General features: G+C 32.7%; 8 protein-coding genes and 2 long non-coding RNA genes across 13 annotated transcripts; 6 read left to right on the top strand and 4 right to left on the bottom strand.

The window, feature by feature from the left end:
• The first annotated feature begins 983 nt into the window (after window positions 1-983).
• LOC112722089 (uncharacterized protein At4g02000-like) lies at window positions 984-1649 on the top strand. Its single transcript, XM_025773068.1, has one exon. It carries the CDS (start codon window positions 984-986, stop codon window positions 1647-1649), a length of 666 nt encoding a protein of 221 aa, XP_025628853.1.
• Window positions 1650-19864: 18215 nt separating this feature from the next.
• LOC112723199 (serine carboxypeptidase-like 26) lies at window positions 19865-26325 on the top strand. Its single transcript, XM_025774462.3, has 9 exons — window positions 19865-20442; window positions 20738-20845; window positions 21430-21525; window positions 21622-21714; window positions 21798-21886; window positions 21980-22401; window positions 22755-22850; window positions 23015-23120; window positions 25927-26325. Exons 1-9 carry the CDS (start codon window positions 20136-20138, stop codon window positions 26068-26070), a joined length of 1461 nt encoding a protein of 486 aa, XP_025630247.1. The 5' UTR covers window positions 19865-20135; the 3' UTR covers window positions 26071-26325.
• Window positions 26326-29421: 3096 nt separating this feature from the next.
• On the bottom strand, window positions 29422-30306 carry LOC140176269 (uncharacterized). Its single transcript, XM_072206210.1, has one exon. It carries the CDS (start codon window positions 30304-30306, stop codon window positions 29422-29424), a length of 885 nt encoding a protein of 294 aa, XP_072062311.1.
• Window positions 30307-34509: 4203 nt separating this feature from the next.
• LOC140176268 (uncharacterized) lies at window positions 34510-35256 on the top strand. Its single transcript, XM_072206209.1, has one exon. It carries the CDS (start codon window positions 34510-34512, stop codon window positions 35254-35256), a length of 747 nt encoding a protein of 248 aa, XP_072062310.1.
• A 3221-nt stretch (window positions 35257-38477) lies between these two features.
• Window positions 38478-39300, bottom strand: LOC112724116 (uncharacterized). The gene has a single exon (XM_025775384.3). It carries the CDS (start codon window positions 39131-39133, stop codon window positions 38681-38683), a length of 453 nt encoding a protein of 150 aa, XP_025631169.1. The 5' UTR covers window positions 39134-39300; the 3' UTR covers window positions 38478-38680.
• An 822-nt stretch (window positions 39301-40122) lies between these two features.
• Window positions 40123-42245, top strand: LOC112723198 (desiccation-related protein PCC13-62). Its single transcript, XM_025774461.2, has 3 exons — window positions 40123-40468; window positions 40881-41106; window positions 41781-42245. The coding sequence occupies exons 1-3, from the start codon at window positions 40161-40163 to the stop codon at window positions 42159-42161; spliced, it is 915 nt and encodes a 304-aa protein (XP_025630246.1). The 5' UTR covers window positions 40123-40160; the 3' UTR covers window positions 42162-42245.
• A 239-nt stretch (window positions 42246-42484) lies between these two features.
• On the top strand, window positions 42485-45132 carry LOC140176430 (uncharacterized). Of its 2 annotated transcripts, XR_011867961.1 has the most exons (5): window positions 42485-42693; window positions 43532-43625; window positions 43754-43948; window positions 44359-44378; window positions 44756-45132. It is a non-coding gene; the product is annotated as an uncharacterized lncRNA (long non-coding RNA). The 2 variants fall into 2 exon arrangements; XR_011867960.1 differs by lacking the exon at window positions 44756-45132 and having other exon boundaries at window positions 44359-44688.
• Window positions 45133-46955: 1823 nt separating this feature from the next.
• LOC112723197 (protein REDUCED WALL ACETYLATION 2) lies at window positions 46956-52885 on the bottom strand. Of its 2 annotated transcripts, none has more exons than XM_025774459.3 (16): window positions 52391-52885; window positions 52141-52232; window positions 51554-51694; window positions 51407-51463; window positions 51248-51320; window positions 50215-50373; window positions 49743-49892; window positions 49393-49648; window positions 49187-49308; window positions 48879-48965; window positions 48709-48797; window positions 48554-48616; window positions 48335-48391; window positions 47668-47764; window positions 47441-47599; window positions 46956-47356 (listed from the first exon to the last, which is right to left on the bottom strand). In XM_025774459.3, the coding sequence occupies exons 1-16, from the start codon at window positions 52421-52423 to the stop codon at window positions 47351-47353; spliced, it is 1641 nt and encodes a 546-aa protein (XP_025630244.1). In that variant the 5' UTR covers window positions 52424-52885; the 3' UTR covers window positions 46956-47350. The 2 variants fall into 2 exon arrangements, with proteins under 2 accessions (XP_025630244.1, XP_025630245.1); XM_025774460.3 differs by having other exon boundaries at window positions 51554-51691; window positions 52391-52782.
• A 939-nt stretch (window positions 52886-53824) lies between these two features.
• LOC112723196 (uncharacterized) lies at window positions 53825-55092 on the top strand. Of its 2 annotated transcripts, none has more exons than XR_003812430.2 (2): window positions 53825-54088; window positions 54213-55092. It is a non-coding gene; the product is annotated as an uncharacterized lncRNA (long non-coding RNA). The 2 variants fall into 2 exon arrangements; XR_003163040.3 differs by having other exon boundaries at window positions 53830-54088; window positions 54231-55092.
• A 696-nt stretch (window positions 55093-55788) lies between these two features.
• Window positions 55789-57470, bottom strand: LOC112723195 (uncharacterized). The gene is made up of 2 exons (XM_072207602.1): window positions 56826-57470; window positions 55789-56385 (listed from the first exon to the last, which is right to left on the bottom strand). Exons 1-2 carry the CDS (start codon window positions 57171-57173, stop codon window positions 56119-56121), a joined length of 615 nt encoding a protein of 204 aa, XP_072063703.1. The 5' UTR covers window positions 57174-57470; the 3' UTR covers window positions 55789-56118.
• Between the last annotated feature and the right edge of the window lie 14210 nt (window positions 57471-71680).

Below are 71680 nucleotides of genomic sequence, written 5' to 3'. Positions count from 1 at the left end.
AAGATATTTTAAGAAAAATTATCTAAATTTTAAAATTAAATATTTTAATTTTTAAAATTTTAAAATATACAAAATAATTTTTAACGTTTATCTTCGGTAAATTATATAGTATCATTCAATTTGATTCGTAGAATGAAGTAGAAAATAGTTTTTGAAAAATTTAAAAAAAATCTTAAAATAGTTCTTAAAAAATTTTAAATAATCATTTAGGTTAAACGGATTAAATTAGAGAAAAACTTATTGTCTAATAGATATAAATATTAGAAACTATTTTATATATTTAAAATTTAAAAGACTAAAATGTATAAGTTAAAAATCTCAAAAGTTGATTTAGGTATCACTTTATAAGATAATACTTAGTAAATAATGGACTATTTGATCACCATCAACTTAGGTATAAAATGATTGGCTTGAAAAACAACCAAAAAAAAAAAAGAAGAAAAACAAAAAAAAAAGCTTATTATATATGATTTTATTTATTTAAAAAAATTGGAAGAAAAATTTATGATTCTGTTTTCATGGTTTAGCATTAGCACTGCCCTGTTAACTCGGTTCAATATGTTGCCTCAGCCCTCACCACCCCTTACTATAATTAATTTTTTTATTATAAAATATCAATGATATAAAATATTAAAATAATTTAATATTTTTTGTGTTTGACAGTAAAATTATTCGTATATAAAAAATTGAGCCCTTCAGAGCAGCATGAAAATCAAAATATTTTGCATATACGAATGAAGAGAATTGTATTAGATTAATGTATTAAATCTCTCTGTATAATAAGGTGGTCAACTTATTACCTGTAATATTATTACTCTATTTAGATTTGGTGAAGTCTACCTTTAAGTAGCGGCCCTGCTAGAGTTTTTCAAACTATGCTCTGCTAGGATTAGTAGAGTAATTTTTATTTTCACACAAATCAATTCTCAAGTGAAGTTTCATACTTTGACTAGTGACTAGTGATTGCACATAGTCCTCTATTAATGGCTGAACTTGGAGGCTCATCTAGGAAAGGAAGATCACAGGGATTGGAGAAAGAGGAGGTTGTGGTGGGTTTTGAAGACAAAGATATTGTGGAGGGGTTGCAAAAATGCTCACGAAGTCTTGTTGGGAGAATGTTAGCAGATCAAGCATTTAGTGTTGGAACAATGGAATCAGCCTTGTTTTCTATATGGGGACAGCCAGCAGGTTTCAAAGTGCAAAGCCATGGAGGTAATCTCTTTCAATTCTTTTTTCCAAATGAAATGGATGTACTAAGAATTGTAAAAAGAACACCTTGGTTATTTAAGAATTATATCTTGAACCTAAGGAGATGGAGGCAAGGAGTAGCAATCGAGAAAAAGGAGTTTGTGTATGTCTCAATATGGATCCAGCTTTGGGGTTTGCCAGAGCATTGCAAAACCAAAGAATTAGGACGAAAGGTGGGTGGTGCTTTGGAAAAGGTTTTGGATGTGGACCTTTTTCTTATAAAAGGGAAAGAGGAGCATAGAATAGTTAAAGTCCATATCAATTTAGATGTAACAAGGCCGCTGAGAAGAATTCTGAAGATAGCAGGTCTAGATGAGAGAGTAATTGAATTAAAACTGCGATATGAACGAATCGGTAATTTTTGCAATTATTGCGGACAGGTGGATCATGAGGTATGCTGATGTCATGAGCAATTGAAGGATGCTATGAACGGAGAAGTGGAGGAAGAGTTGTGGGGGGATGGCTACGAGCTGAATAGGGCGGAAGGAGGATAGGTATGGAGAAGCAAAACACCAACTGCTATAATAGTAAGGAGGAGACAGAAGGAGTATCCCGAAACCAGAATCCTACACCAGTTAACCTGCTTAAAGGCCTATCAAACTTATTTATGAGGGAAGAGACTAATAAGGAGTGTAAGGAGAATGAGGAGATCCAAAGCCAGTTGAAGATACAAGAGGGAAGGGCAAGAACGCAGGTGCTGAAGGAAATTGTTGTAAATGAGAATGTTTCAGATAACTTCCTGCTGAAAAATGTGACAGAGATGCAAGAGAATCATATATTACAGCAGCAAAATCAAGTTTGTTTTACTAGCAAAAGAAATAATGAGAATGTTGGAATTTAAGGGAGGCAGAAATTAAAACAAATGGCGAGGAAAAATAAAAAACAAAGTTCCTTAGCTGGATCTAAAAAAAGCACATAGGATATGGAGGGAAGGAAAATAGTAGCTGGAAATAAAAAGCTCTGTCAATCAGAAGAATAACCTATGGAAATGGGAGAGGCTGCCACCCGACAAGAGGCACCCACTACTCCATGAAGATGATCATGTGGAATTGTCGGAGTTTGGGAAAATCCCTGACAATTCACAGCATGAAAGAGTTTTGTAAAATCCATTCCCCAGAGGTGTTATTTTTGAGTGAGACTAAAAATAATACCTTGAATGTGGAAAGGACTGTTCGAGGAGCTGGATTTACTAATCTATTATGCGTGGAACCAAGATGACAGGCGGGAGGTTTGGTGGTGGCTTGGAAGGATGAGTTCGTTGTGCAAATTTGCCGACATGAGGACTTCTACATTCACTACAAATGGGAAGATGCTAAATTGCAGAAGGTCTGGGATATAATTGGAGTATATTTGAGCACGGATGACAGGCTAAGAAGTGAATAGTTTATCAGACTACTAGAGGTGTTGGAACTGTATGGTGATCTTAAGTTAGTAATTGAAATTTTAATGTAATAGCGGCACAACATGAGAAAGAAGGTGGAAGAGTTAAGCCAGCAACTTCAGTTCATAATTTCATAGACTTTATTAATGGAGGAAACCTATGTGATCTTAGATATGAGGGGCCAAAATACACCTGGTCTAATAGACAGTTCGGTAGTACACTGATCAAAGAGAGACTAGATTGGGGATTGGTCTCTAATGAGTGGAGAAATTCTTATCCGACGGCCTTAATATCACATTTAAGTGAAGTCGGATCAGACCATTGTCCTTTGCTCCTAAATTCTAAGGCAACGCTAATTAAAACCAAGAGGAGATTCAGATTTCAAGAGTGATGGTGTGAGAAGGAAGAGGTGGTCAGGTTAGTAAAGGCAGTCTGGGCGATGGAAGCTGAAGGATCCCCAATGTATAAGTTGTTCCAGAAATTAAGACAATGTAGGCATGCTATTGTCAATTGGCAGAAGACGACGACCTCAAACTCACAAACTCATATTGCTCTATTATTGAATAAGCTGGAAGAGGAGAAAAGCAAGGGTATAGGGGCGAATGGACTGGTTATACGTCAATTGGAAGAGGAACTAGAGGAGGCTTATATGATGGAGGAAAGGTGCTGGAAGGAAAAATTCAGGGTTCAATGGCTTAAGTGGGGTGACAACAACATAAAGTTCTTTCATTCCAAGTTCCAAACACGGAATAGAAAGAATCGTATATCTAGATTGACAAATGATGAAAGGGAGGGTAGATCGGATCCAAAAGGAATAGCAGGCATTGCTCAAAATTATTTTGAAGATTTATTCAAATCCTCTTATCCGAAAGACCCTGCGAAAGAAATAGAGGATGTACTCGTGAAAATTGAAGCCAGCATCAATAGAAGACTCACTAGACCAGTGACAGAAAAGGAGGTAAGAGATGCTGTTTTTTCAATAAATTCTTTTTCTGCACCTGGAAATGACGGTTTTACTGCCAAATTTTATCAATTTTCTGGGATGTTATAAGGACTGATGTGATACGGGTAGTTGCTAGCTTCTTTTTGGGTGGTCATTTATTGAGAGCTTTTAATCACATCAATATTTGTTTGATTCCAAAGGTCTTTAATGCTGATAATATGAAGCAAATTCGCCCTATTAGTTTGAGTAGTGTTTTCTATAAAATTATTCTAAGATCCTAGTGCATAGGTTACGAAATGTCATGGATAAAATCATTAGTCACAATCAGAGTGCATTTATCAAAGGCCAACTTATTAGTGATATGAGTAAGGCATATGACAGGGTGGAATGAAGTTTTGTTTGGGCTATGATAGAGAAGATGGGTTTTTGCAAAACGTGGGTGGACTGGTTAAAAGAGTGCGTGATGACACTCTCTTATTCTGTTAGTATGAAAGGACAACCTTATGATTTTTTTCAAACCAAGTAGAGGATTGCGGCAAGGCGATCCTCTCTCCCCCTATCTATTTCTTTTTTGCGCAGAGGGACTCTCCCATATGCTCTACAGAAGAGAACAGAGGCAAGAAATTGTGGGCTTGAGACTTAATCGCAGATGTCTGACTATTAGTCACCTATTTTTTTGTGGATGACTCAATCCTATTTAGCAGAGCTACAGCTGAGAATTGCCAATACTTATTGAGTGTGCTACATACCTACTCCCATATTAGTGGTCAAGTCATTAATTTGGATAAATCATCAGTGTTTTTCAGCTATAACACACTAAAGGTCATAAGGAATCAGTTGGCAGATGTTTTACAGGTGCCTCATGTAGGGAACCAAGACAGATACTTAGGACTTCCCTCCGTGGTTAACAGATCGAAGAAGGCTACCTTTAATTATCTTAAGGATAGAGTGTCCAAGAAGTTTTAGTAGTGGAAACGATCGTTGCTATCAGTCAGTAGCAGAGAAGTGCCAATTAAAGCAGCAGCAACTGCTTACCCTATTTATACTTTGAGCTATTTTAAGCTCTCAGAGACCTTAATGGAAGAACTTCATAAGAGGATAATGCAGTTTTGGTGGGGACAGAGAGAAACAGAAAGGAAAATGCATTGGATTAAATGGATTGTAATCTATAGACAAAAGTCCCAGGGAGGCTTAAACTTTAAGGATCTCAGGGCTTTCAATATGGCTATGCTCGAAAAACAGGGTTGGCGGCTGCTGACTAAATCTGACTCGCTAATTTCCAAAGTATACAAAAGTAAATACTTCAGGTATTCAAATTTTCTAAGAGCCGAATTAGGTAACAACCTCTCATGGGTAGGAGTGGAAATACGTCAGGTGGCCTGCCAGGGGCCTGCAGCCTGGCCTGTGTTTGGCCTGACCTGGCTTGATAAAAAATAGGCCCAGGATCAGGCTATTAAAAAAGTCTATATTCTTTAAAAGCCCAGGCCTAGACTTTTGAAATAGCCTGTTGGGCCTGTCAGGCCGGCCTGAGCCTGCAAATAGTATTGGAAGGATTTGAATTTGGGTCTTCTATCATATAAAAATACCTTTATCCACTAAGCCATTTGTTTCTTTAATTATGCATGTGTATTTTTATTTTCTTAATATCTTTAATCTTTGATGTTGGAATATCAAAAGTCAATCAAATAAAATAATTCTAAAAACTTTCCCTCCATATTAATAAAGAAATAAACATAACACGGTCATTTTCTCTTCTCTTCACTTTACACGCTCTTCTACTAGACTACCATCTCTTCATCTTTTCTTCCTTTGACTGTATGTACTTCTTTTTCTTTCTCATGTCATTTTTTTATTTTTTTATTTTTTATATTTATTGTTATAATGTTAATTATTTTTCATCAATTAGGGTTTTATTCTGTCAAAGATCTTCTTTAAGTTCAATTTTTTTGTTTGTATTGTGACATTATTTCTACTTTTTCGAACATAAAATTTATCAATTTTTTTCATTAAAAGGTTCTTACTTTATGCTATTGATATGATGAAAGTAAAAAAAAAATCATGAGATAATGTTGTTTGTTAATTTTTGTTTAGGCATTACGATAGGCTTTAAAAATGGCTAAATCTGTAACTCCAAGCAATCCATTGGCCAATTCTATTTCTTTAAATGGAGAAGAAATTAATCGGTCAGTACCAACAATGCCAACAACAGATACTGGTCAATTCTATTATTTTATATTTTATAATTTTAAAAATTAAATTATATCTTAAATTTAATTATTATTAAAAAATAGGCTTATTGGTAGGCTTCAGGCCATGCTCAGTACTCATTAAAAAGCTTATACCAGGCTACAGGTCAATATACTCTATTACAGGCCTGATCTGTTAAGAGTAAAGTCTGGCTTGGCCTGGCCTGTTTCCACCCCTACTCATGGGGAGTGGAGAAACCTGCTGGAGGGAAGAAAAGTCATAAAAAAATGGCTTATCTGAAAGATAGGAAGGGGTAACTCGGTGAAGGTAATGACAGATACTTAGATTAAACAGTTTTTGACACTGGCTACAATAATTCAAACAACCAGCTATACACCAGTAGAATGGGTTGAACAACTAATGACAGAGAACAAGGAATGGAACTACCAATCAATAATAGCATAATTCAGCCTAGAAATTGCCCAAGCCATCTTACAAACAGAAATTACAGAGGGAGAAGACAAGCCTACCTGGTCATTGAAGAGGAGAGGCATATATACTGTTGCTTCGGGGTATAAGGTAGCTCACCAATTTTATCACCCACCACTGGAGGTACTTCCGGCTCAATGCAAATCAAAGAAACTTTGGTCCTCCTTGTGGGATCTGAAATGCCCACCAAAAATCAAAGTTTTCTTATGGAGGTTATTTCATAATGATTTTCCGGTTGCAAGAAGAATCTCTAAAAGGTTACCTGAGATTTTTTCAATTTGTCTGAGATGTGGCCAAGAGCAGGAATCACTGCGATATTGCTTGCTAACCTGCCCACAAGCGATGGCAACCTGGCGAAATTCAGGTGTGTCACCCACCAACATGAATGATGAGGATGAAATGTGGAAATGGTGGCTTCAATTCAAAGAAGACTTGGAATAAAGCAGAAATGGAAGGAAGAAGATTCAATTTGTAGCTCACCTTTTGTGGCAATTGTGGATAGCAAAAAATAAACTAATTTTTTATGGCACCGGCAAATTTTGAAGCAGCTACTAAATTGAAGAACGACTTTCAAGTACTGAGAACAGAAGAAAGATGAAGTGCTTAGAAGGAAGATATTTTCTTTCTTTCATCACGTACAGGGGAAGACCACATTATCCTTTCATAAAGCTCTTTTCTTTTTCTTTTTCTTAAGCATTTTCTTTCTTGCCTAAGTGATATCATATTGGTTTTTTATGGAAAGCCCATCATAAATCTTGTAAAGAGTTCACCGTGGACCCCTCCTTAAATTTCATTCAATGAAATGTTATCTTTGAAAAAAAGAAAAGTCTACCTTTAAGTAAAAATCACACTCTATCCATTGTAAATTAAGTTCAATATTATTTTTCTCATTTATCCTAAAATACATTAATATTATCTGAATATATGGATCAAATTCATCTAAAAATAAATAAATAAACATTTAATCACTCTAAAATTAAGAAATAATTTACATTTTATCTTATGGTGATAAAAATACAAGAACTCTTCAAAATTTTCTTATCTTATGATGTGGACTCACTCAATCCGTCTTCTCTTCCTGAGAAGCCTTCTTTGTTTCTTGCACAGGTTAACCGCAAGCTGGTAGTTAGGACTGATTAACGTGTCCTAATCCGGTGGAATCGGCACACCAGGCCCTACTATAGACTTCAGCAACAGTATCTTGTTCCGTTTCTGTGCCAATTCCATTACCAATAACGTGTGATCTTCGGCAAAATATTATTGTATCCAATTAATTAGGATTTTGAATTAGAATTGAAATTGACCTTCGATTTGAATAGCGAGCTTAACGTCGTCGAAATCGATTGAAGACTTAGATGCAAGTTCTGAATAGAGCTGTGCATTGGTTAAGACGTCAATGACATAGCGATATCAGAGTTCTAGAAACTTGTGTATGACGCGAGGTTCGTAGTTTTCCACTTCCATTGATTTCAGCAGAGACTTCACGAGCTTCGCATCCCTTGGCATCTCTGACTCCTCTTCTTTATCCGTCATAATAATGTATAAGTTAATTATTGGGTTGCTCTTATAGATTTAATAAATTTATAATTAATTTTTTATATTTTTTTAAATTAATTTTTTATATTATTTTTAATTTTATAATTAAATATTTTTTAATGTAAAAAATATTAAAATTAAGTTAATATTTTTTTATAAATTAAAAATATTCATAATTAAAAATTTAATTAGATATTTGACTGCATATAAAAAAATATTTTATTAATTTTAATATTTTTGATATATAAATAATTTAATTATAAAATTAAAAATAATATAAAAATTAAATTAAAATAAATAAAAAAATTTAGTTAAAAATTTATTAAAATTATAAAAATCAATACAATAATTAAACTTAATTTTTATCCAACAGATTTAACTCAAGTGCCTTCACTTTTGGAGCTTCTGCAAACCTAGTAGTCAGTGGAGGCTTATTTCGTAAAATAAATAACTAGGCGGACTATTCTACAATTAATAAGCAAACATATGCATTAGGCCCTAAAATGAAGAATAAATTATTAAAATGGTGGCTAATTTTTGAATAGGCCTATAAAAATAATTATAAATTTTGTATTTAGCAAAGTGTTTATGCATATCAATTAAAATTTTATATAAATATTTAAATAATAATTTAAAAAATAAATAATATTATATGTATATTTTTTTATAATTAAGTCTAATTAAGTTAGAAGGATAATGTAGGATTTGGATTTTACTTTAATTCTATTCTTAAGTTGATTTTTTTTAACTCAACTCTATTTTATTCACGGGTTGAGAATCTTTCAATCATAATCTTATCTGTACCCTAAAATTCTCAACTCTATCATATCCAACTTTCATTCTCAACTCTATCATATCCAACTTTACCCGTAGAAAAATAAAAAACTTTCAAACAAATACAAAATTCAATCATTCCATATTTCATAAAAATTAATACAATAAAAAAACTAAGTTTAAATTAAAATTAAAAACAATAAAATTATCGTCAAGTTTTCAATAAAATTAAAATAACACAAATAAAGATAAACGTCTTGTCACTTTTCTTCTAATTCTAAATTCTTGCAACATTACTCTTTAAATAATAAACAGTACTAAATTAATAGTTTAAATGATTAGTTTAGTAGTTAATTTTAGTTTTTACAAGAAGGAGGTGCAAGTTGGTAGGGTAGAGTATATCTTGAACCCGCACCCAACCCTATCCGCAAGTAAACTCTATCCGCACCGTACCCTATCCGCAACGAGTCAGGTTGAGCATCCACGGATAGGATAAATGTTGCCAGCACTACTACTCATTCTTTTTCAAGCTTTCTGCAACACACAAAATTTTTGTTAGAAAGCACAAAAAACTTATAACATACAAATTTTTGAAGCATAACACACAAAATTTTGCACATAACACAAATTTAGCGATGTTAGACAAATATTCTTACACATAGCACACAAACTTTTACACGTAACAACAAATCTTTGCACATAGCATAAATTTTTGTTGCGAATGTATTTCGTTAGTTGGATGAATCAATGTTTTAGGTATGTAGCCCTCAAAAAAATTTCTATCCCTGCATATAAATAATTCTATGCTATGAAACAAGATTTTTGTGCTGTTCACACGAATTTATGTGTTATGCGTATTTTATTAGTTGTGTGTCAATGTTTTGGGCATGTGGTCCTTAAAAAATTGTTATGCTGTATACTAAAATTTGTGTGCTATGTACCAAAATTTATGTGTTGTGCATTGAAATTTATGCGCTCTAATTTTTTTGAACATTTATACTCTCTTTATTTTTTATCGGTTGTCTTTTTTTTTTTCCCTTATACTTGATATATGTCTATTCTTTTATATTGAATCTTAGAATCGATTATTACTTTTACTATATATATAATTATTTTTTATTTTAATTTATTCTCTAAAATAGCGGTAACACCTACTTATCACATACTTATAAAAATTAAAGATATTTTTGTTCAACGTCTTAAAAATTCAAGAACAATTTTAATAGTTTATCTTAAAATAAATAGTCCTATGGAATTTACATTTTCTTAAGATGATTTTTATCTTTTAGTTTTTCTTTTTATTGTGCAACTAGTGTTATAGGATGATACATAAAATTATATAAAATTTTTTATTAAAAAATTAAATAAAAAAATATAATAATTATTATTATAAATATTTTACAAAATTATAATTAAAATTAAAATTTAAAATTTTTTAATATTAAAAATAATTAATATTTGTCTTAACCAATTTGAGTCTGTTGAGTGATCATTTCACTTGTTCGTTTAAACAAGTATTAGGAGTTCGAATCTCGTCTTGTGAATGTAGTAATTAAGTAGCTAGCCGTTGATAATTAATAAATGAAGTATCAATATATGGTTAGATTTTATAGGAGTACCGAAACTCACGAGTACCCGATCCGTCTCTGCCCAGTTAGGACGGGTAATAACCTGACCCGAGGTAAGGGTGGATTTCATTCGGGACGAGTGTTCGAGTGAGGCATGACGGGGTCGGATTTAGGGTGTACCCACCCCAGGGTATATACATAGAAATACTTTTTAAATATTAAAATTTGTCTCACATCACATATTCAGTGATTCACAGTCTCAGCCCATTCTCCATTTCGAAGAGACCCAGTCATCTTCACCCAGAGTCTTCTTCTTCTCGACTTCTCCGTAGAAAACCTCACAGCTCTTGTTGCCGTCACAGCTCCTGTTGTCTCGCTACTGAGCCCATCGTTGTTGCTACTGAGCCCGTCACCATCTACTTTCACAGCTTTCGTCGTCGTTACTGCTGAGCTCATCACCGTCGTTGCTGAACCCGTCGCTACCTTTTTGCTGAGCTCATTTCCTCTAGGTAAATTTCTTAAATCTGTCGCCGCCTCCCTCCTGTTGAGCCCCTTTTTCTAGGTAAATTCCTCTCCCTCTCCTTCTCTCTCTCCCCTCCCCTCCCCCTCCCTCTCTCTCCCAATCACATTGTGAGTCTGTTATGTTTTTTTCTTCTTTTCCATAGATTCATCACTTGATTGCCGCTGCAGTTTTATGTAGGTCTGTCATTGGAGTCCCTTTCCCCTCAGCACGTCGTTGTCTTCCTCCTCTATCTCTCTTTCTAGAGATAAGTTCCTCTCTCTCTCTCTCTCTCTCTCACACACACATTATGAATGAATGAATTTGCATTTCATTGAATTTGTACTTAGTGAAGTTGTGAATTTGTGTTATAATTTTGTTGGTGAAGTTGTGAATTTGTGTTGTAATTTTGTTTATATACATGTAATGGGTCTAATCTGTATTTCACTAATTTCTGTCCATATTATGTACTAATATTTTTTATGATTGATTCTAAGATTATTTTATATAAAAATAAATATGTTTCATGATTGATTCTTCATTAAAGTGTGCATATTCTCATTATATAAAGTTCATTTTACATTTTTTATTTTAAATTGTTATCGACTTTCGGTTCTAATTATTGATGTTGGTATGTTGCAATAGTTTTGTATATGTTAATTGAGAATTAGGGCTTTTAGAATTTTTCTTGATTTATATATGTGTAATTGGTTTAATTGTTGATGTTGCAATAATTTGCTCAATTTTTTCAATAGATGCTTTATATATGATTTGTTTAATTTTTTTAATCTTTTTAATATAGGTGCTTTAAGATTATTTCATGGCTAATAATGTTAGAGAGAAGACACTCAAAGTAACAATGCTGCTCCTAATGGTATTGAGATTGAAATTTAGAGTAATGCTAATCCATTTTATGTTAAATTTGTAGAATTGTAGTGATCAGATATTAGTTATTTTTTAATTTCATATTATTTGATATTATATGAATTTTATGTTTGAATTTTAATTTATGTATGAATTTTATTTTTTTATCTTAATTTATGTATGAATATGTAAATTTTAAAGTGTTATTTAATTGTTATAAAGCAGGTAAAGAGGAAAGGGTACCCGCAGGAGAAGGTTGCCGCATTTTACTATCCGCAGGTATAGGTGGACGCGGGTGGTTAAAAAGTTTAAGGACGACGGAGTGGGGCCACGTAAGATAAAAACCCGTTTCACTGCCAACCCTATACGTGGTGGATTAGTTTTTGACCGGTTCAATTAGGATATATTGTAAAAAAAAAATAGTAATTATCTTTAAAGTAGAATAATTTCTTATTGATAGTAATATTTTTAGAGATTTGTTTTTGTTGAAATTTACTTGCGATAATTTGATTTGTTAGTATTATATTCATTATTGAAGTCAAAACAATATGATCAATATTGTTACATGTTAAAATTTTACATTTTATGACATGATTTTTAAGTTTGTAAAATTTCACATTTTATGACATGATTTTCAAGTTTGTAAACTTATAGATTTAAGTCAAAATAATATGATCAATATTTCTTGATAACATTATTGGAACATCATCGTTTAGTATTAGTTTGTGAGAAGAGAAATCAATAATAATTTTTGTTATTCAATATATAATTATTCTATTATGAAATGAATTATTATTTGCCGAATTAGTAAATATATTTTCTTATAATTTCTTATACTATTTTGTTTGACAATGTTCTCGTGCAGTACACAAAATAATTAATAAAAATATCTGAATTTTTTATTAAAAAATTAAAAACATAATTATTACTATAAATATTTTATAAAGTTATAATTAAAATCATAGGTTAACAATTTTTAATATTGAAAATATTAAAAAAATAGTATTTATTTTAACTAATTTGAGTTGGTTGAGTAGTCATTTCATTCGTCCACTTAAGGAAGTATTAGGGTTTCGAATCTCACCTTGTGTATGTAACAACTCATTGGCTAGCGACAAACCCTTAATAAATGGAACTTCAATCCGTGGTGGATTAGTTATCGGCTTGTCGAGTTAGAAAATAGGTGAAAAAAATAACATTTATCTTGAAAATAGAACAATTCTCATTTATATCAATATTTGTGGAGATTGTCTTTTCTGAAATTTAAATGTGACAACTTTATTTATTGGTATCATATTCACTCATGAAATCAAACCAATATAATCAACGTTGTTACCGGTTAATATTTCACATTTAATGATATGGTTTTTAAGTTTCCAAACTTATAGACTTATGTTACTACAAAAGCTATTAGATTGATTAATATTCCTTAATAATATTAGCAAAACACTATCGATGAGTATTAGTTTATGCGACAAAAAATCATAATAACTTTTGTTATTTAATATATAATTTATTCTATTGAAAAATAAATTATTATCCGTAGATTGATGAATGCATTTTCTCCTATTTTTACACCAATTTATTTATCAATAATTACCATTAAAAAAAAATAAATGACTACACTATTTTATAATATGATGTACATAATTTTTTTATTTTAAAATTAATTCTAGTTAATAAGATAAAATTAAAAATAATTTTTTACACAAATTTAAATTTGAGTTTAGAATTGATTAACAACTCACTTTTTTTAATTTTAATAACAAAAACAAAATTAGTTAGCTGCAAAAATTTGGTATTTAATAATTTCAATCATTTAAATTTTAATTCGCAAAAATTAGGTTAGAAATTAATTATAACTTAATAACAATTATATATATTAGTATGCAAATGATAATATCTAATGTATAATTTATTTAATTTTTTGACAGGATTCACAACTAGAAAATGACTTAATACAGACATATTTACAGAAAGATTTGGTCTATATTACAGACGGATTTTTGGTTACCGACGGATTTTTTGTTACCGACGGATTTTGTTCCTCTGTAAAAGGCTCGTCGGAAATTATTTACCGACGGAATTTTTTCCGTCAGAAAATTACCGACGGATTTTTACCAGTTACCGACGGATTTTTCCTCTGTAAATTCTCCATCCATTTCCTGAAGCCGACGAACTTTTCGACGGTTTTTCCATCGGTAATTTCAGACGGATTTTCCGACGGATTTTTCGTCTGTAAATTACAGACGGATTTTTTGACAGATTTCCGTCTGTAATTTGAACCTTGGAAAATCATCTCACACTCTGATTACAGACAGAAAATTCGTCTGTAAATCCGTTAGTAAGCTAAAATAGAATTTTTTTTATTTTTTCAATTACAAAATAAACTTGTTTTCATACAAAATAAATATAAATTTAATACAAATTTTTATCTAATTTGTATTCGAATATTTATAGTATTACAAAAAATAAATAAATTCATCATATTATAAAATTAAAAAAAATTATTATAAACAAGCAAGTCAATATAATTCAAAACATAAACAAAGTGTATTATCAACTATAATCCTCAGTATATTGTTCAACCATACTAAATTTTACACAATTTTACATATATTCCACCTAATCTGTTCATTGCAATTGCAATTGCTTCATGAGTTTCTCTTGAAATAGCTCCAAGAGACATCCCACAAGTGCAGAATCGATGCACAATAGCTGAAGCAGGTTCAACCTTCCCTACAGGTATTGGAGCACGATCACTTTTGAACTCAAGAAGTTCACGAAGAACCTGCAATAAAAAATAGAGATCTCAAATAACATTTTGGGTAATAAAATGCAAGATAAAGGCAGAAACTAGGATCTTTAAAACTCACATTCACAGGTTGGTTAGCCAAATGCTACTGATAAACTGAAAAGGCACTTTGACCAATAATCAAGCTGTAAAACATCACATGCAACTACTATCATCATCAACATAAACCAGATAATCCAACAAAAGTGAATCAATAATCAAGCTGTAAAACATCACATGCAAAGACATATAATCACCAATAATTATCCTAGACCAATATGCATTCAACTAAAATAAGAATCAATGATCTTCCTACCCAGCCAAAACCAAGCCTACTTGCTAATTAGCTTACAGTCACATGCATTCAACTAAATCAATTAAATAAGAATATCCTACCAGAATGTCAACATGGTTCCAGAGAAAATCAACATGAATCAGAAGCAAAATGAAAAAATGGAAGAGAAACTCACCTTTTCTTCTCCTTTGGAGGCAGAGATCAAAATCCAAAAACAGGAGAAAGATTGAAGCTTCTTGCTGTTGTTCAAAAGCTGCTGCTGCTGCATCATCTTTTAGATTCTGACAAAGAAAAGATAGCTATAACTTCATATCAAATATCAGAGTACACCATATATATATATATATATATATATATATATATGGAAAGAAATGCATGCTTTCTTCAAAAATTACCTGAATTTTCACACGAAGGGCTATAATTTCCTCATCTCTCTCATCCTGTGTTTGTTTGCCAGCCTTGAGAGCACCCTATGATAATAAATAAATAAAAAATTGAGTATTTCACAAAATTCTGTCTCTCAGTATAATTGAGTATTCCACGAAGGGGGCTGTAATTTTCTCAATTCATATTTCTGCCACATATGATATGATTAATATCCATTCTTCTGGCATACCTCTCTTTGTCACAAAACAGCTTCCTTCCTACATAAATAGCAAACAAGCTAGCTTACCTACTCAGAAGTTTGGTTTCTAGGGATACACCTTCTCTAAGAGAAGCAACCTGCCAAAATTAAAATGAACAAGGACACGAAAAATCAGCAAAGACAACACAAGGTGTAAAGTAGTTTCTATTGGTAAGTATTAAGCAAATGAAAAATCAAACTCTTTCACGAATGAAAATAGCAAAGTACCTTTGAAAACAAATCTTCTACTTCTCTTTCACGAATATCACCAGGGAGGTTCCCAACGTAGACTATTCTGCTCCCACACCTACTCATTTTCAATCTGCGGATTTGCTTGGTTGGAGTCTTGCTGCAGCTGTTTCCACTGCTCTGGGGTGACAGCTTTCTTGACAGAGAGAGCGTGAATCTCTTTCATTTCCTCCTCCAACGCAGCATTCACCATTCGATGCCTCTCCAGTAGCCTCTTGCCTTCAAATTCTTCTGATACAATCTCAACTACGAAGTTCTGGGATTAGGGTTGGAGGCGTGACGAAGCTTTGGGGTTAGGGTTGGATGCGGCGGTTGAGGGAGCCCGTGCGACGCAAGGGACGACGGAGATAGATCTGTGACGCCAGCGGCGGCGACAGCAGCAGAAGAAGCTGGTGTGACGGAGAGAAGAAGCAACTCGGTGACGGAGAGAGGAACAAGCTCATTTGATATGGGTGGAGTGTAAATGGATCGAGAGGATAGGGATAAGATTAGGGTTAACTCAATATTTCTGACAGAAAATTTTAAATTATATGCAGATTTTCTATCTGTAATAATTTAATAAAATGCAGTATTTTGTCTATTTAATTACAGACGAAAAATCCGTCTGTAACAATTTTCCACGAAAAAAATTAATTTTTCCAACAGAATTATAGGCGGATTCTCTTTTCCATCTGTAATTTATGCTAATTCATTTTTTTTGTTTTCCGACAAAAAATCCCTCTGAAATTTCGTCTGTATTTCCGTGGGATAAAATCCATCGAAAATATCCGTCTATAATAACTAGTTTTCTAGTAGTGATTAATATATAATTTGTTGATGATTGATTTATTATTCAAATTTTTTTATAAACATTATAGTATGTGAAAATAGTGATCTTATTTTTATTATTATTTAAAAATATTTATAATTTTTATTATGTAATTAACTTAATTAATAACCTTTATTATTATTTTTCTACCAAAAAATCATATTTATATTATTTATATATTATTCTAATACTAATAAATAAATAGATATTTATGTTATTATACTTATTGTCCTAGATAATAGCTTAAGTTGTATGTTAAATAATATAAATTATATTTTATATATTAAATATATTAAATTACCCATATTAATAGAAAAAAAATTATGTAATAAAACATATGTTATAAAAAGTAGTTGATTTATACATAAATTAATTTTATTAAAAATAAAAAATAATTTTTTATATATAATAATCCTTGATATATAATAATTATATATATATATATATATATATATATATATATATATATATATATATATATTAGGATAATCTATTTTAATTATGTAAATTATTGTTATTATTCACTTTTTTATTACGTTAGTAAATAATATTTAAAATTAAAAAAGAAAAAATATAATTAGAATTTTTTTGGTTTGATTAAAAAACCTCTTATAAGCATATCTAACTTTTATATATACTAAATATAATAATATTTAATAGTATAGTATTTGTTACAACAATGATTAAAAATATTAAGTCAAGTGAACAAAATTAACCTAGATCCATTACTTGAATCCCAAATTTAAATTAGATTCATTATATTAGGACTCAATATAAATAAAGTCCATGTGTTTTATCTCAAATCGACTCAAATTAAATTTTTATTTGTTGGTTAGGGATGGTAATGACTATTCGTGTGGGCGCAATGGTCTTCCTTTTTCGTTCTTTACTCTTGTTTAATTATCCTCCGTCCCCTCTCTATCTTCGTCGCAAATCCCTATTTAATTATTCTTTTAGGGAATGCAGATACCTGCAGTTATCTATAGATATTCTTTAATTTTTAAAGAAAAATTAATTAAAAAATTATAATATAATAATCATAAAATAATCACTTCAATATAATTCAACATAATTAATAATATATTCATTATAAAAAATAACATTTCAAAATTAAAGACATGAAGAGTGTTAATAGCAAATGAAAACTTAAAATTATATGTAAGCAAATTAAAATGATGTATTTTATATGATTTGCAAGGAAAAATTCTCGTTATTCAAGTATAATATACGTTTTATTATTTTATACGAAACAATATTAGTTTTAATTTATATATTATTATTATTGAGTATTAAAAATAAATAGTGTTTGTATTATTAGTATTTTTCTTACTTTCCTCAACTTTAACCGTGATTAGGTCTAAAAGCTCGCTCACCTCATTAGAAACAAATATAATCTAATAAATTTTTATTTGATAGTGTTATACATTGAGATAATTATAGGAGAATTAACTTTAGCGAATTAATGGTACGGTGTTTAGTCACCATAAGAGTGTTTTTATACAAAATTATCAATCAATTATATATAATTTCTGATTCATCATGAATGTTGTTTATTAGATAAAAGATAACAAATTGACAAATAAAACTTATTACCATGGGTATATTCATTTTACAAATATTCTTCTATTCAATGCTATAAAAAATTCATTGATCATCCTAATTACTACACATCTAAAACATTCATCCATGCCTTTCATTTTGAATATATTTGTACATATAAAAAATTATATATAAAGAAAAAAAAAAGAAGAAAAGAAGAGTTGTAATAATAAGAGTAATAAAAATAATAATTTTTAGAGTAATTTCAATGGGTCAATTTTAGATATCAATTTTAATTTGTACAGTAAATAAACTGATTTAAAATTAAAACTTGTATTAGATACTATTTTTAAAATAATACTGATAATCTAGTATCAGTAAAGAAAAAAAATAATGAAATATTGCCACTTGTTTAAACCTATCTATTAAATAAACACTAACAGTGTTACATTGTTTTGTTAATTTGTTGTAACATTGTAACCTATCTATTTAAATTTTCACAATTTAATTAAATTTATTTAAAATAATAAAAAATATTTTAAAATTTAAATTGAAATTAAACCAAGTATTGGAGTGACAAATTTTACATTAAGTTTCAAATCAAGTCTTATGATATATAATCCACAAATATTTATGTGGCATCTTGTGGGACCTAAAATAAAATAAAATTAATACCAAGCATTAAAGATGTTCTTATAAGTTTGTTTGACCATCTATATATAAAAGACCAAAAGATCATGATTATCTAACAAAATTAATTTGTATTTATTACATTTAATTTGAATAAGAAAGAAATCATTTTATTTTAGTTTAGTCATTAATTTATATGATTTGAATTTGACTCAATAGGTATGATTTGATTTGATTTGATATGATTATTAATTGAAAATATTTCAGTTGTCTATTTTATTCATAGATTTATTATTTTAATAACTAATAAATTAATCAAATTAATTAATTAATACACATAATTAGTATAATTAATTTGGTTTAATAAATTAAAAGAAATAAATTTAAAAAATACTACCAAAATATTAAAAGAAATAAATTAAAAAATATTATCAAAATAAATTGATATAAATTATAATAAATTATGTAATATTTAAATATTTAATTAAAAGTTAATTAATTGATATAATTAATTTATCATAATAAATTATATTTAACGAGTTAAAAATATAAATAAAAAAACACTCTTAAAAACATGTAAGTATAGAAACCTAATTTTTATATAATAAAATAAATTGTAAATGACAGATTATTCCTATTCCATTTTATGGATCAAAACAAAGAATCTCTAAATGGTTCCTTAACGTGTCAGGTTTTAGGTACTAAGCATGGGTTTTAATTTAGTGGAATCCAATTCAATCCAATGTATCTGAGTGCAGCCCACTAACACTTCTATATTAAGTGCTGCACAAATAGAACAAGATAAGGCAAAATAGTAAATACACCACACATGTCCTTTGAGGTTCTTTCCTCTAGGGACTTTTACTCAAAAGAAAATAGGATAAATATATATATATATATTTAGAGGATAAATAATAAAAATTTATATATTGTTAAAGTATTTAATGCATTGAAAATATAAAAAAGTATAGTATTAATGTTTGGTATAATTTTTAAAATTAAACTACAGCTTTTTGAAAAATTATTTTAATGTTTATGGAAAAATCAAAAAAATAATTTTTTTCATAATAAAAATTTTATTATTATTTTTTAAAATAAATATTTTTAAAATTAAAAAATTAAATACAAAATAATTTATTTATAAATTATTTTTAATATAAATATTTATTATTTAAATTATTTTTTAAAAAAAAATTAATTAAACTGTTTATCCAAATTGGCCTATATTTTGTTCTTATAATTAGTAAGATTCAAAAAATTATTCGTGTAATTAGCCTTTTGTTGTTGTTCTTATTGTAACAAGGTGATTAATAAATAAATTAAAAAAAAAGTAAATTCTTATATCACTGTTTTTGTTTTTTCCCCCATAATAATAACTTTTCAAATTTAGTCATAATCAAATGATGAATCCATCCAAAAGAGATGAGACTTGTGCATATATGATTTAAGGGTCCACCATGATTACTGAGAGAACAATTCAATAATCTCAAAAATCAAAAAAAGAAACTTGATAAGAAAAGTGACATGCATTATTCTAGTGCCTAGTGAGTAGTGAGGTCTACACTATAGATATATTTTAATAGCAATATTTTTGTGTGGCCAATGATAATTTCTGAAAAATAAAAAAACTATTTTAATAAGTCATCCACTTGCAACTTCCAAGACCAAAATCCAAACCAAAAGCCACTTGTTAACACTATACAATAATGTTGGGGTCAAAGAAGATTTCCATTCTGGCTATAGATATGAATATTCTTCTGTGTTTCATTCTTTCATTAACTACTACTATTACTACATCTTTCATTAAAGAAGCATCATCATCAGAATTTAATGTGAAAAGCTATGAAGCTGATAGAGTAAGAGATCTTCCTGGCCAACCTTCAAGCCCATTGGTCTCACACTTTTCAGGATATATCACTGTCAATCAAGAACATGGGAGGGCCCTTTTTTACTGGTTCTTTGAAGCTCAATCTGATCCTTCCAACAAGCCCCTCCTTCTATGGCTCAATGGAGGTCTCTCTCTCTCTCTCATATTAATGTCACATCTCAATCACCATTCTCATATTTGCTATTCTAACTTTTAACTTGGTGCTTTATACATGTCTTAAAATAAAAATATAAAGATAAGACAAAAATAAAAAAAAGTTGTATTTTTACAATTTTAGTTTTATGTGAACAAACACATGAAAGTTTTTTCTTTTTTCCTTTTTTTTTCCCCTCCAAACAAATTTATGTATGAGCAAGTAAGGTTTAATGTTATATGGTGATCCTGTTATGCTTGGTTGATGTTCTTTGTTTGTGTGTGAAGGACCTGGATGCTCCTCAATTGGGTATGGTGCTGTAGTTGAGATAGGACCTCTTTTAGTCAACAAAAATGGTGAAGGACTACAATTCAACCCATATTCATGGAATCAAGGTATGCCTTTCTATCTTTCTTTTCATCTTTTGACTAAGAGTGAATATCCCACCCGACTCTTCATAATTATTTCGAAAGGATAAAGAGGTATTTAAGAAAAAAAAAACACCTAATTCAGCTCTTGATTTTTTTTTTGGGACTGATTAATTCCTGTGCAGAAAAAAAAAAACAATATTGATTTTTTTTTTGCACAAGGACTAATTAGTCCATAAAAGTAAATATCAGGAGTCGAGTTGGATTTTTTTTTGTTAAGGACCTCGTTGTCTTTTGAAATAATTGTTAGGGGTTATTTAGAATTTTTTTCCTTTGACTAATTAGTATATATAGTTTTGAATACTAGTTAGATAAGGAATGCAAATGGGGTAGAGAATGATGAATGATCCATTTTGCTAAGAAAAACACTATACATATATCAACACTCTTGATACATATATAAAAATTCAGTTGTTATTAATTAATTATGTATTTAGATTATTTTTTAATTAACAAAATAAAAAAAATCCATGTATGATTGTACAATTAACAAGATTGTTTTGCTAATATTATTAGTGAGATGTTATTTAGTTTCAAATTACCCTTTGCAGAAGCAAATTTATTATTTGTGGAGTCCCCTGTTGGAGTTGGTTTCTCTTACACCAACACATCCTCTGACCTCACTACATTAGAGGATAGCTTTGTTGGTGAGTTCAATTTCCTAAATTCCATGATAAATTTGTTGATTAATTAGTAATTGGTCTCATCATATATATATATATTTTTGACAAATTAATAATCAGCTGAGGATGCCTACAATTTCTTGGTAAATTGGCTACAAAGATTCCCTCAGTTCAAATCAAGGGACTTCTTTATATCAGGAGAAAGCTATGCTGGTTAGTATTTAACTTAAAAAATTTACAATATCACATTACACTAAATCACTAGCCTAATCACATTTACCTTATTATTTTTGCAGGCCATTATGTCCCTCAACTTGCAGAGCTAGTATTTGATCGAAATAAGGATAGAAACAAGTACCCTTTTATTAATCTTAAAGGTTTTATTGTAAGTACAGATATAATCCTCCATAATCATGATCAATACTTAATTAAAGTTAAAGAGGTTATTATTTAAATTGCTATGTAAATAAATGTTCAGGTGGGGAATCCAGAAACTCATGATTACTATGACTACAAAGGGCTTCTAGAATATGCATGGAGCCATGCAGTTATATCAGATGAACAATATGAGAAAGCAAAGAAAGTATGTGATTTTAAACAAATTGATTGGTCTAAGGAATGCAATGAGGCCATGAACACAGTGTGGCAAGATTACTCAGAAATTGACATATACAACATTTATGCCCCTAAATGTACTCTAAATAGCAGCACTTCCTCATTATTATTAGATGATGATGATGAAATTGAGACCAAGAGAATGAGAATTTTTGGTGGCTATGATCCTTGTTATTCCACATATGCAGAACAATATTTCAATAAGATAGATGTTCAATCATCTTTTCATGCTAATATTAGAGGAGAAAACACGAACACTTCTAGTGTAACATGGAAGGTTTGCAAGTAAGTTGTAGTTACTAGTTAGTAGCTAGATTAATAAGAATAATTTTTTATCTCGAAAACAAATAAATCTTTAACTAATTAAAAATATAAAAATATTTTTTATTTTCTAAAATACAACAAATCTTTGGAAGACCGATTTATTTTTATATATTTTAGACAGATTGACTTAAATATTTTATATTTTAGAATATTAAAAATATTTTTGTATTTTTAATTAGTCAGAAACTTATATATTTTTAAGTTAAAATGTTAGGGATTTATTTATTTTTTTACTTAGTTTAATTTGTTACCTTCCTTGCAATTATTTGAATACTCTGATTTAATTTCTATGCTATTTATGTCTAAATTTTCAGTGCTTCCATATTGAGGACTTACAACTTCTCTGTATTTTCGATCCTACCCATCTACACCAAACTCATCCAGGGTGGGCTTAAGATATGGGTTTACAGGTATATATTTCTTAGATCAACAGCCCGTGAAACCATTATTATTAATATTATTCACATTCTAGGGGTTGTAATTGATGCCCCTTTAATTTTTCCCGTGACTATATTACCTTTTTGTTAATGTTATTATTAAAATATTAATAATATTATTTGTACCACATATAAAGTGGAGATGCAGATGGAAGAGTACCTGTGATAGGTACACGGTACTGCATTGAGGCCCTTAATTTACCTCTCAAGACTGCTTGGCGTACTTGGTACCATCAAAATCAGGTTCAGAAATCAAATCAAATCAAAATGTCTATATATTCATAAGATTGAAAGGTTTTCTAATTTATACGGTTCAGATTGGATTGGTAACATTATTGTGAGCATGCAATTTAAAAAGTTCATAAAATACTTACAACTGGTCTTTTCTTTTCCCAGTTTAAATTGGTTCAAAATTCCATGTTTGTGCAGCTTGTATGTGCATTGCAAAATTTTTAACCTTTTTTTTCCCAAGCCATATGTTACAGAATAAACTAAGTCATACTAACTTATAGGTTTAAAGTCACTTTTTTTTAATAACCCTTTCATATGTTAGAAGTTAGAACCAAATAAAAATAAATATGTAACTAGGATAAAAAAAAATATATTTTTGAAAATTTGAACAATTAATTAATATTTAATTTTGACAAATTATTTATTCATTTTTAGTCATATTAAAAAATATACTATAAGTCTCAAAATAATTATCAAGTATAGATATTTTTAAAATAACTATCAATTATATATATATGTATAGACCAAAGAAAACAAATGTTACAATATTTTAATTTAATTAACAAGTATAGTTTATTAAATGTTGTTAAAAATGTAATAATAATAATAATAATAATAATAATAATAATAATAATAATAATAATAATAATAATAATAATAATAATAATAATAATAATAATAATAATAATAATAAAAGTTATTTTTTATCATTCTATTTATTTGGAATAAAAAATTAAGTGCAAAAGATTTTTTAAAGATGACATCCTATTTAACATTATTTGATTTCTTATATATACACAAGTTAAAACAAAGAAGATAAATAATTAATATAATGAAAATTTTTTCATTAATAAAAAAATGAGTTTTATTTTGACATCATTGCTAAATAGTATCATATATATTTTTATTAGTAACTACATAAAATTAACTAGTATATAATTTCAATTCTCTTATTTTTGCTATATAATTTTATATTTTTAATATATAAAAATTAAAATTACTTATATTATGTAATATATACATGATGAATTATTGGCTAGTGTTGATTTAAATGAAAGAAAAAAATATCATTTATAGTGTTTATTTAAATAAAGTTTCTATTTCTTTAAAAAAAAGTATAAAAACTAACATAAATATTAATATTTTTTTATAAAAACCGTATATTAATCACGATACTACAACAAAAAAATCAGAAAAATTTTAGTTTAGTTATTATAATGTTAGTAATTACTATCATGAAATTTTTATTATCATTAATATAATGACTAATTCATTATCAATATATCTATTCCATTTAGCGGTAGAAGAGATCCTAATAACAAAAAATTAAAAACTTGTCTTTGACCAAAACAAGTAAACATTGTTCATGTTCATGATTATAGATAGAACAAGTTCACCTTACATGAAACATAACCTTTGATTCAACAAAATTTTATTAAATTGGTTTTATTTGGGATGCAAAATTATTTGTCATCATGCCTTAGATTGAACAAAGTTACTAGTCTTAGTCATCGTAAATTAGTATTAATTAATTTATGACTGATCGATATTTAAAAAATTTTTTATGAAACATTATTTTAATTTTCTAATAAATTTTAATTATGAAATCATTCTTTAAAGTTCTATTTTATTAGAAAAATTAGTTTTTATATTAAATCATTTGTCTATATAGATATTTATATATATATTTATTAAATAATAAAAAATATTAAAAAATTATCAAAATTTATTATTTTCTATCATCACTTAGTTATTAATGTCTAAAATTATGTTATTAGATTACTAGATTAAAAAAATTAAACTAAAAAAATTGAGCTTATAATTAAGTGATAATAAAAAATAATAAATTTTAATGACTTTCTAATATTTTTTTAAATAATAATAAAAGTTAATTTGTTTATTTTTTACAGAATTTAACATGAAAATTAATTTGTGTAATAAATTTAGTAACTGATTTAATAATTAAAATTTGTTGAAAATTAAACTTTTCGACCAAAAATTTTAAAAAACAAATTTTTTATTGTTTCCTGCATAATAGGTAAATAATTAATTATATAAGCTATGTATTTTTTTGGGTCATTATAACGTATTATTAGAACACTAATTAAAAAATTATCTATTTCTTTTGGGCATGCATTAATGTTAGTAAAAAATAATTCAACCTACTTCATTATTTAATTATTTTTTTATTTACAAACCAATGAATAATTCTATGTACATACACATTTGATTTACAGAGCCCATCAACTCCAAGCCATCCAAAATTTACTCTAATGTGACTGGCTTACCAATATAAATCATCATTTAGTCACAGATGTATTATCCTTAGCTGTCTTTTTCTTGCTCTTTTGTGAATTTTTTCGTCAATACAAACCATGTAAGAGGACAAAAATTTTACTGGCTACCTATCCATACATGTTATACTGCAGTGGCTGATATATGTGAAAATTTTTCCATAAAATTTCCATGTGTTTGTATTATAAATAGGCCCATTTTTAAGGTGTTTATTATTTGGTATCGAATTTTTGTAAAATTTATTTTTTATAATTAAATATTAATTATTTAATTTCTTTGACAATTAAGTGCTAAATTTTTAGATACTATAACAAACGAATATCATGTGCATACTAAACATTAGTTATTAAATTAATTATTATATATTTATATATAAATATATGTATTGTTTAATTAATTTTTAATATATATTTTATATCTCAATACATATTCTATATAAATGATTAGATTTTTGCGTAATGTAATATAATAATTATTTTGTATATGGCTAATGAATAAAGAAAAATAAAAAAAATAAATGCAGGTGGGAGGAAGAATAGTGGAGTATGAAGGGGTGACATATGTGACAGTGAGAGGGGCAGGTCACTTGGTGCCTCTAAACAAACCCAATGAAGCTCTCTCCCTCATTCATTCCTTTCTAACAGGGGACCATCTTCCTACTCGCTAATTTTCAATTTCAATCAAATCATTAATCACCACCATCTTGGTTTATTTTCCTTGATTAGGAAATCATTACTTCATTAGTATGCATGCACTCAAATAATACAAATTTAAAATCATGATTGATATCACACTTTAATGGTCTAAATTTCTATACTGCAGTTGCAGTTTGTTTAGTTTAGTAGATGATAAAGACCTTATGTATGCAGATATTTTGGACTCGAAAATAAAATCATTTCTTGTATGCAGAGTTTGGAAACAAGTTCTTGGCCCATTTATTTATTTTTAAACAATAACCCTAGAAATGTTAATATAAACGAGGATAATTATTATTTAAACATATCCAACTATTTAACAATTTTATCTATTATTTTCGGTTCAAAATTATTTTAACTATTCTTATGTGAATAATTATTATTTTGTTTAGGCTACAATTTATATTTTAGCTTACCATGATATAAGTAATTAAATTTGCACTTGACCAGAATCAGAAGTATAGGCTGTGAATAACAATAAGTGAAAAAGTCTAAGGAGTAATTATAACTTAAGTCAATTCAAACTAATTTTTTGTATTTTTAGTTTTGAAATTTAAAAAATTAGAGTAGTAAAAAGTTATTTTTTTTAATAATGTAACTTTTATTTTTCAATTAATTAATTTTAGTTGGCTATCCTCCTAATTAGTTTTCTAACAGAATTGTATTGAAATTTTTAAAGGTGGTTATAGACGTATGCTCAAAATAGATGGTTTCTCTTGGGAGGTAGCACGAGCCTTGCCCCTTCTGTGTCGAACCAATCGGGTCGGACCCATGAACATGCCGGAAAAACTTTTATATATAAAAGTAAAACTGAATATTTTTCACTTCATTAATTAAGGTTTGAAATTGAATTATACATATTTAATTGTAATAATTTCCTTCGTTAAGTAATGATAAACATAATTTTTTAAAGAGAAAAATGAGTTAATTTTTAATTTGGCTCTTAAAATTTAATATTAGACTTAAATTGAGTCTTAAAATTTCAATTGACTCAAATAGGTCTCTTAAAATTATAATCATAACTTGCATTAAATTCTAAATTGATCTTTATTAATGGCGTATTAATTTGATATGTTAATTTGTCAGAATTTGAATTCTTTGACACGGTTCTATATGATCGAGACCTATTAAAATTCTTAAAAACTCGACAACTGCTTTCAGAGTTCTAAATTTCATAAATTAAAATTGTTATTATCATCTTTCTTAGGACGTTAGTGAGCCAGGTAAGTTTTTAGGCGTTTTAGTAGGTCTCAATGACTCAATCACATGAAATCTAAACGAGGAGTTCAAATAGTGACAAGTTTTTTTTTGTTGTCCAACGTATCCGCCAACCCGACAGACCAAGAACTAATCCGTCGCGGATCTGAGCTCCAGTTAAGGGTTTGCTGCTGGCCAATGGATTGCTACATGTACAAGGTAGGATTTGAACCCCCAACACTTATTTAAGCGAACGAGTGAGCTGACCACTCGACCAACCCAAGTTGGTTCAAATAGTGACAAGTTAACGTACAAAATTAGTGTGACAATAACGTAAAATTAATTGAGGGCCTACTATTGTAAATTTTGGAGTTTAATTTTTTTGAAACAAAAAGCTCAACACAGTAAGGTGGAGAATTTAGAAAGTCTAGAATTACAATACAAACACTAAAAAAGAAACCGTAGTTATCTCCGGCATTGCCATCAACAACTAGACGGAACAAAGTCAATCCACTTTTTGTAGCTCCTAATCGACTTGGTAATAACTTCCGCAACGCCTGTTTCTTGATTTCTGAAAATCCTAGCATTTCTTTCCAACCACGTATTCCAAATGATAGCAAAAAAGCTAATCAGCCACTTGTTACGTTCGTCTTTTCTTACAGGAGCTCCTATCCAACTCTCAAAGTGTTGTTTAATGGTTCCTGGAATAGACCAAAGTTTATTATAGGCGTATAACCAAGCACACCACACCTGCCACGTGAACTCACAGCCAATGAATAAGTGAAAATCATTCTTAGTTTCTTTTTTACATAAAACACAAATAATATCCCTGTGATCAATAATGCCCAATCTAATCAATCTTTCCTTAGTATTGACTCTACCAATTAACACAAACCAGATGAATAGCTCAACTCTTGGTGGTACTAGTCCTCTCCATATAGATCTAGTGAAACTATAACTCGTAATGTCCTCCGGGAGAGTCTTAGCCTGCAAAACCTACACAAATGAGTTAGTAGAATAAACTCCTGATCTATCAAATTTTCATACTATTCTGTCTAGGGATGGCAACACCACCCAAACCCGCGGGTATCCACCCCGCCCCTATCCGCTTGGGGCGGGTAATTACCCTCCTTGCACCGGGGCGGATTTTGAGCGGGGCGGGGTGGAATCGGGTTTAGGTAATACCCGCCCGGCATATATATAATATATGTAAAATAATTAATAAATGATTAATAATATTGGATCATATTTAAATTTTTACTTCAATTTATGTTATATATGTGATGATGGTTTTCTTCCAATCGGCTGAGCTACCAAGAGATTCTAATGTTACATGGGTGGCTCTGGCTCCGAAGTTTGTGGGAGCAAGGGAGATTAAAGATCTTTGGCCGATTAGCATGGTAGGGTGTGTGTGTATAAGGTCATTTCGAAGGTGTTGGTGCGGAGAATGAGAAGGGTAATGCCAGACTTAGTAGGAGAGACTCAGAGTGCATTTGTGCAGGGAAGGAAGATTCATGATGGGGCTTTGATTGCATGTGAAATTGTGCAATAGTTGAAGCAAAGAAAGAAGAAATCGACAATAATCAAACTGGACTTTCAAAACAGCTGCAGTAAACTCAGGATTAATTTCTCCCCAACACTTCTTTATGAAGTTCATAGTGTAGCCATCACAGCCAGGGGCCTTAGATGACTTGCAATCCCAAACTGCTTCCTTTATTTCGCCAGCCGAAGGCATTCTCTCTAAGTCTGTAGCCTCCTCTTCCTGTATCTTGTTAACTAGGCCATCCCGAATACCTACCAAAGGTAACGGTTCCTGACGATACAAGTTCTTGTAAAAATCTCTTATTGCACTCTTAATCCTGGCTTGATTCCTCACCAATCTGCCACTTATCACCAACGCATCAATCTGATTACTTCTTCTTCTTGCTGAGGCTAAATTATGAAAATATCTAGTGTTCTTATCCATGTACAGCATGTCTAGACCTTGACATCTGCTTCCAATGGATTTCCTTCCTGACATACCAATGCTTACAGAAGCTAACTAGAGCTCTCCTTCTTGCCTCCATAGTCCCGTCACAAACTCCATCACTAGCCAAATCATCTAACTTCCTGATTTCATCCTCTAACTACTGTACCTTCAAATTAATATCACCAAACTTCTCCTTGTGCCATCTACTCAAAGGTATCGTCAAAGCCTTCAAATTTTCAGTAAATTGAACCTCTCCTAGACCCCTCCATTCCTTCTTCACCATTCTGAGAAACCCGTCATGTGAGAACCAAGAATCCTGACTTTGAAATGGCCTCGGCTCCCCTCTTAATCTACTGTCCTCCACTATCAAATGATAATGATCAGATAAACCTCTTGGCCCACCTTTAAGCCGCATATCAGGAAACTGTTCAAGACATTCCAGGCTAACGAAGACTCTATCAATGCGACTGCAAGATTGGCCTCTAAACGATGTAAATTTGCGATCATTCAGTTCTAAATCCACTAACTCCATATCCCGTATCCAGTCTCTAAAATCTTCCGCTGATGCTGTTAAAACATTAGCTCCTTTTCTTTCTTCTACTCTCACAACCTCATTAAAATCACCCATATAACAAATTGGGACCTGGCATACTCCAGCAATAAAACTCAACTCCTCCCACACAGTTAGCTTCTCCTCCCTAACATTCGCACCATACACCAAACAAAACGCACAATGGAAATTATTGCTCTTCAACACCCCTTCCACACACAACCACCTCTCTCCTTTATAACAGTTACTCAACTTAAAAATTATTTTGTCCCACATTAACAATAGACTTCCAGAAGCCCCTTCGGAACCCACATATTCCCAATCCACCGCATCATTTTCCCAAATTTGCACTACGTCAAACTTAGTAACTTCATTCTTCTTTGTCTCTATCAAGCCTAGTATATTCACATTATTTTTTCTCTTAAAATTTTTAACCATACCTACTTTTCCAACACCCCTAATACCCTTCACATTCCAAAAACTATAAATCATTTAAGCACATTATTACACACCTTATTCCAGTTTTTAGGCCGGCTCCTTCTTACTTTTTCCTTTTGCTTTGCTTGCCTTCGTTTCTGTGCAAGCACTTCATTCTGAGCTTGAAAAGCTGCCCATAATGTCGTCTTCCTTGTCATATGAGATAGCCCCTGATTCTATTGCTAAGGCCCAAGCAACTCTGTTTTCAACCAAGTCTTCATCCCAGCTTTTTATTTGCTTCACAATATTCTGATCACTGATTACATCCTTTTCAGAATTCTCAACATCCTCCAAGTTCCTGACCGTCTCATCCTCTTCAAAGCATGTTCCCTCCCTCAGAGTATCATCTCCCCCTGAATCTTCTTCCTCTACTCCATCATGCCTTACCAATCTTGTAATGGTGTTCTTCTTTACATTCCCATCGAGACTTTCGTGAACCGTATGTGATATGGCATTAGTTTCATTCAAGCTCCCTGTTATTCTTCCCCTTTCCTCCCCGTCTAATAGATTGTCGCCATCTATCACAGAGTTGTTGACCGCATGAAGCATCCCCGCACAAGAGAAATCATTCATCCATATGCCATTTACCTTCATTATCATAGAGGTTTTCATCGTTGGCACTGGATTGTGCCCTTCAACACCGTCATGCTCCTTCACGGCACGGAGCGGACTAGCGGTGGCACCGCCAACTTCAAACTCGTCACTTGCCATGACAGCGACCGCTTTCCAAACATCTCTACTGGCACCACCGCTGACCTTCTGCCAGCCATCTTCCATCCCTACCACTCCACCGTATCCTGCGTTGCTATTGTGATTCACGTTATCCACCAGAGCTGCGTGATACCCAAGGCCCTCCTCCCTCATCACTGTCCAATGCATCGTATCCCCTGCACCACCACCCGCAGCAGCTGCCAAGAACTCCTTGTGAAAGCACAACATGATGAAGTCACCGTCGTACCTTATGGTAGCAGCAACATGAGTGTGATCAACTCCAATCCCCTTCCCATCCCCACGCGGCACCACGCTCCTACCTGGAAGTACATCCCATGTTCCACATCCTGGTTGGGTTACTCCAATCTGTCAGCTAGCTCATGAGCGCTTATGTGGTTTTGGCCCACATCACACATATTTTTTTTAGTGTGCTGATCTACGTTATTGGGCCCCTTACCCCAGGAGCAGCGTCTTCATCAATTAAATGTAATCCCATAACTATCGATCTAATTATAGGAGCTTCCGTTGCTTTTTTTTTCAAATTTACCAAAATTTTCGTACCCCATTCATCCAGTTCTTTGAGGGAAATGACCCTTCTATCCATTCCCTGTTCGTCAGCTAGTGCCACCTATGTCACCATCTCCGCTGCCATGTCCCATCCCATCTTTAATGGTATCTCCCGTGATTTAGCACGGACGCCAAACTCTAACTCTAGGTTGCATTCTATTCTACTTGCCTCTTCTGTCTGCTTCACGCTGTTCAAACCAGCCACCACGGTCACTTGGTGGTTCCCATAGCCAATTAAACTCTTATGAATATATCTGGTATTAGCGGCATCTTCTGTAAAATATTTTCCCTTATCATGAAGCTATCTCTAATACTTAGCCTCTCCCACAAAGATCTCTTTACCTCGTAATCGCATTCGGTCCATCTCTTGTATTGTTTTTAGTGCCCTTTCCTTCATAGTATACCTTATGAAATCAAACAAGTGGATCCGTCCATATTACGCGACAGATATATGTCGTTATCCACCCTGTCTACTTAAATAAGTGAAACAACTCATCTTTCGAACTATCTTCCGGTAAATTGTCCACAAAAATTATAAATGATTCTTTTTCTAAACGTTGATACTCTTTTCGATTCCAAATCCACGAATCTTTTTCATTATGTGAGTGTCTAACACAATCCCACCCTGTGTTTTCCCACCCCTATCGCCTTCTCTCTCGTTCTCTCTTACTCTCAGGAGTACCTACGGAGTACCTCTTGGTAGCAAGTCTTATTCCATAATGATAGGTTTGACTACCAAATTAAATTTTGGAGTTTAATTTAAACCAATTATAGAGTTATTTTGACTCTGTCTTCAAATTTTATGAGCCAAATTAAACATTAACTCGATAAAAATATATTCCAAAGAAAAAATGGTATATAAATTAATCAAATCAAATTCATTTTTTGTTACGTAGGCTTCTAAATTCAACTTGGATAAAAAAATTAGGGTTTAGTGGGAGTACGTACTCCGTACTCTGTACAATTTTGAAAATCGAAGATGAGCGGTGGAGTGAGCGGGGAAGAGACTTTGAGGGTGAAACACGGTGAGGCAGCCGATAATGTCGGCGGAAGAGATAAGGGGGAGAGCGGGGGAGGGATTGCATCAGGAGAAAAAAGGAGGATCATATTTCGGGAGGGGTTTCTAAGCCTTTGAAGGTTTCTTTCAGGGACAAAGTTGTGGGTTCCAAGATTGCTAAAGCTTTTTCACTTGTTGAAACTTTATCGGGAGATAACATTGCGGTAGTTTCTGGGAAGCAAGGAGATCTCTTGCCACCGAGTGTCACGTTTATCCAAAAAGCTAAGAATTGCTTGGCAGAACCTTATAAGGATGCTATAGTGATTAAGGTGCTAGGTAAACATTATAGCTACACTGCATTGTCTCATAAACTCTGAACGGTATGGAGGATTAAGGGAGGTTTTGATTTATTGGACGTGGAATTTGACTACTTTCTTGTGAAGTTTGATGTGGCTGAGGAGCGAGAAAAGGTTCTCTTAGGAGGTCCATGGATGATCGAGGAAAATTATGTGGCTGTGAAGCCTTGGGATCAAGAGTTTAGATCAAGTGAAAACTGTTTTGGAGCAACTTTAACGTGGATTAAAATTTTTGGATTACCAATTTGGTGCTACCAAGAAGATGCAATGCTCCGTGTTGCGGCTGCAGTTGGCATTCCAGTTAAGATTGATTTGGCAACAAAATTAGCTGAAAGAGGACGACATGCTCGAGCCTGTGTTCAGATAGATTTAGGATTGCCAGTGACTAAGAAGATTCTTGTTGAAGGTGTTGAATATGAGGTTGAATATGAAAGTCTTCACCTTATTTGTGGCTCCTGTCTCAAGTTTGGCCATGATATGAAGGTGTGCAAAACTGACAGCAATGCAGGAGGAGGAACTAATGCCAAGGTGATCAGTGATGTAGCAAAGCAGCCAGAAAGCTCAAATTCAAAAAATCCAGTACATGTGGAAAAGGAAAGTTTTCATTTTGGCAAGAATCTTGGAGATGAGACTGTAAATATTACTGTCCCGGATTTGGTGGAGAGTGATTTGCATGCTGTTCATGTAGACCATGCACAACATGGGGATTTGGAAGGTTGGACTCAAGTGATTAGGAAAGAAAAGTATAAAATGGGTCAAAAGCCTTCTCCTAGCACCCATCAGGTCCAACCAAAAGCAAAGAAGACTCCTAACAAGGCTACCAATACTTGGACAATGTCTAATCACCAACGTACAACACATGCTATTGGATCCAAAGTAAAATTCAGCAGGGGCATCAATATTGGAAAACCGGTTAGTGTGGCTTCTTCGGGGACTCGGCACAATGTTCATCATCAGCAGCAAGGTGAGACAACAAATGGCACTATGCGAAAGCGTCCTCGCCCAAACTCTTTGCAGAATTCACCAGTAGATAAGGATGGAGTATCGATGGCGGGTATGGTGCAAGTTTCGACGAAGAAAATTGGGCTACAACTTGAGAGTCCATTAAAGGCAGGATCGTCGAAGACAGGGACATCATGTTGAGTCTCAGATTTGTTATTGGAGCTCCCTTTTTGCTGTTTTTATGGATAATTTCAATATCATAGCCTGGAATGTGAGGGGTGCGTCTAACAAAATGACCCGTGTGCATTGCAAAAATTTGGTGAGAATATATAAACCATCTTTCTTCTTTCTCTTTGAGACTCATACCATGTTTAATAATTTGAAGAATTTTTGGGATAAGTTGGGTTTTCATTGTGTTGGTATTGAGGAAGCAGTAGGATATATGGGTGGCATTTGTTTCTATCTTCTATTGCTAATGCTTCTTGTGTGGTTATTGATCAAATTGACCAATGTATCACAGTGAAAGTGAGTGTGGGTAACTTAGTTTGGCTTTGTAGTGTAGTATATGGGAGTCCTCAATTCAAAAAAAGATGTATGCTTTGGGATCATTTGCGTTCTATTAATTCAGGCCATAATAGACCATGGATGGTCGTTGGTGATTTTAATGAGATTGTGGCACCAGATGAGAGTACATGTGCTTATCTTTCTTCTCACAGAGCTAGTCTATTAGCTACTACTCTAGATGACTGTGAGCTCTTTGATCTTAAAGTGACTGGTAGGAGATATAATTGGTATAGAGCAGTTCAGGCTGGCAGGGACTTGGCTAAAAGGTTGGATAGAGCTCTAGTTAATGAGGCGTGGATGACAATATTTTCTGAGGGTTATTCTAAAATTCTTAGCAGGCTTCATTCTGATCATTGTCCTATTTTAGTTCGTTGTCATGGTAGCCCCAGAGTGAAAGGTTCTCGTCCTTTTAGGTTCCAAGCTGCGTGGGCAACACATCCTTCTTATAAACATGTTATTAGTAAGGCTTGGAATCAAGAGTTTGGAGGCGTTATTGAAAGGCTTAAGATGGTTCAACAGGCTTCTTTGGACTTCAACTCAAAGATTTTTGGAAATATTTTTGTGCGAAAAAATAAGCTAGAATATCTGATTGATCAAATTCAACGGCGTTTGGAGGTTACCGATGTGTTATCTCTGAGAATTAATGAAGCTGAACTGAGGGAAGATTACAATAGGCTTTTATTGCAAGAGGAACTTTTTTGGTACCAGAAATCTAGAGAGCAGTGGGTCAAGTATGGGAATAGAAACACTAAATTCTTTCATCTTCAGACTTTGGTGCGTAGAAACCATAATAGAGTACATGGATTATATGTTAGAGATGGGTCTTAGTCTACTGATCCAGATATTCTCCATGAAGAAGCCCTCTCTTTTTACAAGAATCTCTTTGGTACAACGGAAGAGGTTGAGGTTGATTGTTTAGGAGATGTTCCGATGCCCACTCTAAGCACTGAGGCTTGTGCTAGGTTAATTGACCCTGTCTCTTTTGCGGAAGTCAAGTCAGCAGTATTCAGTATGAGCCCTTTTAAGGCTCCTGGTCCAGATGGCTTTCAAGCTTATTTTTTTAAAGAATATTGGGAGATAGTAGGCACTGAGATTTGGAATATTGTCCGGAGCGCTTTTTTGGGAGAGTTCTTAAATCCTAGCATCATGAAAACTCTGATTGTACTTATTCCTAAAATTGATAACTCTACCTTTATGAATGATTTCAGGCCTATTAGCTTGTGTAATGTTGTTTATAAAATTATCACCAAAGTATTGACTAACCGGCTTCGGCCTTTTCTTCCAGATATTATTAGTCCTTTACAAGGAGGTTTTATTCCGGGTCGTGGTGCTCCTGATAATATTATTGTGGCCCAAGAAATTCTGAATTTCATGAAGCACACAAAATCCAAAAAAGGTACTCTTACTTTTAAAATTGATCTTGAAAAAGCTTATGATAGGGTGGATTGGAGGTTTTTGGAGAGTACTCTCATTGCTTTTGGTTTTCCTATCATCACTGTTAATTTGATTATGACTTGTGTTCGTGCATCATCTCTTTCTATTATGTGGAATGGGAATAGATTGGATAGTTTTGCTCCTAGAAGCGGGCTTAGATAGGGCGATCCAATGTCTCCTTACTTATTTGTGCTTTGTATGAAAAGACTTGCTTGCTATATATCTCATAAGGTGGTCGAGGGTGTGTGGAAACCAGTTTCTGTCACTAGGGGTAGCCCAAAATTTTCTCATTTGATGTTTGCAGATGATCTCTTACTCTTCTGTCAGGCTACAAAGAGTTAGGTCCAAATGGTCATGCATTCTCTTAACATTTTTTGCAAGGCATCTGGCATGAAAATGAATCTTGAAAAGTCTAAAACTTTTTGTTCTAAAAATGTGATTGCTCGTAGAAGAGATATTTTTACTAGTGTTTCTTCAATACGTTTTGCTTTGGACTTAGGAAGATATCTTGGAGTTAACATTAATCATTTCCGTACCAGTAGGGCTTCTTTTTATTCGGTGATTAAAAAGGTGAGGGGAAGATTAGCTAATTGGAAAGGAAGGCTTCTAAATAAAGCAGGGAGACTTTGCCTGATCAATTCTGTTGCAGCATCCATTCCTGTCTATCATATGCAAGTATCTTTTTTTCCAAATTGGGTTTGCGATAAATTATCTTCTATGATGAGACAGTTCCTTTGGAAGGGTCAAGTTGATGGTAAAGGTCTTTCTCTTGTTAATTGGAGGACCGTGATCACTCCAAAAAAATTTGGTGGCCTGGGTGTTAGAGATCCTGCGTGTGTTAATATATATTTACTTGGTAAATTGGTGTGGCAACTTTTTCATTGTCAGGACAAGCCTTGGGTCGCTCTATTGAGGGCGAAGTATCTGAGGAATGAGGGAGTTTTAGATGGCCCTGTCCCTTGCAATGCTTCTCATGTTAGGAAGAGTATCTCAAAGGCTTTTGGTGCTCTTAAGGATGCCTTCTCTTGGTGCGTTGGGTCACTTGATCAATCTTTTTGGTTTGACAATTGGAGTATTGAGGGCCCAATTGCTCAAGATGTCCCTTTTGTATATATATCTGACTCTGATTTAACTATTAGAGACGTTTGGAAAGATGGTCAATGGAATCTCCATGATATTTTCTCTATCATTCCAGAAGATGTCAAACAGCGTTTGAATGCTTATAATCCGGACTTGAATGCTGGAGAGAGTTCGGGTTGGTCGTGGGGTGTGGCATCTTCTAGACTTTACTCAGCTAGGAGTGGGTACAGTTGGCTAGCCAAAAGAAAGTTTGACTGGAATGAGCATGATAATTGGTTGTGGGTATGGCGACTGCATATTCCTGAGAAGTACAAGTTCTTGATTTGGCTCAGTCTTCATAATGCTATTCCTACGGCAGAGTTTCATTTGGGTCGTGGTTTAGCTTTATCTAGCACCTGTCATCGATGTCAGAATGGTTCTAAATCCATTCTTCATTGTCTTCGGGAGTGCCCTAGTGCCAAGGAGGTTTGGAACCTTTTAGGCCTGTATTCAAATAACTCGAATTTACATGATTGGCTCTACAGAGGTGCAAGGAGTGGAGATGTTTTTCTTTTCTTTTCGACCATCTGGTGGATTTGGAGAAACAGGAATCATGACTTATTTAATATAGATGATTCATGGAGTGCTAGTAAAGTGGTGAGTTTGATTCGTAGTTCAGTAAGGGAGTTTCACACTATTTTTGCTATGCATCAATCTCTGTCTCCTCCTTCACTTTGTTTGCATTGGGTTCCAGTTCCAGTTCATTCTGTTAAATTGAATTGTGATGCTAGTTGATTTGCTCCTTCTGGCTATGCTGGTTTTGGTTGTATCATTCGCAATCTTGATGGCTGTTGGTTGAAAGGTTGCACTGGAAAAGTCAAAATGTGCAGTGTTCTTTTTGCTGAATTGTATGCAATTTGGAGAGGTTTACTTCTTGCTTGGAAGAGTGGATTTCATAAGGTTATTTGTGAAACAGACTGTTTAGAAGCTCTTTTCTTGGTAAACCAAAGAATGTTTGGTAAAAGATATTCCGAAATGGGATTTGGCAAAGCATATACAGGAGGTTATGAATTGGAATTGGAGAGTCTCTATTCTTTTAATTCAGAAGACTGCAAATAGTGTTGCAGATTGTATGGCTAAAACAGCTGCTTCTGTCGCGGACATTCACTCGAATTGGAGCCAGCCAACCATGAAGTGAGCTTCAACATCTAATAGATTTAGATATGACCCTAACCAACTAATTTGGTTTTGTCTCTTTTTTTTTTTTCTTTTTTTCTGTTTAGTCACCCCAAAAAAATCATAATTTTGTTCCCTTTATTTTGTCCGGAGTGTTCCTACTTCCTTTCGTCAAACGCCTAAAAGCCATGCAAAAACAAGGCCACGCATACACTTTATCCAAAAAAGCGAAATTACGTGAACAATTTGGAAATAAGAGACATTAAAATAACAAGCACTTTATACTCTAAGCATATTCTTCATGAAACAAATATGACAGCATATTCTTTCTTTGTTCCTAGTCATTCACCGTAGCCACTAATTCTTTCCATGAAAATACAACCAAATTAATCATTAAAATTATACGTATAAGCAAGTGCGTGACATCACCATCACCATAATAATAATGTTGATGAATTTAATTGAAATAGTAATACATCATATACAATTACAATGACATTTTCATTGTTATTAACAATTCATTTGGGCACTGATTAATAACAATTAATTACAATTTGATCATCTTGTTCCACCAGTTTTCTTCTTACGCTTCTTCCTTGGGTTGATCCTTCCCAGCCATGCCCATGAACAAAGAAAGTGGAAAAGACATAGATAACCCTATAATGGACTTGAAGGTAATAAGAGACCCTTGTGGTGAACCCTTAACATAAATCTCATTCAATGTGAACCAAAGCAAGAAGTCCCTAGCCTTGACCCCAGTGAGATTCTTGATCTTCTTAGGTTCAATATATGCCGTGACAACTGAATCATAGCACACAAGTATGTTATCAAACCTGTGTTCTATCTTCTTCTGAAGCTTGAGCCAAACAAATCCAATCTCTTTCACATAGCCACATTCCTCAATGTCCTGAATTGTTAATAATCCTTTTGGCAGGCCTATTTCTGCAAGCAACAAAGAGAATTTCTCCCTACAAAGTTTGTCACCATGGTACACCACTGCCTTGCCCTTCAGTTCCTCTGTTAATGCCATGGACATTGCTTCTTCCTTTGAAATTGGGATAGTTTGAGTTTATATAGTAAGTGGTATGGTGCTGCTTATATAGAAGAAGATTGAGATGAATTGGATTATATAATTGGTGGAGCTGAGTCTGGAATATACTTGATCAAGAAATGGATAAATATATATAATGTTTCCTTATGAAATATTCGATCAAAGAGGAGGAGAGTAGTATATTATTATTTTGATTAGTTAACTTGTGCCTTAAAATAACGTTTTTAATAGTATAAAATAAAATTTTTTAAATAAAAAATACTAGAAAGTCATTAAAATTTATTGTTTTTATTATTAATTAATTATTAGTATTTAAAAATATAAAATAAAACATGTTATTAGATTATTAACTTTAAAAAATTAAATTAAAAACTAAATAATAACAAAAAATAATAAATTATGATGATCTTTGAATATTACTAAATCTTATATATTCAATTTTATTAAAGATATATAAAATATATTTTTTAATAATTCTTTAAAAAACATTTTTTTATGATGTTGTTATGTCTTTATTAGTGCACACGTCAAAAAATCCTTATTATTATTAGGTTTAGCTAATATTTCACATTGAGATCAAATAGTCTTAACATTCTTTCCCAGTTTCCCTTCCTACCAAACGGTCAAGAGAGCAGGCTATATCGAGAGAAATTACAAAGAATTTTTTTGAAAATTAACTTCTAACTTAAAATTTAATTTTCATCTAAAATTTCTCTTATTCATCCGAATCTCCTAAAATGAATGATATGAATAATATTTGACTGCAACCATGCAAATTTATGAGATCAGAGTACACGGAACCATCCCTACAAATAAATACAATCCATGAGCTTACTCAGCATATATGATTATTATATGAATACACCTGTCAACTCTAGTGTCAAACAAGTTACATTTCTTGCTACTTGGCATTGCCTTGTGCACTTTGTATGAAAAAGGATTCAGTGTACACTATAAGAAAGAAAAAGGGTCACAAAAAATATGGCACTAGCTACTTCCCACTTTCACTACCATGGTCTCCATTCATGTTATAGTAACTTTCTTAGTTCTTTCCATCCTTGTTCCAAGATCTTACTCTTTTAATCCTATTGTAAGTTTATCCCCAAAATCTGATGTTGATCTTCTGGAATTTCCTCTAAACTTAGAATATTTGGAGGCTGAATTCTTCTTGTACGGTGCTAGTGGTTGTGGATTAGATGCTGTTGATCCTGAATTGGCCCAAGGAGGACCTCCTCCCATTGGAGGCAAAAAGGCCAATCTTGATGCATTCACTAGAGATGTCATCTTGCAGTTTGCTTATCAAGAAGTTGGACATTTGAGGTTCTCTCTACTCTCTAGTCTTTATTATTTTAGTTACACTAAGGGCTCGGAATTCTATTTTCTTTAACAAAATAATTTATTTTTATTTAAAATTTAGTTTTAAAAGACTATAATATATTAATAGAATAAAATTTAATTTTTAATTTAGAATAATTTTTGTATAAATTAACTTTTTGTATAATTTAATCTTTAATAAAATTATTTTATTAATTGTAAATAAAAATATTTTTAATACTTGACGTATTAAGTTTGAAAGAGTGATAAATTAATTTGTCTTTTAAGAAGAAAATGAGAATTAAAATTTTCAAAAAAAATGTTTTTCTTTAAATAGTGAATTATAATTCTTAGCATTTCAAACCTTTAAAAAAAATAAAACTTAAGAGTTGCATGCATTATTGCATTATGATTGCAGGGCCATAAAAAGAACAATAAAGGGGTTTCCTAGGCCATTATTGAATATAAGCAAGGAGGCATTTGCTGAAATCATGGACAATGCCTTTGGAGAATCTCTACATCCTCCTTTTGACCCCTATGCTAATGTCATCAACTACTTACTTGCCTCTTATGTAATTCCTTATGTTGGCCTCACTGGATATGTTGGAACCAATCCTCAATTGCAAAACCCCACTTCTAAGAAGGTAAATTTATCAAAACAATTTTACATCATCTTTATTGTATTGGATTATTTGTAATAAAAAATGCTATTTGTACAGCAAGATGAGCCACTAAAATCAGCCATAAATACATGTGTGGTTTAGTTTATTTTTAATGTGTATTTGTATTTCAGCATGTATTTTATATTGGTAGCTGGTAGCAGATTTTGGTGGTTGATTTTAGTGTACACGTATCAGAACTCTTTTGCAATTGAATAATTGGATCCTCTAAAGTTTGATTTTTATTTTAGAGAATAAAGTATGATCTTCTACTATTGATTAGTTTTTCTTTCATATTTATTTTTGGTCCTACCTATAAAATAAATGGTAAAAGATCACACTTTAATCTCTAAAGTGAAATTTAAACTTTAGAGGATCTAAATCCTATATATATATATATATATATATGTTACAGAAGTAACATATAAGTTGAATGGTCACATGTAGCCGTTATTGTTGGAATATAAAATATATATAATATATGTGAAATAATACATGTAGTTATATACAATATACAAATATATGTGGATTAATTCTGATTGATTTAATGGTTGAATTTTAGAGGATATTTTTTACATTTAATTACCAATTTCAAAAGACAGGTTGAATATATAACTGTTATAAATAATATATTTCCATTATATTTTGTATGTGTATAGCTTGTTGCAGGGCTACTGGGAGTAGAGTCAGGGCAAGATGCAGTTATTAGAGCAATGTTATATGATTGTAGAAATGAGCAAGTGCATCCATATGGAGTGAGTGTAGAAACATTTACAAATCGCATTTCAATTCTTAGGGACAAGCTCGGAAACAATGGTATGAAAGATGTTGGGCTTGGGATGCGAATGTTGGAAGGTCCTGAGGGCAGAGCTTTGGGAAGTGTGCTAGCTGGTGACAAAGATTCACTTGCATATGGAAGAACACCTCAAGAAATATTGAGGATAGTGTATGGTGGAGGTGATGAATGTGTCCCTGGTGGTTTCTTCCCTAGGGGAGCACATGGACGCATAGCTAAATCTTACTTGGACACTATAATATAATTATAGTTTATCTTTATCTTGAAACTGTATGTTGCACCTTTCTAAGAATAAATAAGCAACGAACTAAGAATTCCGCTTGTTGAACTATCGGAAAACTTAAATTACAAAATAAACAAGGTAAAGAGGTTCGTTCATTCTTCATCAACTAGGATGTTAGCAACATTTCTAGAGCTACAAAATCACACGATTGAGAATTACATAGGAAAAAGAAGCGGAGTTTTGGGCTACAGCCCACAAGATCCAATTTTCTCCATTTATTTCATTTTATGTTAATTAGTGGGCCCGGGTCCAATAAGCATGGTGTTTTGCTTGTTTTCAGGCTTCGGCTCATATAATTTTTATTTAACAGGCCATTATTAAAAAGTATTTCCGACGAAAGAAAGAGCGAAAAAACGTGATATATAAAGTCGTAAATTGAATTTGAAAAGAGTCGAGAACAATTTCAAAGGACCGAGAGAGAAGGTTCAGTGTTGAGTGGTGTTTGGCGCTACCAGCACATCAAGCATAACGAAGGAGCACGAGAACTCATCCAGTTAAAAATCTTCTCCGAATCTCATTCTTTCCATCTCTTCATCCCGCAAAGTCGTCTTTATTTTCTCTCGTTATTTTTTTTTATGTGAATGTGAATCTGTTTTGCTTTGTTTATAGTTTGATTTTCCTGTTTGGATCGGAAATTTACGTTGATATTTTTTTTCTCTTCTTCGTTAATTCGTATTTTCGGATCTACTTTACAAATTTGTGTATCTGAGATGCGAGATCGTTCTGTTTCTAATATTCGATTCGAATCGATTCTAAACCGGATTCTAACATTTTCGTAGAAGCTGAGCTGAATTTCCGTAGCTTACAATTTAGCTTTCATTTGATTTCATTCAAATTAAGAGATTAAATAAAGTTTTTCATAGCTCTGTTTTGAATTAGTCTTTTAGATCTTGCGGTAGTTTGAACATCGATGTTCATGTGAAATTGCGAAACTGCTATAGTGCACACATAAACTTAGATCTGGATTTTCAATGTTTCACATTGAGCTGCACGGACTTCAAAGTTTGGTATCTGTTTGAAATAGCAGCAACTGCGTTTTATTTAGAGTGAAATGACAGATCTCAAACTTAGTAGCTTAGTAACTGGACTTCAAAAACCAGGTAGCTGAACGTTTACTGTTGTATACGTTTAATATATCGTGTCATGAACTATGATGTATATGAGTGGTCAACTTCTCGAGTTAGGTTAGAACAATTCATGACTGTGAGTTTGCTTATTACTAAAAGCAGCAGAAACTATTAACTATGTTTGTGTGTATATATTGACAACGAGATTATGTATATTTATTTATTTCCTAAAACCTATAATCGTCAATTATATTTCATTCGTAGAAACATGTTGTCAAAGAGGCAGAATATGGCTGAACATGTTTAGTCAGAGACGAAACCAACCGATGCAGAGCAACATGAAGATTATCTATGTCAGGTTTGTTTTCACAGCATCTATTTAATACTTTATTGAGTCCATTTGGTTAGGATCATTGTGCTCTGCATGGACATTGGTGCCTTATCTAATGTTCCGATTTGAAATAAATACTTTACCTCCTGTTGCAGTCGGACCTTTTTGTCTATAATCGGTGGAGTAGTTGCTGGAATTTTGGGTTTACAGGCTTCAAAGGATTTGTCTTATACTTTCTGCTAATGTCTTTTACTTCACTTGTGCTCCTAGCAAAATCTAAAATTTCAATCCACTCATACTTTGACTCCCGGAATCGAGTGCTACTGGATGGCTTTCTAGGTGGTCTAATGGTAGGTTCTCTTTTGCTCTATTACCTATGTTTGAACTGAAAATTCTGATCAACATTTGTCAACTATTTGTTAAATGTCAAAAAGTAGCTTTTCGTATGGTTATTAAGGTGAAAAATAAGAATATAGAAGTGGGAGATTTATTAGATGCACAATTTATTCAAAACCTCCCCTATTTAACGTTTTAGCATAACATAATCCCCTTTTTATATTGTGTTGAAATGTCAATAACGAAGATTTGTGTTACTTTTCAAACAAGAGGTCTGAATGTCTGATAGACCTTTTGTGATAGGCTGAACAGACATGGATCAATTTTCTTTTGGTTTAGGAACGTTTGCATCATAATTTATTTGTTTTTCTCTTTTACGTGCATTTGTTCAGTATTTTTAACTTTCTTCTTTTAACTTCTGCAGTCATTCGTGCTGTTCTGGACGTATCCTTCTCGTTTACAATATTTGGTAGTACATCTGCAAACTAATTTATTTAACGCCATAAATCTGTTAAAACTTAAAAATGGAGAACTTATATGACTAGCATTATTTGGATGGATTGGAATTGGATTTAGAGGGTATTAGAACTTAAAATGGAGTGGAATTGGTTTTGGAGGGGATTCCAAATGGTTCCACGTTACCTAAACTTTCGAAATATTTGTTGCCCTATTTTTCCTAGAGAGTAGCTGTCCCAGATTATTGACAAAAACAGCTTATTAAGAGTTCATTTATCTTATTCCCATATTCTTATCATTATATTCTCCTTCTTTGACAAACTAAATATTTGCATACGACGTTGTACATATATTTTGATCGAAAGTCGTCTGGAAATGCCTTTAAAAAGGCAACTTTTGGCGTCTGGTGCTGATTTCGCTGCTTGCTAGATTGCTTTACAGGACCATCTAGTTACTGGATAGCTTCATGATGACTTTGTAAGCTCTACTTCCATTGGGGATTATGTAATCTTAGAGAGGAAGCAATTTTGTTAAATTGGACTCGGGGAGATTATTCTATAGACTTGTTTTGTATATGTAGCGATTTATTTTGGCATTTAGTTTAAGTTGCTTCTTAACGAAAATATGATGTTTCACCTGCAGCTTTCTGTGATGAAACTCCTTGATTGACAAGGTAAGACCGCATTCTGGTATCCATTGTACAACCTTAAGTCTCTAGTATATATGCCCACTGATTTCTAAATTCAACTGTGCGCTTTTTATTTTGAGTGTTGCGGTTCTAGTGATTTTTTTTAACAATGTGAAAACTGTGTATTTTTTTTTGTTGTATAGTTACCAGAAAACGGTAAGATTTTTTTTTAAAAACATGCAAATTTAAGGGTTAAATTTATTATTTATTATTTAAAAACTAAAAATTTTTTTTTTAAACATGCTACTTAAACCTTTCGATTTGTTTTACAACCAAAAAAAATTATTTTACCACAAATTGAAAGATTCGATTTATGTATTATGAAATTTGAGAGTTCGATTTATTATTTAAAATAAAAAATTAAAATTTATATAAAAAAATTTCAATTAACCATAATATTGGATTACACAATTTTTTTTTTATTTCTAAAAAAAATAGCCTCAACTGTGTTGTTTCATGGAAAAAATCGTTTCGAATTTCAACCTGTACAGAGAAAAATGTTTAGTATTTATTTATAGTACTTAATATTCACTTATTCAGAAGAGCACAATTTTAATTCACTGCTGTTGACTTGATGACGGTAATTTCAGGTTGGTGTGACAAAAGAAAAGAATGTTTTGCGACCAATAATATGTTCTCACATTGTGTTTCAATCGCAGACTTGCAGTAATTGCAACGCCATCAAACTTACGAATCATTCGCAATTTAAAATCCCGCACTCAATCTAAATTCCTGAATTTCTATCAACATATAATATTGCTCTTTTTTTATTATATTAAAATATTAATCTTCACATACTTGATACTTGTATAAATTTTATCAAATAATAAGAAATAAACAAAGCAGTTTTTAATATAGTTTTCAAATAAAATTCTTAGTTACCTTTGAACTATAAAACTTTAACTAAGATTTTAATTTTTATAAAATATTTATTTTTGGTTTTGATCTCTTGAAAATTTTCTTTTTTTTAAGTGAAATTTAAAAGTTATCTTTATTAGTTATTACTATTAGTTTATTTTGTTAATTATTAAAACATGACAAGTTAAATATTAATGTGATGGAATATGGTACATTATTATTTAACTTCTCATGTTAGCATTTAGTAGAACTAACTTATAGTAGGAATTAAAATAAACACTTATAAATTTTATCAGATAAAACCAAAAATAAAATTTTTGTAAGGACAAAAGTTAGGGAACAAAATTATTTAAAACCACTACAAAATTACTTTTTTGAAAACATCTATCAACATGACTACATTATTGTAAAAAAAATTAATTTTCTTTTTCTAGACAATGTAGATAACATGTAGTCATTGTTAAAATAATATTTTTTTAAAAATCTCATTATAATTCTTTCATAAATATAGTATTTTCAAAATTCTAACCAAATTGATCATTAGTAAAATTAGAAATTCAAAAATTTAAAAATTCATTCCTTTTAAAAAATTATTTTTATATTTAATTATTTTAAACCAGTTAACCAGAAAAAAAAAAAGCTGATTAGACAGATTTATTGATTTTTTACCAGTTCGCTCAAAATCGAATTTTCATAATCGATTTCTACTCTAAACTACAATTGTAGAGCGACTGCTTTTCTATTACTATTAATCCGGCCAGTATGTCCTGTTTTCAGAAAGGGAAAGTATGAAGAGCCAATAAAATATTTGTACAATGTGTACAATGAAAGTTTAGGGAGTATTAAAGATATAATCATTAGTGTTATCTTTTCCCATCAGCTGAAATTTTTGGGATGAGTGGTATCATGACATGGTATTAAAATGCTAGATCCAAAAGGTCAAGAGTTTGATTCTTGGTGAACCCCAAAAGCAGTTTAAGCTTTTGGGAAGATGTTTATTATCCCTAGTACTCGGATGATTATTTTAGATAGTATGGGAAATGTTCATTTTGTAATTCAATAGCCCATGTACACATTGTACAAATAGTCCATTGTCTCCCTAGCGGGATCCTTTCACAAAACCTTCTCGGAAAGAATGAGGTGCGGATTTTGAAAAACGCACACACTACTTTTACATGCTAAATACTAGATAGTATTACAAGCATTATTATTTTACAACACTTGGAAAAGAATGAGATTGGATTACTAAAAATAGGTATGCCATCTGCTGAGCTCTCAACTATACAACTTCCAGTTCCCCTATAGCTGCCTTATCAGAACGCTTCATTTTTCCTTTTGACAAGCCAAACATCCTTGTTGCATGAATGCCATAGAAGCTTGCATCAATAATATATGCTATACATGCTTTTAACTATCAAACCTGCGAATTTTATAAGCAGTATTAGATGTAAGGAAAATTAACTAACTTGCACCAGATTCAGTTAAGAGTATTAATAACACTTACCAGCATTTGAGGTATTGTAAGGAACGCAAAAGACAAGGAATATAAAATAACTGCAATTGTTGTTGCCGTAATTAAATTGTATAAAAGACGTTTGTCGTCTTTGCTGGGCACAAATGCTATTTTCAGCGAATTTGTCAACTCAAACAGCCTATAAGAAATCTGCAGGCAAGGTAGAATGTTAGAATTGGTATAAATCAATTAAAGCACACCATGGCTTGTTTACTCACCGCAACATATATGGCCGAAGCAAGCATGAAGTTCAGCATTGGGTAGTCTGGGATCAGCGAAAGCAACAGCTTGGGTTGGGCATCTGGAACAGCGGACCTATACCGAAGATAGACATAATAATTCTTATTATGATATTCACAAATTAATAATTAAACATGTACAGTTATGGATGGAGGGGGTGCATTTCCCCCTTATAGCATTCACTAAGCTACAAAGTTTTTCTACCAAATTGTTTCCAGCCCCGTGAGAATTACATACTAAAGTGCATCTATTTTCAGAAGTCTTGTATTGAGATGAACTCATTAGTCAATAGTCATAAAAGCTACTTAAGAAATAATAACTGTCAAGTGTCAACTATCCACATTAAGTACATTATCTGGCACAGCATTAACAAATTGTACAGGAAAGATAAAAGGGTAAGTATATTTTTGTCCTTGAAGTTTGTTAAAAGTTTCAGAAATACCCCTAAATTTTATTTTGTTTCAATTTTATCCCAAAAGTTTCGATTTGTATCAAGTATACCCCAAGCAGCTAATTTTTCAAAAAATTTAGGATCAATTCAGCAATAATTTCACAAGAACAACCTTCAACATAAGCAAACCAGACATAGTTGTCATGCATTATTGCTAGATTCGTCTTTAACTTTTTGAAAATATTTTTGTGTACCTCAGCCAAATATGGAACTGGGCAATGTAAGTCTCCAGCGTAATCTTTCCAAGCCATCTACCAGAAGTAAAACCAAAAGAAAATTAGTTGACAAATTACTAACCTTAAAAGAAAGGGATAAAGATAGCTGCCCTAGTGCATTAACATAATACCAAATTTGTGCGTATGTGAGAGGGAAGCAACCAAATAAAGGATTGCAAGTCTAGAATGGCAACTTACGCAAACAGGGTAAGTGTGTAGCCACGGAAACTTTGAGTAACATTTCGCAAGCATATGTAAACCCTGTTAAATAGTGTCAAATATTAGCAACAGAAGAAAGTTACTGAACATAACACATCAAGACCCCCAAAGAGATTACATAAATTTTCACATACGTTATGGGAATCCATGAGGTATAAGGATGGTATTTGTTGTATGTAATCTTATCCAGCTTGTATATATATTCAAACCAGAAATAGCCCACCTAGAAATCAACTCAATTGGTCAGGTGCCACAAAATATAAGTGAAATGCAGTGTAATAATCCTGTAAATCAATTATAATACCAGAGAAGCTGTTATTCCAACAGCAGCTTTAATTGATATTCTGCGCTTGATTTCTGCTTCTTCCAATTTCTCCATCCATCGTTCAACCTATAATACCTTGTAATAGTCATTAACCTATAATACCTTGTAATAGCCATTAACGTATTCAACTCATAGAAGAGGGAAAAAAAAGAAACGAGTTTTTCTAGTCACTGTTTGATGCATAGTTAATGCTGGCCAGCCTTTTCTTCTAGATGATCAACATTCACCAAGGCTTCCTCAATGTTAACCCCCCAAATTCTTGTAGAAATATAAAACGATAAACTTACAGTTGGGTGAAAGTATGCATAAATCATTCCAATTATCCATATGTAGCGATCAAGCCCTGAGCGAAAATGCCATTCATGCAAGCGGGGAAGATGTGATTTAGAAGGATCAGGGTCAGTGTAACCTGTAGGTTTAAAGAAACATTCCAGTAAGTAGGATGATTTGCAGTGCTTTACTGAGTAAGAAGAACAGCAATAGTGGTACTAACCGAACAAGAAAGTGAAAGGACTCCAAACCCAGTCAAAGACTCCAGGTATCTCCCATACTAAGATAACAACAAGAAAGCAAGCAACGATTTTTACAGCAATGATTGACCCAATCTCATTGTACTTGTTGAAAATACCAAGAGCCCCATAAACCATAAGAGTAAAAAGGGTGTGCATGGGGCAGATGTAATATAACATGTAACTGTTGTTAAGGACGACACAACAGAATAAAACCAAGAAATTGAGCCGCCACATCATCTGCTCAACAAGGTAAAAAAGAGATATTACATATATGTATATGTAAAACTTAGGGAAAAAAAGTGTAAGCTTCTACTTTTAGGAAAAAGCACACCTGAGCAAACCTTGCTAGACTAAAATCTTTTCGAACATAATAATAGGAGAAGTTCCCAAACCCAGTCATCCAAACATATGCAGCAATGAAGATACGGATCGCATTATATATCTCAGAAGCAGCAAAATAATGGTACATCAAAAACAATACCTGTGATATGCTAAATGTTAGAAATAAGTAATGTTAAAATGTTAAGAATTTGGAATATTAAATGTAAGATCATAAGAGTTGAACCAGAAAATCTTACCAAAAATTCTAGACCAAAACATATTTGTGGCTCTTTAAACTAATGTAAATTGAGAATTTGAACTTGCATAGTTCAGGAGTTGCACAGTATTTTTTTCAAATTGGATGTGTTTGGTTAAGGGGTGAAAGTAAAATTTTATTCCCCACTTTTACCTCCTAACCACATATGCCCTGAAGCCCAAATGATGAAGTCTACTTGGTAATATCAATTGAAAGAGCGACCAACCTGCATCCAGCCTTTCCATTCTTCAGTTTGGTGCCTATTCAAATAAAGGATGGATTTCCCAGTCACTGCTGACTTGTCATGATGTATCTTAAATGATGTAATTGCCGAAACTATGATGAGGAGAAAATAGAGGAATAAGAAGAGATCCCTATTGTAACTCTGCAAAAACAGATGATTGCAAACAAAATATTTTATGAGCAATGCATGTAGCAATAAAACCAGTATTTGAAACATGTGCGCTACTCATGGAGAAATAATAACCAATTTGGATTACTAAATTTCGCCAGCCTATGCAACAAACAACATCCTTTCTTTTTATTCTTCTTTTTCTTTTTTCCCTCTCCTGCTATTACGCATTCAACTTCAATTGCTTGTCAGTTAATTCTGAGAGAAATGCTTTAACCATGCTTGAGTTTGCCTAATTGCTAATTTCAAATGGAATACTACTTAAAATCATGAAAAAAAAAAAAAAGGGGATGTATAAGTAACCTTTCAAAACATAGGGAACTTCATGAAAAATAAGGAATATTGGAGTTAGGCTATTGCATACTTATTTTACACCGTTCAACTTCTCACCAAGCATTGTTTTATTGATCTAGCAAAAAAGAAGGATCAGTTTGCATTTTTCTGTGTCTATCAATTTCGCCATATGAATTCGCAAATGAATTATCACGGCCCTATGTTTTCTCACAAATAAATGGATTTCCAATATTTAGGAAGTGTCAGTATAAAATGATAATAACTATTAACTCCTCTCCCTTCAACTGTTAAAACCCTATTACAGAAAACCAAACGATATTCCTACCAAAACTGCAGAGCGACAGAAACACAAGTGCTGCAAATAATTCAATTATGGAGAAACACTGTGAACTATGAAAATAACAGTTCTAATCAAGCTAAAAGCCCATGAAAGTATGCAACCATGCAGCAATATTTGATTTGTTTCTAGTCCTCAAGTCATAGAGTGCCCAGCATTAGCAACAGTTTCTCAAATACGAAAAGGAAGTAATGTAATATTGTTATGAAGTATTACCTTTCTAGATGAGCCAAAGAAATCTGTACGGTCGCACAAATAGAAGTAAGCCATAAGGAGACCAAATTCAGACCTGTAGCAGTCAGTGTGGAGGAAATGGAAGTCAGCAGTTTGATCATCATTAAATTTTTAATTTTATTTTTCATATAATTCACTTACATTGCTCTAAGTGTCAAACGGTTTTCAATCAGGAAATGCTGGTCCATCAAAAGGAATCTGAAGAAACCAAGTGAATAAGACTCGGTGTAAGCAAAGACCTATATACATAAATCAAACAAGCAAACAAGAGCAACATAAGTCACCAACCGGAATATTGATGATGAGGTAGTTAAATTTCGAGCCCTTGGGGATGCTGGCTGTAGCGCTCCTCCCTCTAATAAAGCTGCTCTGTCTTCTTCTTTAACAGCATCACCGGTCATTTCAACTAATTTGACGTCCGAGTGCCTACTAGAAGAAGAACCAATAACTTCCATAAGGAAAGCTGCAACAAATCTCTATTTCCGTACCCCTTAACAGTCGCACATTGCCAGAAAAAAAAAAAAAAAAAAAAAAAACGCACACAAGCACACACACAAAAAACAGAACAAAACAAAACACTCCATGGACTACCTTCCGGCGTGATTTTTCTCTCTCAGCAGAATTAAAACTCTAACGCTTAATTATTATATAACAAATTAAACTATAAAATATCCACCATATCAATTAACGAAGCCAAAACAATACGTGCTTATCAATCTCATTGTTAGCATAAATTCTCAAAGGATATATAGCATTAGCAGCAACTATGACTGTTCTCAAAAGTTCCAAAAACTAAATTCTAGTATAATGCAAACATTCCGGTAGTACTAAAATTTCAAGTTGCAAAAAGAAGATCGATCGATCCAACAACTTACGCTTTGGACGGAGCAGAAGTTTTGCGATACTCCAAAAACTCCGAATAAATCCATGCGATAAGGACCGGAATGATTCCAAGCAAGAACGAGACCTGCAAGTATCACATACAGAACGAACAATTAACGCAAACGCGTTAAATTTCACAGTTGTGTTGAGCATTACAGAGTTAGCAGGTAAATAGAGGTGAGAACATTTCCGAATCGGTGCAAGATCTGAAAGCAGCAGAAGAAGCTCGAATGGAAGACGTACCTGACCGGGAGTTACAACACTGAATATCACCATTTTCAAGAGGAACGAAGATCAGAGCAGAATTCAGAGCAATTGAAGCAGCATTCAAATGGAGAGAGCGATGTGACGCTGATCCACCACCAGATCTGTGCGGAGAACGAAGTATGCGAGCCTTAGCTCTGTTCAAATTTGAAATGCGAGTTTTCCGAACGAGGAAACTGGTGGTTAGGTTGGGTTGGTGATTACTGAACAGAAAGAAGAATGAAATGAGTGTGTGTGAGTGTGTGAGTGTGTCTGCGTGAGTGTGAGTGGGTTTGATTGGAACTCACTCTTATTAGTTTCTCTTTCTGAGTCTCGGAGAAGCTCAATAAACAATTAACGGGTACTCTCTGGATGGAGTTTATTTAATATTTAATTTAATAAATAATATTTGCCTCTTTTAAAATATGAAAATGGCATTTCATCCGAATGATTTAATTTCTCTGGCTCCCTACATTTTATTTTCATTTTAAGCATAAAAAATGAGCAATTATTTATTTATATTTGTAAATAATCACCCACTGATTCATTATTTTATTTGTAAAATATAAAATATCCATTAAAAATATATAAAACAACACATATAAATATATAAATATCTAATTAACTATAAATAAATTAGTTAATACATTAAATAGGATTTAGATTTTTTAAAATTTGAATTTCACTTTAAAAAATAAAGTGTGATCTTTTATCATTTATTTTATAGGTGGAATAAAAAATAAATACGAGAAAAAAATTATTTAAGGATAGAAGATCACACTTTACCTTCTAAAGTACAAATTTAAAATTTAGAGGATCTAAATTTCATTAAGTAGCGTAATATTTAAAAAAAGAAAAAGAATTAAAACTCTTAACTACATCTACATTAATCACGAGCTGCAGGAGCTGCAGTTTAAGGTGTACTGTGAAGGCCTTTTGTTCAGGGACGGATAAGATAATAACGCGGTGATGACTCATGGGATGAAGAGATTTAATGGCAGCACCGAACAATATCATAAAATAAAATAAAACAAAATAACATAAAAGAAGTCTTAAGCCACTCATTAATATTAAAGATCTGATTAACAAAACTTTAATAAAAAATATAAAATGATTTTTTATATTTATATTACATTTAAATTGTAATTTATTAATTTTATCTTTTACTAAAATTATTAACTTCGTATTTTCCTAAAATAAGAATATTTGACTGACTCACTGACTTTTGTAATGTTCTTCACTCTGAAATTACGACCGACAACTCAATTTAATTCAAATTAATTGACTTATGTTATGCGGTAGTAATAGTATTATTTTGGACTGTCACGAATTGGTTAATATGGACTGTATGGGGAAGGCTAGTTTAGTAATTTCATTTTACAAGATCTATCCTACGGTGCCACTACAAGTATGAACCTTCCAAATGGCGAGCATAGAGTGGGTGATGTCAACCAAAATGGAACAAAGGGCACGTCCAAACGCGGTCACCGACACTGATGCAGAATTACTGAATTAGACATTTATTCAATTAACATTTTTTCCCCCATTCTTTCTGTTTCTTCACCGTCCTGCCTCCGGTCTGATTCCTCACGAGTCACACACCTAACCCACTCACTTTTGCAATCCCAATTCCAATCACCACATTGCATTGCTTCTTCTGTACTTTTGTGATTCGGGGATTTGGCAACATATATTCAGGTAAAAATCACGCATTATGATAAATAATTCATGGGCCCCAACATTTATTTTACTATTACTTAACTTCCTGTGCTCACAAGCCACAAGTGATTATTCTGATTCTTTTTTTCTTTCTGCTACTAAGCTCACACAAACTTTTCAGGCACTGAGGCCCAAACATTTTCCCAAGCTTCATAATGGATATCTCTGCTCCTCAACCCAAGATCCAACAATATGCTTAGCTGCGCTGGAACTTGACAGCAGAGCTGGGTACCAATATCCAACACAAGTGGATAACTCAGTTTGTTGTCACATGCTGGTGGTTGTGGAAGTGGCTCAACAAGGAAATCTTCAAACCCCAACACAAAGGAAAATGCATGCTAGGTTTACGATTATCCATTGACGAGGATGGTGCCTCATTAGGGAATCTCGGAAGAGCAGGCTGGGGGGGGTATTTTGAGGAATGATCTCGGACGATGGATAGTTGGATTTGAGGTGAACTTGGAAATTCGTTCAACTTTTCAAGCAGAAGCATGGGGAGTCTTGTATGGGCTCAATACAGGATGGAAACTGCGGATAAAGAAAATTATTGTGGAAAGTGGAAACAGACTCAGATCGATTTTTGAGATGTTAAACTCGAGATAAACTAGAGAGGCATACCATCCCCACGTTCAGATGCATTAGAGAAGCTCCAAAAGAATGATAGGTAGTTTTCAAGCATGTTTTTAGAGAAGGGAACAAAGCTGCAGATTGGATAGCTAAGAAGAGTACAAATAGAACTCGGGTTTCATTTCTTAGACACCCTCCCATAGAACTAAGATGCATTATTGATGATGACTATGGGGGGATCCATTACTCCGCCTAGTGAGAGTTTTGTAATTTGCTTCTTTTTCTTTACCAAAAATGATGGATATCTCTGCCTAGCATCATCTTGTTCATCATCTCCAGCTGTCCTTCTCACGGAAAAAATAATTAGAATTCCGTAGCTGTCCTGAAATAAAATTTACCAAATCCATTCTTTTCAATTTGTGTATAACTAAAAAAGTGACGAAAAAGGAATCTAAAAAGAAGGACTTATCAAATATAGAAACAAAAGGGACACTTTTTCCTTAAATCACATATCAACCAAATTAACAATTGATATCACGCATTTTGCTTTATTTAGCACTTTGGATGTAGCAACGAGCTAAATTGGTAATTACTAGGACAGCAAATAAAACACTTAAATAAGACCAGATACATCTAAAAAAAGATTTATATTATGCAGATCCATTCCTAAACAAGACAGAAAACTTTCAAACATACTGATATTCTAGTGTTTTCATAAATTTTAACCATTAATCTTAATTATATATATTATATATTTCTTTTATAATTAAAATCAACAATTGAAAATTACCGAAACACCAATATAGCCGTACACTTTAAAGTTTTCAAACAAGACAATTGATTCAAGTTCCATCACAGTTATTAAAGTTCAACGGGGTTATGCCTTCCGCACCTCAAGCCAAATCCGGTACTAACACAAACCAGTTGTGAAATTCAAACATCTCCAACATATTTCCCGCAGACATAATTTTCCTTGACAGTAGATCCAATACAAGACCCAGAGAAAAACGGAATTCACTTTCCCAGTTTAATAAAAGACTTGTTGATCCAGCATTCATAGGCCCAACAAACACAAAAGTCATACGCAGATAACCACCGATCCACCAATAATATCAAGGAATCAGTCATTATTATAATGCACAAGATCTAACAACCTACAAAGCACTTTAAACGATCAAATCAAAGTCTGCAAAAACTTGTTCTACCACGTTTACATAAGCTGCTCAAAAGACTCCGGAAGAACCCACTATTGACGAAAATAGGAAAACCTAACAAGTAATAAAGCTGCACCATAGAATTACAAAACCAGCAATAAACAAAGGCGTAAAACATTAAAAACCTACTTATCCTCTGTGATATATGTGTTTAAAGGATAGAGGCTGAAAGTTTGAACTATGGTTGACTTGTTTTTAGAGAATATGTTGGACCCAAATGGCCAAACCCTATCGCTTGGAAGGTCTCTCATCATCTTTACCTCCATCATCATCGTCGTCATCATCATCATCATCATCTGAATCATCTTTATCTGACCTCTTTCGTTTTGATGGAGCCTCACCTTTCTTGTCACCATCATCATCATCATCATCATCAACTTCCTCATCACCTTCATCTTCCTCCTCACCATTCTCCTTTGGTTCAAAATCACTAGACGCTTCTTCCTCCTCAGCGTTTCCTACAGGACGAACAAGGTACTCTGTTCCCAAATCCTCCTATAAAAAACTAAGGGTCAGAGTAATTCAAGTACAGAGAAACACATACCAAAAGCAGGATCAAATAGATGTAAATTAGTGAACTATATTATCCAATTTTCTTTCAACAACGATCCTCAAGTAAATTTAAAATTGAGATATCAAGTTAATAAAGACTAATTGAGAAGATCCAGATGAACTAAGATCTAAATAACTCAGCACTAATTCTCTCTTTTCTCTTCAGCTGGGACTAACAGTGATGATTACTGAATTTTCACCTAATTCTGAAACTGAAATCCTACTTAAAACACCTACCGACACAATAATTAGTCCACAAATAAGCAAAAATTAAACAAATCTAGTGAAATTTGTGAAGTGAAAGATAATAAACAATACAGAACAGAGATTAACCAAGACTACCAAACTGTAACTGTTTAATTAAGTAAATCTTAGTGAATTACCTCTTCTTCCTCTTGCTCTTCGTCATCATCGTCGTCGTCGTTGTCGTCATCGTCGTCAGGATCACCACCGCGCTGGCCGTCACCTCCTCCTTCTCCTTCGTCGTCATCTTCGTCGTCCTCGTCGCCGACGTCAGGAGCATCCTCGTCGTCGTCGTCGTCGTCATCATCGTCATTATCGTTGTCTTCATCTTCATCGTCTTCGTCTTCGTCATCGTCGTCGTCTTCATCGTCGTCTGCGTCTTCTACTTCTTCTTCAGAGTCGTATTCTTCTTCATACTCTTCCTCCTTACTGAAAGAGGTGACCTCGTTTTCCTCCACTTGCTCCTTGAATTCCTCAGTGGCCTTCATCTTCAAACAGCGAAAAAGCTTAACAACAATTTTCTCAAGAAAAAAAATAAAATGAAATAAAAATTTTCTTGTTTTTAAATAAAGAGGGAATTAGGAGGGAAAAATGAAAATCGATCGAAAATCAAACACACGAGAAAATGGAGGATGGAAACAAGAGCTACAGCGTCTAGCTTCGTTTCCCCAGTAGCTCTGCAACACTGATCTGAACCGTTGAAGTGCAAATTCACGAGGATCGATGACGTGGCGTTCAATCGGACGGGGTAGGAAAAAGAATTTGTATTTCAGTGACGATAGTGTGATTGCACCTTTGCGGCGCTATCTTACTACTGTTTTCGTAGTCACGTGTGTCACGTGAGATTGGGGTTAGGGTTTATGTCTCCGGATCCATATCCGGATCGGTTAATAGATACCAGGGAACCCGACATCATTCCAATAGAAACAGAAATATTATCAATATCAATCTAAAGCCATCATTTTAATTCTATAATTTAATCATATGATTTTCTTTCTTTATTTAATCAAATGAAATTTTTATTTTTATTTTTTTGGGCAAATCACAAAATGTTAATAAGTTTTTATTGCTTTATTTAGTTAAATTATATTTCTTATAAATAACTAAACCTTTTCTGAAGAAATATCTCAAATTTAATATGGATTAACAATAAAAATGCCAATTTCTCATGGAAAATAAAATAATTGTTGAAATCAAATGTCACAAAAACGGCAATCGTTTATACGAAAAATTTAATATTGCTTGTAGTTTAAAGAAAATAAATAAATAGTTTCATTTTTAAACTAACTTTCTTTATTTTGGTACTTCTATTATTTTCTGAAAAATTTGTGTGAAAATGATTTGATTTTGTTATGATCAGAATGAGCATGTAGATGCTCATTTACTGTGAAAGGCTTATGTTCTCAAGAATGAAAAGTATTAAAGAAATTTGAAAATATAAATTTTTTGTATGTATATAAATAGGAGACTAAGTCTTTTTATATACTGCTAATATTCTTCTTTTTCTTTTTATATTACTGTATCTATTAAATAAATATACGAATTATTTTTATTATATTAAGTTAATTATATTAGTGAATATTAATACTAAAGTCTTTTATTTATACATCTTTATTTTATATTTAGTATATATTTTTTATTTATTTATTTTACAACACGTTATCAGTATGAGACTCTGATCAAAATTTAGGAAGACTCAGGTAATAAATTTTTATTATGTTGAAGTTCTCTCATCTTGAATTTAATGCTCTTGATATATCTAGAAGCAACTACTTATCATAGATACTAGATGCTGAAATCCATCTTGATTCAATAGATCTTAGAGATACCATTAAGACTGAAAATAATGCATCCCAGAAGGATAAAGCCAAAGCCATGATATTCATTCGTCGTCATCTTGACGAAGGATTTAAAAATAAATATCTCACACTAAAAGATCCTGCAGATCTGTGGAAAAATCTTGAAGAAAGGTATAATCATCAAAAGACGGTGATACTTTCTCAAGTCCGATATGAGGGGATGCACTTGCGTCTACAAGATTTTAAATCCATAAATGAATACAATTCAGCAATGTTCCGAATTACCTCACAAATGAAATTATGTGGGGGAAAGATAACTGATAATGACATGTTAGAGAAAACTTTCTCAATCTTCTATGTCTCGAATGTGCTCCTGTAGCAGCAGTATCGAGAAAAAGAATTTAAAAAATATTCTGAGCTAATTTCTTACTTTCTTGTTGCTGAATGTAACAATGAATTACTTTTAAGAAATCATGAAGCGCGCTCAACTAGTGCCACCCCATTTCCTAAAGCAAATGCGGCAAATCATAACCCCAGAAGAGGTAAATGGCAAGGTTTTGGTAATGACAAAAATTATGGAAGGAAAAAAAATTATGTTTACAAGAAAGAATCTCACCAGAAGTGGGATAAATAAAGAAATAATGGGTAAAATAAATCAACAGATGATAAATATTTTCGTTGTGATCGAAAGGGCCATTGGTCGCGTGCCTGTCGTACCCCGAGGCACCTAGTTGATCTTTATGAAGCATCCTTGGAAAAAGACGACAAAAGAAATGAGACGAATTTTGTTTCAAAAGATATTACTGAAAATTACACACTCATTATGACGTATCTGATTTATTTGAAGATCCTGAAAAAAATATTGGTCATTTGATCAATGATGAAAAAGTTTGATATTTGGGTTCAATACTTATTTAAATAAATAATGTAAAAAAAACTTTTAAATTTTATTCCTATATATTTGAATTTTAAGTGTGATTTATATAAATAATGTTTAATAAAATATTTATGTTTATAAATTTTAAAATTAATAAATGTGTCAAGTTCTAAAATAATAATAATAATAATTTTTTTATATGATGCTATGTACAGTACTTTTTAGAAAAATAATTTTAATCAAGAAAATAATTTACTGTGTATATACTTTTACTCATTTTATTATTATTATTTATCTTTGAAGAAAATGACAAAGATATATAATGAAGATGTTTGCCTTGCGAATAGTGCAGGTTCGTATACCATTCTCAAAAGTAATATATATTTTACACATCTTATACCAAAAGAAGAATATGTTAATACTATTATTGACTTGGGCAATGTGATAGAAGGCTCCGAAAGAACTATAATTTTGTTTTTCAGAAAAACAAAATTTATAATAAATAATGCACTATTGTCTATGGAGTTTCTAAGGAACTTGTTAAGTTTTAAATATATTCGGCGAAATGAATATCATATTGAAACGATGAATGAGGAAAATCATGAGTACTCATATATCACAACTCATGATTTAAATAAAAATTTTATATTAGAAAAGTTACCCTCACTTTCATATGGGTTATATTACATTAAAATTAGTGCAATCAAATCACATGTCATTGTAAACCAGAAGTTTACTATCCCAAATGAATTCATAACTTGGCATGATTGATTGGATCTTCCGCGAACAACCATGATGCAGAGAGTTATTGAAAACTCTCATGGATATTCACTAAAGAATCAGAAGATTCTTAAATCCAGTGAATTTTGTTGTGCTGCATGTTCTCAAGGAAAGCTAATTTTAAAGCCATCACCAGTAAAGATTGGATTTGAGTCTCTTAGATTCCTAGAAAGGATTCAAGGCGATATATGTGGACCTATTCATCCACCATGTGAATCTTTTAGATATTTTATGATCCTAATAGACGCATCTTTAAGATGGTCACATGTGTGCTTAGTGTCTTCTCGCAACCTAGTGTTTGCGAGATTACTTGCTCAAATTATTCGATTCAAAACACAATTTCCGGATAATTCAATCAAAGCAATTTGTCTTGATAATACTGGTGAATTTACTCCCAAGCATTTGATGCTTATTGTATGGCTAACAGTATATGCGTTGAACATCCAGTAGCTCATGTTCACACACAAAATGGGTTAGCAGAATCACTTATTAAACGCCTCCAATTAATTGCTAGACCCTCACTTATGAGAACAAATCTTTCAACCTCGGTTTGGGGGCATGCTATTTTACATGTCACAGCACTCATTCGTTTCAAGCCAACAAGTTACCATCAGTTCTCTCCTATACAATTAGCTTTTGACCAGCAGCCAAATGTTTCCCATTTAAGAATATTCGGGTGTGCGATATATGTTCCTATTGCACCACCTTCTTGCACCAAAATGGGACCCAAAGAAAATTAGGGATATATGTTGGATATGATTCTCCCTCTATAGTGAGGTATGTAACGATCCAATTTTCAATATGTCTAGATCATACCGAAAATTGAGCGCTACCAATTTGTCTTCCTAATTATTATCTATTATTTATCATATGAGCCTGATTCGTTGTTAAAAACGTAGTTAATTTGTGAGGTACTTTTTTTAAAAAAAAATGTTTGTATTAATAGACGGAATCATTCATGATCAATTCACAATAATAATAGATAAAACAAGTGTAAACAACCACACATAAATACATCTCAAGCAGTTGACAACATTCAGTGATCCAACCTTTATTAGAGTATAGACTTTTAGTTAAAACACCGCTAGATATAGCTAGATAATAACTATATACATATATATATATATATATATATATATATACATACAACATCCCAGGCCCTGATCTGTTCAAGAAGTCCCTAAGCTGGCGCCCAGGCTAGCCTAGACTCTATACTCACCTAGTCCCTCTAAACTACTACAGCGAGGGAAAGTATATTTTAGGTCTTCAAAACTCGAGTCAGGTCGAATGTCATCAAAAGGTGGAATATCATCTACTACTCCTCTGCACGATCATACGTTGTCATATGATGTCTTACTGGTACTTCATCACGTAGCCACATAACAGGAGTCTCGTACACAGGATTTAGGATAAAGTTCGCATACAAACGGGGTGCAGACGTTGGCTGGTCTCACAATATATACATATAAACAGAGGACGAGATTCACCCTAGACTCATAAGACTACCTAGAGCGAAATCCTCCTTACGAACGGTCATCAGCGAACTACGGAAGGGTACTCATGCTTCCATCTGAAGGGGGGAGGGAGAGAAAAGGGGTAAGAATTGGGGAGTTCTTAGTAGGGTCAGGGTTATTAATTAACACTACAAGAAAAATACCCATTCAGATACACTTGAAAAGTGTAGCCAAAAGTGGAAAAAAATGATGCCTTAGGCTACAACTATGCTTTTTGGGCTACGGCTACGCTTTCTGGGGTGATTCCTATTCGGCCGTTGCCTATTCTCAAAGGCTACGCTTTTCTGCACCAAGGGCTACGCTTTTGGCGTTTAGGAATAGGGTACGCTTTTCAAGTGATGCTGTCCAAGACCAAAGGCTACGCTTTTCAGCTTCCATTTTTACCAGAATAGGCTACGCTTTTCAACGCTACTGCATCACCTGTAAAGCGTAGCCACATTGTATACCATATAGCTACTCTATATAAGTGTAGCCTTAGGTCCCTCATGGTTTTTTTTAATTTTCTATATATATATATATATATATTCTAATAATTTTTTTCTATAACCTAATATTTAGTAATATAATTATATATATAATCATGCATTTTTAATCAAATTAGTCAAATATAAAATAAAAATAAATACACAATAATACTATATAATATTCTTCAAATAATAAATATATTTATAATGAACCAAAAGTATTAGAATGATTATAATTTTGAATACTCATACATCTTATATTAAAATGAAAAAAATAAGTAAAATTAAATTAGCTTCTACAAAATGAATAGAGTTATTCCTTAGCACATCTATAACACACTGCTGTTTATATAATTGTAAACAATTAACAACAAAAAGTGTTCTTAAACAGAAATATACTAATCCAGGAACTTAGGCTCTCTATCAATTAGTTCTTCCTTTGTCTCTCTAGCATTAGCCTTCCACCAAATATATTCATTGCTATCTATCTGAAAACAAAATAAAAGAACACTTAGCATAAAGAAATGTGCCATTTTGTACCAAACCACAAGGGTTCTTAAATCAAAGTCATGAATTCTAAGTACGTGGCAGTGTAAAATCAATTGCAGAAAACAAATGTACAAATTACAGAGCAACCCCATGCACTTTTGCACCAAATAGAAACTGAAAATAGAGAAAATAAAATAGAAGCCTATGCAACTTGATTCCTTAATTTGAAAGCATGATAAGGAGTGAAGCAAAAGACAGATACTAATCAGCAAGATTGACAAACTTGACAAAGGCATTAAAATAATTGAACACTAAATTTTAGCAATCATAATTATTTATACTCTAACTATATCAGAATTGCAAATTGAGCAAGTAATATAATATAATTTGAAATACTATGAGCAAGTAATATAATATAATTTGAAATACTAACAACAAAAACAGCAGAAAGCACTTCTCCAAAAGGACTTTGTACAACAGTAACAAGGGCATACACTCGGACAACTGGGGCAAGAACAAGTGCAGAATTTTGGGAGAATGCAGCAGTTTCCGAATTCGTCTCTACCTTGGCAGCATTTTGATTGAAGACAAGAGCAACTGAAACAGCTCCTCCTCCTCCATTTATAGCACTTTGATCTGAAATAGCTCCTCCTCCTCCTCCTCCATTTTAATTGATAGAGGGAAGACAATTGCAGCTGCAGCAATTGCATGGCCTGCAGCAGTGATACAAACGCAGTACATGTCCTCTAATTATTGCTTCTCCATTTTAGTTAATTGTGTGTTTCAGAAAAGACTTACCTTCAGGAAAATCAGTGAGGAGCTTCACTGAACAGCTGATTAAGTCATGATAATCCAGAGTATTACAAGATTTTAATATGCTATTGTAATGCACAAGAATTTCAGCCTGATTAAAATCCAGGGCAAAGAATTAGAGTTGCTAAAGTAGAACAAGGGTCTGTGTCTGTGTGTGCATGCAACTGTTGGGAAAAAAATTTCTTATTAGCTTACGCCTATCTCATTGCCCAATTCGCAATAATCAGCAGAAGTTCTTCCCGAGGCTTTGGCCTGAAATGTTGTATTACATATGACCATGCCAAAATTTAACAAATTAACATATCAGCAGCATAAGAAAAGAATTTTTTTTTTCAAAAAGGAAGACCCTTATTCGTTCAGTGAAAAAATTAATGTGGCCTTGTAAAGGACAGTTTTAAAAGTTAAAGCCTAATCATGTAATAGAACCAAACAGTTGAACCTTCCAGCTCTTTAACCATATGTAGGATAAAATGTCCCAGGTCAAGAACTATCAAGTTTTTTGACAGACTTCTTTGTACAAGGCAGATTATACTAATGAATAATAGAATTATAAAAAGAACCACAAACCTGAGTCACAAACTTTTGCCATTTCTTTGCCTTATCCTTGAACTGTTTGGGTGTTACTACGCCTTTGGACTCTTCACCAACCAATGATGCACCATCTTTTGACCTATTGTTTCCATTTTCTAATAATCGAATGGCCTCAATGACTGCATTTCGTTGTTGTCCCTGCCCATATATTAAGAATTCAGATGTACGACCTATCCTGCAATATAAATTTAGGAATTACTTGAGCAACATAGTAAAATCTGAAGTGCCATGTAACTTTTTAATATGTTTTCGTTAGTTTTTAATTCTTATGTTCTACTTCTTCCTCTCCTTTCTCTAGCAAAATCATGGATGTATTATGAATAAAGACAGCTGCAATAATTGCCATTCAGATAGAAAGAAAAATCAACTCTAGTTCCAGTAAGTGAGAGAAATCTCCATCAGTCCATCAAATTCAGGGTAACATACTTTTCTGCATGTAAACGACACAGCTGTAGGGAAAATGAATGAAAAGTGCTGATTGTGAGTTCCTTAGGAGGTAAAACACCTTTCCACTTTCAGGGCCAGCTATAATCATCAAAGCAGCGATGGAGTTCTCGGCTCAGAAGCTGCAAAACAGAGGAGTGGTGGCAAAGACAGCAGACGCTGGTAGTGCTGGGTGAGCAGTGAGAAGCAGTTAGAAGATGATGGTAGAGCATGGGTGGGTGAGGCGGTGAGCACTGACTTCTTGGGGGATCACACAGCTAGAACTTGCCTCAAGATTCCGTTGCTGAACCCCACATAGCTAGTATAGCATTAACAAAAACAGCATCCACTTCACCCTGTCATCATAGTTACACATTTACACAATCAAACCCATAATATCCAAATAACCAATCACATGAAAAAGAAGAAGTTGGCTCTTTTCATTGCCTTGGACTCTGCATTATTTAGATGGCATTTGATGTTATGCACTGTTCCAGGACCAAAATAAGCATCTACAAGGCGAAACACACAAATTAAAAAAATACAATGTGTTTCAAGCCCAAAATGTTGCGAGCAAATCTCAAGTCTGCATATGAAACTGATGAAGAAAGAAGGACATACATATGAAAGTGAATCCACACCATTCTATCCCATTCTAGTTTTCATTTTCTTATCCTTCAATTTGAGCCGAATGCAATAATAGCACCGAAACAGAACCTGAGTCTTACTATCCCATTTCATTGTATTTCCACACAACATTGAGTTAGTAACTCTCCACTTAATCTCTAACACTAAAACAATACAACAGAACACTTATTAATTATTACCTCATTCAATAATTTCTATTACATCACGTTCTATTCCTTTTGTCCCCAAATTGAGCTTACGACATTACCACTGAATTCTTAAAAGTTTACAAGCTGAGTTTTACTATTCAAATTTACAAAATTTATCCTCCAAGACAGAAAATTCTTGTATTTTATTGTACTTCCTAAAAGTGAGGCCATGAAATATTCTGTTCTTTCTCTGTCTCTATAGAAAAAAATCCTAACAGTGTCTAAGCGTTCCATCAAAATCCAATCCTCAGTTTTAAATTATTGAAGTTAGTTCATATTTTACTATAACCATCATTTACATGCCAATTTTTTTCTTGAGCTTTTTTATATCTAACTGAAAAAGATTTTCACTGAGAACCCTAAAATACCACACATCTTCATCAGCAACAGCATGCATGTTATCAAATCACAGTTCATAAACCTATAGTTTCACAGATTGAAACTCCCAAACTAAAATCATGTAAAACAAGAAAATTATACCAACCTGGAAGACCTTTCAAGGCATTGAAACAAAGGCAAGTGTCTTCAACCAACACAGGTCCATTAACCTTTACATAAATTACTAAAATTAGAAAACCAAGCCATCAGAAAGGTTAAAAAATTGAGGGGAAAAAAGAAAATCCACCCTAAAATCACACACATGATGGAATCAGTGAAAACCAGATTGTGAGTGGATACCTGAACAGCAGCCAAACGAGCCTTCTCTTTGGAGATATCTAAAATCAGTTTCTAAACCCTAAAACGGTTTCTAAAATCAGAACCCTAAATCCCTCAAATTTCAGAATCAAATGGAAATTAATACATACCTAATCGACGACGTGAGCACAGAGAGGACGAAGAAAAGCGCAGAGATCGACGATGGTATGGGCGGCACAGCGACGATCAGTGCAGGAGGGCGAAGAGGAGCGGCGGTCATTGGTGAGTGGTGAGTGGTGAGTGGTGTTTGGCGGTGAGTGGTGAGTGGGGTGCAGTGCGACGATAGTGAGAGGGTTTTCGATCTTCGCGATGGTGCTTCTCTGATCTGAAAGGGTGATGACGATGGTGAGGGTTTTCTTCGTGCTTCTCTGAAAGAGCTTTGGAGGGAAGGGGTGCTTTGGAGGGTTTCTTCTCTGAAAGGGTGCTTTGGAGGGAAGTCAAAATTTCACTAAGTGTGTGAGCTCAGTGTGCGTGGTTACGCGAAAAAGTTAAGGGAAAAAAATTTACTAAGTGTCAAATTTTTGGTTTTAGATACATTAAATACTTTAGGCATCACTTTTAAAACGCACTCAAAATTTAATAAATAGGCTACCCTCTAAAAGCGTCCTCTTTGATACGAAAAGTGAACCTATAGATATCAACCTACGACTACGCTTTATAAGTGATTTCTATAATACTTAAGGCTACACTTTTTAAATGATGCTACAATTGTGTATTCTTTTCTCTTATATAAAGGCAACACGGAGAAAAACGTAGCCTATTCATAGAATAGGCTACGCTTTTCAAATGTAGCTTAAAAAAAGTGTGGCTAAATGGGTATTTTTCTTGTAGTGTAAGTTCATTAATTTTGTATTGTTTAGCAGACAAATAGCTAAATATATAGAAGCAGTAAATAGAAGACAGATAAATTGAGAAAATAGAGAAAACAGAATACAAACAGAAGAATACAAGAAAATAAAACACAGACACAGAGAATAGAATACAAACAAAGAAAGCATACATTCATACACCAGTCACAACAGAGAAAATGCACAATCAAGTATGATGCATGTCTAGCCCTAATGTAGGTAATGAGCTCATTTGTCGGTTACTAACCCGCTCCCGACGTTACCCAGCAACCTCTGTCTGGATAAGACTTTCCTGTTGGCAATACCCATTGTAAGCACCCTTTGTCTTGCGGGGTGGCATTTAATAGCCGATATACACCTAACACACTCACTGTAAGCAACCTTTGTCTTACAGGAGCACAACACACTCACTGTAAGCAACCTCTATCTTACAATAGCAACAACACACTCACTGTAAGCAACCTCTGTCTTACAGGAGCACACTTTAACTATGTGTATCTTGATACCTCTGTATATGCAACATTTGTCTTACAGTATAGCATTATAGCTAGGTATCCCAGGAAAGCACTCTCAGTGGTCGTACCACCATCTATCTGACTGCCTCAATGCAGCAGATGAACATACAAATATCTCTGAAGTTGCTTTAATGCAACAAATGACCTTTCAACAGGCCATCTACTTGTTCTCTATTCTCTTTATCATATTACTCTTTCCTCTTTGTCTCTTTATTCTGCTTTGGTTTTTCTTTTCTCTTTATTTCTTTACTCTGCTCTGGTTTTTCTATTTAACGTATGTGTTTTATAGCTTATGTAAATTTCGGTATGAATAGTTAGCATGTCCCAAGTATAGGTTCATTAAGTCTATACTGAAACAGTTTAACTTTTCATATTATACCTAATCCTAGGCGCAACTCAAGAACTAACTATGTTGTTCCTAGTTTGTTTACTAATCTCTATTATTTTCTGTCATTAAAACTTTATGGACTTTTTCTTCGATTCTTATCTTTTCTTCAACTTTTTATCTTTTCTTTGTCTTTGCCTCACTAATATGTTTTTACCACTCCCTAAGTATTTTATGAAGGTAATTATGAGATTCTACGCTTAAAGTTGTCTTTTTAAAGCTTTTACGAAAAACTGCCATTTCCATATTATTTTATTATTATTTATTATTTTATTAATATATTTTTCAAAATTACCCGTTTTTAACTTTTAACCTTTAAAATTTACTTTTTACCACCCGTAACTTTTAATATTTCTACTTTAACCACCCTAACTTTTGAAAATTACAAAATAACTCCCTAAACACCAAAATATTTACTTCCTCGCCCTTTTTAAGATCTAAAGCCTGTTCTTTATTGTTCTTCACCACACTCAAAGTGTTCTTCCCGTTCTTCGTAAATTCTTCATATTCTTTCTCTGTTTTCACCCGTTTTCAATCTTTTTAGTAACCGATTTTTACCATAATTTATAATAAATTAGTAGCCACTAAAATCCCATCTATTCCACTTGATTTCAACACTAAATCAACCCCAATTTAAGTCCTAGGATTCGTTTTTCTAGATGCACTCAAGAACATGTTTCATAGCTTGAATATCATCAAATTTCATCAATATTTCAACAAACTTTGACCAAGAATAGCTCATATAAGCAATCCATTTCAAGCATAAACAAAGCATACAACAATCACACAAATCAAACTCAATTAATCAAGATTAATTTTATCAAACCCTACCTTGATTTGCTGCCTCAAATTCGGTTATGCTTTTAGGTGTTCTTCAAGTACTTTTTCCTCCTAAAATGCATCAAGAACAACTTTGAATCCATAAAACCTCAACTGACCAAACCTTAATCAATATGTTAGGAAAGGATTCCTCACCTTAAACGTGCTGGAAATTGAAGATTCTTGGCTCACAAGTCAAGCTAAGCAAGAGATCTAAGGAAGAACATCAAGAAAATACATGTTTAGCATGGTTTTCCTTGAAAACCGAATTGAAGAGGGAGGGAGACAGCCATCTCACCTAATTTCCAGCCGTGAAAATTTACATGGTTATGTAGAGGAAGAAGAGAGGATTATTTTGGTGTAATCGGAGTTTTGATTTGAGTTTTAGTTCAAAAGAAATCAAGCTTTGAAGATTAAGAACCAATAACTTTTCTCTCTTTTCTTTCTCTTTTATTTTCGGCCATTCAAGGTGAAAATGAGCAGCTTGGAGTGTCTTGGGGGTGAGGAAAAAATGTGCTTGATGATGATTGGCTAGTTTGGGAGGTGGTTGAAAAATATCTCAGGTGTATAATTACTAAAACTAGATGTATTAGAACATACACTTCACAACACTTCTAGAGATTAATATCTAAGATACTAGTATAAATGAAACTAGTAACATATTTAATATGAGAATAGAACATGTATGATGAGACATTAGCATTGATAAAGTCATCAGAGAGTGCCGGTGATAAGCTGCACCAATAAACTGTGAACCCGTTTAAATCGATCTCCTGTTTTAACTAAAACAGACCAGGTAATAATATAATATCATTCAAGCAGCTTCTAGTACTAATATAATGTTGATATTATACTATTATCTTTCTCCTCTCATGAATCAAGTCTGGTTCGTCAAACTGAGACTATTTAAGGAAACCAGAATAAAAAACTCCTAACTGGTACGGCTCAAAAACTAGGTTCTTCGCGACTGTGTCGTCAAACTTATCTCAAAAGAGGTTCTTGCTTATTGATGACATAACAATGATATAGATTGAGGTGCTTGATGATATGTCATAGATTTTTCCTTCACTGATCTTCCGGAAAACTTTGTATCTTCAGAAAAGATCTTGTGTACCCGAAAACTGGATTGTTACAAGGTATCTTGAGATATAAACTAGCGATGTATTTAAAGCCCAGTTTGCATATTGTCATTTTGATGAATCAAAATTTCCAACATTATAGGGAGAGAGTAAGCTTCCTGAAAAGGAACTTAATTGGAATGCATCATCCTTGATGCATTTAGATCTTCGATCAGGGTAATGTAAACTAGAAGTTCAAAAGATTATACATTTACAAAGAATAGTAAATGAATTGCCTGATATATTTTTTGATACGAAAAGGATAACTAAATCTTATATATTAGTTGAAAATGCTCCAATTCGAATTGATGTCCCAATCAGACGAATGGCTACTGAAATAAATTCACGTCAGAAGCGTGGTAGGCCTGTCGGTTCCAAAGATAAAAATTCTCTAAAAAGAAAAGAGGTAAATACTATTTTTGTTGAAAAAGATAAAGACATAGTAAAGACACCTACATTTGTCCAAAATTCTGATATAATTTTAACGCCAGAAGACGTTCAGGTACCTGAAAATGATGAAAATGACGAGATCTCGATAAATTATGTCTCTACAGGAGAAAAATGGGACCAAAATAAGACAATTGTTAATGAAATATTTGCATATATCATTGAAAGCATGAAGAATGTCGAAGAAAGTAAAAATCTTTAGTCAAGAACCATCGAAGAATGTCGATAAAGGAATGATTAGCCAAAATGGAAAGAAGCTATGAAGGTTGAGTTAGACTCACTTGCAAAATGTGAAGTTTTTGGACCTATAGTCCGTACACCAGAAGATGTAAAACCTGCTGGATACAGATGGGTATTTGTGAGAAAACCAAATGAGAAAAATGAAGTTGTATGCTACAAAAATCGACTTATGGCACAAGGTTTTTCACAAAGGCTCGGTATAGATTATGAAGAAATATATTCCTTTGTAGTGGATGCAATAACATTGTGTTATTTGGTTAGTTTATTCGCATACCATAAACTACATATGCATTTAATGTATGTGGTAATAGCCTACTTGTACAACTCATTAGATCGTGATATCTATATGAAAGTCCCTGAAGGATTAAAGATATCTAAATCATCCAATGAATATTCACAGGGGTTATATTCAGTCAAATTACAAAGATCTTTATATGGTCTAAATCAATCTGGACGAATGTGGTATAATCGTCTTATTGAGTATCTGAAAAAAAACGGATTCAAGAATGATGATAGCTGCCCATGTGTTTTCATAAAGAAATCTGTATCTGGATTCATTATAATTGCTGTGTACGTTGATGATTTAAATATCATTTGAACTCTTGAAAAGATTCCAACAACTATAAAAGTTCTAAAAGAAGAGTTTGAGATGAAAGATCTTGGAATGACTAAATTTTGTCTCGACCTGCAGATCGAGCATACAAAAAATGGAATCTTTATTCATCAAACAACATGCACAGAAAATATCTTGAAAAGATTTTATATGGATAAGTCACATCCATTAAGTATCCCAATCTTAGGATGCGAAAAAGGAAAAGTTCCATCCTAAAGAAAAAATGAAGATATTCTTGTGATGCGTGAGCATTTTATCTATCTTTTCATTGTGAATTTGCACTTGAATTGTTAAGTTTAATCAAGAATTAATACATTTTAGCTACTATGAATGCGACTTTGAGCTGTATGCAATTCTGTTTATTTCAGGTAGCATTTTGGACGAATTTCGCGGAGTTTAAGCCAAGGCTAGAAAATGGATAAAACGAAGAATTGTTATTGACCACTCCACGTTGAACTTGGAATTTTCCAAGTTCAGCGTGGAACTAATCCTCCATCCAGACAATTCGACCTTGTCCACGCTGAACTTGGGATTTTCCAAGTTCAGCGTGGAATCCACGCACTAAGGGAGAACCATGCACCATCCCACGCTGAACTTGGAAATTTCCAAGTTCAGCGTGGATTCAAAGGAAAAGCGTGGAATTGTCCCTGCCTCCTCCACGCTGAACTTGGAAATTTCCAAGTTCAGCATGGACTCAATGGAACTCAATAAGGATGCCTCTGCTTATC

The sequence above is a fragment of the Arachis hypogaea genome, chromosome 11 (genome assembly GCF_003086295.3).
Source record: "Arachis hypogaea cultivar Tifrunner chromosome 11, arahy.Tifrunner.gnm2.J5K5, whole genome shotgun sequence".
Taxonomy (NCBI): domain Eukaryota; kingdom Viridiplantae; phylum Streptophyta; class Magnoliopsida; order Fabales; family Fabaceae; genus Arachis; species Arachis hypogaea.
This window is presented reverse-complemented; position numbering and strand designations above follow the sequence as displayed.

Bases quoted from the DNA above. Each gene is read 5' to 3' on its own strand.
- LOC112722089 (XM_025773068.1), top strand. From the start codon at position 984: ATGGCTGAACTTGGAGGCTCATCTAGGAAAGGAAGATCACAGGGATTG.
- LOC112723199 (XM_025774462.3), top strand. From the start codon at position 20,136: ATGTTGGGGTCAAAGAAGATTTCCATTCTGGCTATAGATATGAATATT. The intron at 21,715-21,797 runs GTTAGTATTTAA...TTATTTTTGCAG, and splicing joins ATCAGGAGAAAGCTATGCTG to GCCATTATGTCCCTCAACTT. The intron at 22,851-23,014 runs GTATATATTTCT...CCACATATAAAG, and splicing joins CTTAAGATATGGGTTTACAG to TGGAGATGCAGATGGAAGAG.
- LOC140176269 (XM_072206210.1), bottom strand. From the start codon at position 30,306: ATGATTTATAGTTTTTGGAATGTGAAGGGTATTAGGGGTGTTGGAAAA.
- LOC140176268 (XM_072206209.1), top strand. From the start codon at position 34,510: ATGGTCGTTGGTGATTTTAATGAGATTGTGGCACCAGATGAGAGTACA.
- LOC112724116 (XM_025775384.3), bottom strand. From the start codon at position 39,133: ATGTCCATGGCATTAACAGAGGAACTGAAGGGCAAGGCAGTGGTGTAC.
- LOC112723198 (XM_025774461.2), top strand. From the start codon at position 40,161: ATGGTCTCCATTCATGTTATAGTAACTTTCTTAGTTCTTTCCATCCTT. The intron at 40,469-40,880 runs GTTCTCTCTACT...TTATGATTGCAG, and splicing joins CAAGAAGTTGGACATTTGAG to GGCCATAAAAAGAACAATAA. The intron at 41,107-41,780 runs GTAAATTTATCA...GTATGTGTATAG, and splicing joins AAAACCCCACTTCTAAGAAG to CTTGTTGCAGGGCTACTGGG.
- LOC112723197 (XM_025774459.3), bottom strand. From the start codon at position 52,423: ATGGTGATATTCAGTGTTGTAACTCCCGGTCAG. The intron at 49,649-49,742 runs GTGTGCTTTTTC...CTTGTTGAGCAG, and splicing joins GTCTAGCAAGGTTTGCTCAG to ATGATGTGGCGGCTCAATTT. The intron at 47,600-47,667 runs GTGAGTAAACAA...CCTTGCCTGCAG, and splicing joins CTTCGGCCATATATGTTGCG to ATTTCTTATAGGCTGTTTGA.
- LOC112723195 (XM_072207602.1), bottom strand. From the start codon at position 57,173: ATGAAGGCCACTGAGGAATTCAAGGAGCAAGTGGAGGAAAACGAGGTC. The intron at 56,386-56,825 runs GTAATTCACTAA...AGTTTTTTATAG, and splicing joins AAGAGCAAGAGGAAGAAGAG to GAGGATTTGGGAACAGAGTA.